We start from the raw sequence: 72089 nt of genomic DNA, 5'->3' as shown, positions 1-72089 counted from the left end.
TTTTTTTTTTTTTTTTAAATATTTATTTTGTTTATTTATTCCCTTTGTTGCCCTTGTTGTTTTATTGTTGTAAGTTGTCATTGTTGGATAGGACAGAGAGAAATGGAGAGAGGAGGGGAAGACAGAGAGGAGGAGAGAAAGATAGACACCTGCAGACCTGCTTCACCGCCTGTGAAGCGACTCCCCTGCAGGTGGGGAGCCAGGGCTCGAACCGGGATCCTTATGCCGGTCCTTGTGCTTTGCGCCACCTGCGCTTAACCCACTGTGCTACAGCCCGACTCCCCTGAGATCCACTTTTGTGGTCATGGCTAGAACATTCCAGGCTGCACTAATTTTAGGACCTATCTTCCTCAGGTGATAGGTAGAGTATGTTGTCCATCCTCCTTTCAGAGAATGGAACATTCCCTACCATTGTTAATCCATATTGAGAGCAAGGTCCTATAGGGGCCCACAAAGGGGTCCATTATGTTGTTCCCGATGGAGATGACCAGTGACAGTTGGAGAGAGGGATCTGTTCGAGGTCTAGGCCCATCATGCCTGTGTGGGCATCCCAGGACTACCTGACTAGGGTCCCAGGTGATGTGGTGGCCTGGTAGTGACCCTAAGAGTCATTATTAAAGTATGTCAGTCTCTTGCCCTTATTCAGTTCTTGTGGTCCTTACTTTGTCTGACAAGGTTAGCTTTGGAGTGATTGTGGGACGTGTAATAGGAGGTAGGTGAGGAGGGTATCTAGGTCTAAGTAGAAACTATATGATTAGTTACTTTATGGTGTCCTTTTAGGTCTTTCTGCTTGCTTGCTGCATTTATTGACTCTCTCCAAACTGTTGTGCACTTTTTGCTTTAAGGTATATATCTTCTCCCAACTTGTGGATACATATGTACATAAGGCCTATCTCACAGGCCCTGGTCTATTTCTATGTTGTGAGGTTTTGTTAAGAAATGCACCACCTGAAATGGAATTAAGGAGTTCTATGAGCTTGGAAAGGTCTCATTAGAGTAATGAAGCTGAAAGGTTGACATTCCACACCTGACATTTCTGGACAAGGTTCGAGGTGGTACCAGTTGCATTGCTTAGGTTAGGGTCAACAGATGCAATATCAGTTGGTATGAATTGAGAGAAGCATGCAGGAAAGGGAGCCCCACCCTAGAGGGAGAAATATGGGATTTAGAGAGAAAGGGGAAGGTTCCTGCTGTCTAAGGGTTTAAGAAGGCAATAGATAGTTATTGCTATAACCAAACTATTTGGCAATTGGTTAACTTTGAAAATCCCTTTGTTAGCATTTGCTACATCATACAAGACTTCACCATAATTTATGTCCTTTTATGCTATTTACAGATAGCTGTATCTTATAAAGTAACACTGTCAGGTTGCATTGCAGAGGAGAGAGAAGAGACCAGGAACTCGTGGCTGAGCAGAACGCAATGCTTTATTCACACAGATGCCCCAGGGTTGGGTGCGGGCACAGCGGTTTAGGCCACGTGGAGCTAGCAAAATGGCCACCTCCCACTGTGCCCACCAGCCCTTCTCCAGGTCTTCTCCCTGTCAGGACACGGAAGAGAAAGAGCGAAACCAGAAGAGCAGCGGAATTTATAGGGTAAAGACGGAAGTGGCAAGTTGGGAACGGGATTGGCTGGGAAAGGGGGTGGAGAGAGGCAAAAGGCATGCTGGGAAGGTGGAAGCATCCTTAGCAACTGTTGTGATGGTTTTAACTGAATTAGCAATATCCTGAGGGGATAATGTGGTGGGGATATTTCAGGCAAAACAATGATTATGTAAGCAGAGCAGGGGGGCTGGCTTTAAGGCCTAACATAACACCACCAGTTGCTTCTGTTCTCCCTGGTCTAAGCTTTTAGAGTTAAATAAATTTCAAAGAACAAGTCATTATTAGAAACCTTCTAACAATTTGAGTCCACTGTTAAAATTCAATCTGATTACCAATTTTAAGTTTTAAGTGCTTAGATTGAAGGAACATATATATTCAGAGCTATGGTCTATGCGTCAAAAAGTTTGAGACATTTGGTCCATTTTCCCACTCTCATATTAATAGTGATTCATGAGACTGTAAGTTAATAGGAGTATATATTAACATCATTCCCACCACCAAAGGTATGTTCCCCCCACCACCACCACCCCAAAGCTGAACATCTGCCCTCACCCTGCACACAGAAATTTTTACTTTGGTGCCAAACTCTTTCAAACTCAGATTCTGCTCTGAGTTTCCTTTTCAGTTCTTCTTTGTCAACTTCTGTTTATGAGTGGGATCATCCCATACTTGTCTTTGTCTTTCTGACTTAGCTCACTTAACATAATTCCTTTTAATTCCATCTAAGATGGTTCAGAGATGGTGGGCTCATTGTTCTTAATAGCTGTGTAGAATTTCATTGTGTAAATATACTACAGCTTTCTCAGCCACTCATCTGTTGTTGGGCACCTGGGTTGCTTCCAGGTTTTAGCTATTATGAATTGTGCTGCTATGAACATAGGTATACACAAATCTTTTAAACTGGATGTTATGGAGTCCTTGGGGTATATCCCTAGGAGAGAAATGACTAGGTCATATGGGAGGTCTATTTCTAGCCTTGTGAGGATTCTCCAGACTGCTCTCCGTAGAAGTTGGACCAATTTACATTCTCACCAGCAGTGCAGAAGGGTTCCTCTGTTCCCACAACCTCTCCAGCATTTTTCGCTGCTGTCCTTTTTGATGTGTGACATTCTCACAGTGGTGAGTGAGGTGGTATCTCAGTGTTGTCTTTATTTGCATTTCTCTGACAATCAGTGACCTGGGGCAATTTTTCATATGTTTGTTAGTCTTTTGGATCTCCTCTGTAGTGAATATTCTGTTCATATCTGCTCATTTTTGAATGGGATCATTTGCCTTTTTTGTTGCTATGTTTAGTGAGCTCTTTATATTTTGATTATTAGTCTCTTGTCTGATCTGTAGCATGTAAAAAAGATCTTCTTCCATTCTGTGAGGGGTCTCTTTGTTCTGGGAATTTATTTTTAAAAGATATAATATTTGCTGATTTTCCTTGTGGGATGATTATTTTATAGCTAAGAGATTTTACCAACTGCTCAAAATTACTTCTAGTTCTTAGAAAAAAATCTTACCTGTTAATCATTATATTCAACTAACATACCTTTCACATGTAATTATTTTATTACTCAGAGTGCTTTGTTAAGTATTTTAGACAAAGTGTAGTGAGAATGAAGTATCTGTTTTAATATAAGATAGCTTGAGAGCCTGTGCATACTTTGTACAATTTTTTCTTTTCTTTAACATTAATGTTAATATCTTATAGAGTCATAATTAGATTATCAAAACAAGAAAATTAATATTGATACAATGCTGCTAGCTAATTTACAAACCTTCTTCAAACATCACCAGTCAGTTTAGCGTTTTCCTTTTTTTTCTCAAGCAGGATCTAATCCAGATCAGAACTGAATTTGTCATGTCTTGTGAGGTTTTACAGTTAGCTATTACTTACGACACTATGAGATTAACATGATTACAGTTTTGTGCAAGATTAATATGACCTTAGGCCTCCAGTTTGTTATTTCTGATCAAGCAGGGCATGATTAAAACTTCTATCATGTGTCATTAGCAACAGCTGCCCTGGAACTCAATTTAATGTGGGGCTGAAGGAGAACTGCAGAGTACAGAGAAGTGAACATTTATTACACTTCTTCTTTCCTTAGTATGCCAGACTTTTATTTATTGCATCACATAGAAACCAATTGTATATGCTTAGTCAGGCACCCCCTACCACTTTGAATTACTAGTGAATAAACGATTGTATTATTTTTTAATTTATTTTCACTGCTTAGCTCTGGCTTACTGTGAGGGGCTGAGTTAGGGACTTTAGAGCCTCAGTTGTGAAAGTCTTTTTTCCATAACTATTATGCTATTCCTTTGCCCTACCTAAATTTGTTAATTTTGACAAAGACAAAATGTTTGCTGTCTATTTGAGGAAAATGTTTATTAGCAAGAATGTATGTGTGTTATAATTTAATGGGCCTTTGTTTACCCATGATGTATTTATGTTTTGGAATAGCAATCTAATTTTCAGTTTAGAAGCTATTTTCTCCAACTCCTAGATTATTCAGTTTTTCAGGGACCATCCATCAAAGTACCAAGAAATGTGTATATGATCTTCATTGGGCCATTCAAACTTTCTTGGACATTTCAACATTTTAAATTATTTTATTATTTATCAGAGCACTGCTCAACTCTAGTTTATGGTGCTTATGGGGGCTAGAGGTTGAACTTGGGACCTTGGGTGCTTCAGGCATGAAAATCTATTTGCATAACTATTGTGCTATTTAATGAGCCCAGAGCATGTTAATCTTGAACAGAATGATATAAAATGGAAAAATGTCTGAAGCTCATTTACTCCATAGGCAGAGCCCTAATAGATGTCCATCCCTGGAATTGCTGTGGTTTCCATCCTTCTTAAGGCTTATTTCACTTTTGCTTCTATTATACAGGCTGCTCCCATACTTCCAATAAATCCTCACCACCTTTGATTTTGACTTAACTTAGAAACATCTATTTCTTTTCTTTCTTTATTTATTGGATAGGGACAGCTGGAAATTGAGAGAGAAGGGGGTGATAGGAAGGGAGAGAGACAGAGAGACACCTGCAGCCCTGCTTCACCACTTGCAAAGCTTTCTCCTTGCAGGTGGGGACCAGGGGCTTCGAACCCGGGTCTTTGTGCACTGTAACATGTGTGCTCAACCACGTGCGCTACCACCTGGTCCCAGTAAAGATCTATTTCTATTGCTTATGAAGAACTTTAAAATAGATAAGCAAGAGATAAGCAGGAAGACTATTATCCCTAGATTTTCTTCTCAAAAATTAGTGGAAATTAAGATGAAGAAATATAGGGTAGGTGAAATAGCTCACTTGAATAATGTGTTGCTTTGCCATGCACACACAACACAGGTTTGAGCCCAGCCCTCACTTCATTAAAGGAAGTTTCAGTGCTGTGGTCTCTTTCACTCTCTCTCTCTGCCTACTGTCTCAGTCCTTTAAAAAAAAAAAAAAGGAGTAGTACATAAAATCCAAGCACTCCCTTCTTCCATGTATATATTACTCACATGTCCTATAGAACTAATTTAACATTAATCTAGCAATGATTTTATCATATATTATTCATACATGTATATATGTACAACATATAAAAATATAATTATGTGAATATATTATATGCTAAAATAGCTATGACTATAATAAACTATAAATGAAATTATAGTGTATAATGTATCAAATACATTTATATACTATATTATGTATTTAAATATTATACATTAAAATAGTAATATGTAATAACATTATAATATAAGATATATAGCAAATTTTTGGGAGTTGGGCAGTAGCACAGCGGGTTAAGCGCACATGGCGCAAAGCAAAAGGATCCCAGTTCGAGCCTTCAGCTTCACAAGCAGTGAAGCAGGTCTGCAGCTGTCTTTCTTTCTCTCCCCTGTCTTCCCCTCCTCTCTCCATTTCTCTCTGTCCTATCTAACAATGACGACATCAATAACAACAATAATAACTACAACAACAATGAAAAACAACAAGGGCAACAAAAGGGAAAATAAATTTAAAAAAAAAGATATGTAGCAATTTTTTAAATTAAAATTTAAACTAGTTCATTTAAGAAAGCAATCAGGCATTTTTCAAGCTACTACATTAATATATACCAAATTTAATATAAATTTCTTAAGTAGATTCTATATTAATCTGAAAAAAGTTTTACCTCAGAAAGGAGGAAAATAGTTAAAAAAGAGAACTTGTTGTGGTGTCTCCTTTTGTTTCTGCTTTGAGTCTCCTGGTGTTTTGCAGAGTTCTTCACAATGCTGTGTTGAGACAGAGTATCCAGAGGTTCACAGACTGTAGTTCATACGAGCTGCCATGAGGCCAGTCCAGGGGACATTCTCCATTTTTGGTATGAAACAGGTGGCAGTCATTAATTATGATAATTGTATCCTTTGGATCAGGGTCTGCTGAATCTTTTATAGTAAAGTAAAGCCTCCAACACTTTTTTTTTTTTCCCCTCCAGGGTTATAGCTGGGGCTTGGTGACAGTACTACAAAACCACAGCTCCTGACATCCATTTTTTTCCTTTTTTTTTTTTCCCACTTTACTTGAAAGGATAGAGAAAAATTGAGAAGGGAGGAGGATATAGGGAGTGAGAGAGAAAGAAACCTATAGACCTGCTTCACCACTCATGAAGGCAAACGCTAGAAGAAGAACCACTCATGAAGTGTCCGTGCTGTAGGTGGGGAGTGGGGGCTCGAATCAGGTTCCTTACACAAGTCCTTGAGCACAGTACTCTGTACACCTAACCAACTGCACCACTACCTTCCTCAACCCCATTTGTTTAGTTGTATATTATTATTATATAACTACTGTAGTACTTTGGTGTTTGTGGTAACCTTGGTTTATAAAAACATAAATCATGGGAGCTAGGCTATGCGTACGTCACGCAAAGCTCAAGGACTAGCTTAAGGATCCTGGTTCCAGCCCCCGGCTCCCCACCTGCAGGGAACTCACTTCACAAGCAGTGAGGCAGGTCTGCAGGTGTCTATCTTTCTCTCCCCCTCTCTGTTTTCTCCTCCTCTCTCCATTTCTCTCTGTCCTATCCAACAACAATGACATCAACAACAATAATAACTACAACAAGGGCAACAAAAAGGAAATAAATAAATATTTTAAAAAATTAAAAAATAAATAAATCATTAGTACAGTTTTACACCACTTCAGAATCTGTTGTACCTACCACCACAGACCAATATCTGTGCACCAAAGTCCCCTGGACCCTACCCCCATTATGGCAATTCACTATATCCAAACCCCCTTAATAACCTCAGTTCTGTAGTCCAAAATCAAAGTCTTGTCTTCACTTTACTTTGCTTGTTTCCTTGCTTTCTTTATTTATTTCATATGAGAGAGTATTAAGTATTTTCACTTTATATATGCCCATTTACTATTTCTTGAAGGACTAGTTTAGGGATAGTGAATTCCTTTAGCTGTTGTTTGTTTCAAAAGCTTACCACTTCTTCAAACTTCATTGATAATCAATTTAAATAGAATAGTCTTTTTCACTCAAAACTTTGATATGAAGGGCCAGGTGGTGGTGCACCTGGTTAAGCGCACACATTACAGTACACAAAAACACAGGTTCAAGCCCCTGATCCCCCACCTGCAGGGGAAAAGCTTTACAAGTGGTGAAGCAAGGCTGCAGGTGTTTATCTCATTTCCTCTCTATCTCCCCATCTCCTCTCAATTTTTGTCTCTATGCAATAATAAATAAAAATATTTAAAAAAACAAAAAACTTTGATATGTACTCTCCTTTCTATTATTTTTTGGTGAGAAATCAGCTGAAAGTCTTGTAGGAGTCCTCTTAGAGGTGGCTCTTTGTTCTTCTGTAGCTGCTTATAAATTCTTTGTTTCTGCTGTTGTCATTTTGTATTTACTTTTTGTTGGAGTTCTTATAATTTCCTATCCTATTTCCTTCTTTAATTTGAGAAAATCTCAACTATTTCTGCAAATAAGATTGTTACCTCTTTCTCTTCTTCAAATGTTAACATTGTTTCTCTTGATGTTTGTTGTCCAATGCTAAATACCTACTATAAGCTAGTATTTCCTACCCACCTTTTTATTCCCTCCCATCAGGGTTATCTGTGGGGACTCAGTGCCTGCACAACTCCAGAGCTCCCAGTAATTATTTTCTTCTTTCCTCTAGGTATTGGGTAAGAGACAAAGAGAGAAAAGGAGAGACAAATAGAGATTTCAGAGAGACTGCAGGACCACCCAACCACCAGTGAAACTTTGGGCCTGCAGGCATTCCATGTGTTGGCCAGGGACTTGAACCCAGGTCCTCATGTACGGTACACTGTGTGCTTTGCTGTATGATCCATTTGCCTGTCTTCTGGGCTAAGTATTTTGCTGGATTCTATCTGAGGAAGAAGTAGTGAATAAAATAAACCATAGTCAAATTCTCTATTCAACAATTAAAAAAGCAATTAAAATGTAATTGTATTTGGATATACTGAAGTATCTAATTCATATTATTGTTTTATTTATTTATTTGTTTATCCCCTTTTGCTGCCCTTGTTGTTTTATTGTTGTAATTATTATTGTTGTTGATGTCATTGTTTGATAGGACAGAGAGAAATGGAGAGAGGAGGGGAAGACAGAGAGGGGGAGAGAAAGATAGACACCTGCAGACCTGCTTCACTGCCTGTAAAGCGACTCCCCTGCAGGTGGGCAGCCGGGGGCTTGAATCCGGATCCTTATGCCGGTCCTTGAGCTTTGTGTCACCTTCACTTAACCCGCTGCACTACCGCCCGACTCCCTCATATTATTGTTTTTGTGGAACATTTAATTTTGCAAACAAATATATAATAAGAGAATTACTAAAGCTATGCTAATAGGTATGAACAAAGTAAGATCTGCTCAGTGAAATCAGAGGACTTGCAGATTGTTTTTGAGCTGAATTGTAAAGGGTTAAGTAGGAATAAATAACATTCAGGTAACATTATAATCAATGGAAGAGTTAATAAGGTTTTCCTACCCATAATGCTCTAATCACAAACAAAAAGGTACAGATTATTGTATCAGTTTTGCTTTTGTAGGCATAACTGTTAAGTATATTTTTGGTTCATTTTAACTGTTAAACTAAGTGGCTTTCATTAAGAGCACAAATTAAAGTTTGTAATAAAATTTATTTTAAATAAAAATATTTCAATTGTATTTCTTAGGAAATCCTACTGTTATGGAAGGTTCATTTTTACATATTCCAGATAAAATAGTCATTTATTATATAATGCTTCTGGTAAGGTTTTGGAAGTTGACTTTAAGTGAAATGCATAATAAAACCAATATGTCAATTTTATCCTAGTCATAATTATATATATGAATAATTAAGTTACTGTGACATACTTCTGGACACAAAAATATCAACATTCTAAATAAAGTTTCAAAATGTTTCTAATATTGAATAATATTTTTTAGAAAATAATACTCAAATTGCTTATTAAAGTTTATGATCTTGGATGGCCAGAGTCTCTCCCAACAGTTCGGAGCACAAGGCAGAAACCTGATGCTAGAACAATAAGTAATTTGACCACCAGCTCATCCATACACACTCAGATGGAAACAGTTTAGAAGCATCAATGAGGGGGTTGGACAGTGGCACACATAGTACTAAGCACAAGGACTCACACAAGGATACTCACTTAAGTCCCCAGCTCCTCATCTGCAGGGGGGTCACTTCACAAGTGGTAAGGTCTGCAGGCATATTGCTCTCTCCTTATCTCCCCCTCCTCTCTCAACTTCTCTCTGTCCTAGCCAATAAAAATGAAAAAAAAAAAAAAAAAGAAGAAAAAGAAGCATCAATGAGTATGTACTTGAGATGGGGGGAGGGGTATATGGGTGGAATAAAATAGCTGGGGGGAAAATCCAAGCTCACATGGAAGAAAGATAGGGGTTCCTACCAGGAATCAATGTTTTCCTCATCAGTATTAGGACAGAGGGATAGCATAATGGTTATGCAAAAAGACTTTCATGCCCAAGGCCTCATGGTCCAAATGCAATCCCTGGCACCACCATAAACCAGAGGTGAGCAGTGCTCTGATTTAAAAAAGAAGAAAATAAATGGCATTGAATGAAACAATTTGAAGACCCAATGTAACCTACTATTTTCCCTCTTCTCTCTCTCCCTCTCTTTCTAATTCACTAAGTTCCAGCCACATTGATTTCCACCACCTAAGGAAATCAAGTCCTGACTCAATGCCCTTGACAATATATACCCATTACCTAGATTCACAGATGTTTTGTGTACTTTTATCACTCCCACTTGATAGACCTTACCAACTGTTTCTCAAATTATCATTAGTCACATTTTTACCTTTAAGACTGGTTTATTTTTCTACTCATCAAGTACAGAGGGCAATACAGATTCTAATTCAACTGTCTAATTCTAATTCAACAATTTAGAATACTATATGTTGTGAAAACAAAATCAGAGCAGGATTTAAATAAATTATCAGAAAGCATCAATCAGTTACTAAGGGAACCAGGCAGTGGTACACCTGGTAAAGTGCATACATTGCCATGTGCAAGACCCAGGTTCAAGCCATTACTCCCTATCTGTGGTGGGGGTAAGGGGAGAGGATATTCACAGTGAAGCAGTGCTGAAGGTGTCTATCTCTCTTTTCCTCTTCCCTCTTAACTTCGGTCTCTATCAAAAACAAAAAAGAAAGAAAAAAAAAAAGGTCATCTGGAGTGGTAGATTTATCATGCAAACAAACTCCAGCTATAACCTTGATGGCAGTAAAAATTTTAATTATAAAGGACAAAAGAATAAAAATGAGATACAGGAGTATATATATATATATGTATTATTTTTTATATTTATTTATTTTCCCTTTTGTTGCCCTTGTATTTTTTTTTTAATTGTTGCTGTAGTTATTGATGTCATCATTGTTAGACAGGACAGAGAGAAATGGAGAGAGGAGGGGAAGACAGAGAGGGGGAGAGAAAGACAGACATCTGCAGATCTGCTTTACCGCCTGTGAAGCAACTCCCCTGCAGGTGGGGAGCTGGGGCTTGAACTGGGATCCTTCCACCGGTCCTTGTACTTAACCTGCTGCACAACCACCCAACTCCCAGGATAATATATTTTATTGCTACTCCTTTATGGTGTACAGGAAGACAGAATAATCAACTCTGATTTTAAAAAATGTGGATAACTTTTGCAAGTAGTTACTTTTTCAAACCCATTTGAATTATGATGCAACTGAATTAATATTAAATTACTTTTTATTGAATAGTTGCTGCCATTAGGTTCTAAACATTATTTTGAAACACCTTTTACTCTAGTATTTCATGTGCTTAGCATTTCCTAATAAATGTTTTATAAAAGCGAACACATTATCTCATGTTTTTACATAAAATTTCTAACACCACTCTATAGAACAAATTTTACCACCATTCATCAAGATTTTACCATGAGCTAACCACCTGGTCAAAATACTTTAATACTCTCAATAATCCTCTTTGATTGGTAGAATCATCAATCCCACTTTTAAAATGAAGAAATTGAAGCAGAGGGTAACTGGCTCAGAGTCACATTTTAACATTAATTTTTGTTTGTTTGTTTTTTCATTTAAATCCAGACAGCATTTCCAAGGCCCACACTCTCAATCATTATTCAATACTCCAAGCACAAGTCCTCCAATACACATCCTGAGATTTACCAATCTGGAGCTACAAGCACATAAAAAAGAAGAAAAAAAGCACTTTCTAAAACACACACCAAACAATAAGCTAAAAGGTAAACTGGTCGTTTGGAAAAACTACCTTCTAAAAAATAGAGTAGTTTAAATATTTTAAGAGTACAATATTCATATCAAGTAAATAAAGGCACACTATTAATGGTCTTAAGTGATGTAAACAGCAGACCACTAAGTGATGTATTGAAGCAGAATTGCTGGAGCTTCAACAACCTGGGTGCAAGTCAGAGAATATTAGGACAGGTCTGTCTGCCAAGGATATAGATTTGATTGCATGTGACTTGTGTCAACTTCGAAGAAATCAAGATCAAAATATAAAAGCCAAGCAATGGGAATATTTCTAAATGAGCCATTCAGCCTCTAAGGCAAGTTATATGGCAGCAATTGAAATTTAAAGGGAAAGCGTTGATATGCCAGCTAGACTTTTCCATTGCCTGTTCACTTTTTCCAAAAGATCAGAAAAACTTTATGTTTAAAATTGTAACAGTAGCACTTACAACTTATTAAGGTGCTCTGCTCAGCCAGCAGTCATGAAAGTTCTAGTCAATCCCTGAAATTCTCCTACCTATCCAGTTAAAAAATTTGAAAAACTGTTATTTATAGTTTATTTCCCAAGAAGGATTGACAATGATGCAGTCAACAAGGTGGTAGAACACTGAAAGCTGTGTGTTATTCAAATTTTTCCTCTGATAATTTCTAATAGATTTCAATTTTTAGAGTTTTAATTTCACAGAAAGTGCTACAAAGATTATGCAGAAGGTCCAGAGCTTCCGCATACACGTATGCCACTCCACACATGCACAGCCTCCCGTTATCAACATCCACTACCTGAGAGATAGTTTTTGCAGTCAATGAATATACATTGAAGCATTATCATCCAAAACCTACAGTTTACATTATGGTTCACTCTTAGCATTACACATTTCATGGGTTTGGGTAAGTTCTTTTTTTTTTAATTTATTGTTTTTATTGCCACCAGGGTTATGGCTGGGGCTCCTGCTGACACTACTAATCCACCACTCCAGGTGGCTAGTTTTTCCTTTTTTTTTTTTCCTTTTTTTTTCTTTATTTTCCCTTTTGTTGCCCTTGTTGTTTTTCATTGTTGTTGTAGTTATCGTTGTTGTTACTGATGTCATCGTTGTTAGGACAGAGAGAAATGGAGAGAGGAAGGGAAGACAGAGAGGGGAGAGAAAGATAGACACCTGCAGACCTGCTTCACTGCTTGTGAAGCGACTCCCCTGCAGATGGGGAAGCGGGGGGGGGGGGGGGGGGGCTGGAATCAGGATCCTTTCGCTGGTCCTTGAGCTTCGCACCACGTGCGCCTAATCTGCTGCACTACCGCCCCACTCCCGTTTTTCTTCTTTTTAAAAAAACTTTTATATACCAGAGAGAAACTGAGAGAGGACAGGGAGATAGAAAAAGAAAGATAGATACCTACAGAGCTGCTTACTTCCTGTAGGTGGGGAGCGGGGGCTTGAACCTGGGTCCTTATGCTTGGTAATAATGTGTACCTAACCAGGTGCGTCCAGCCCCTGGTTTGGTTAGATTTTTAATGACATGTATACATTATTAAGTATCATACAGAGTATTTTCAGTGCTCTAAAGACCTTTGTGTTCTACCTTCCTCCCCACTAACCCCTTATAATCATTATCCTTTGCTGTTTCTATTGCTTTGTCTTTTCTAAAATGTGATACAGATGGAACCATATAGCATGCAGTCTTTTTAAACTAGCTTCTTTTACTTAGTACTATGTATTTGTTTCCTTCATGTCTTTTCATTGTTTGGTAATTCACTTTTAGAACTAAATACTATTCCATTGTCTGTACATACTACTTGATACTTTTCCATTAATTTACTGAAGGACATCTTAGTTGCTCCCAGGCTTTAAGAATTATGATACCATGAAGCCAGCCTGACTTCCCTGGGCAGAGGACCTCACCAATGTTCCTGGAACCCTGCCTCCCCAGAGCCCTGCCCCACTATGGAAAGATAGAGACAGGCTGGGGGTATGGATTGACCTGTCAACGCCCATTTCCAGCAGAGAAGCAATTACAGAAGCCAGACCGTCTACCTTCTGCTCCCCATAAAGATCTTTGGTCCATACTCCCAGGGAGATAAAGAATAGGGAAACTTCCAACGGAGGGGATGGGATATGGAACTCTGGTGGTGGAAATTACACCCCTCTTTCCCACAATCTTGTCAATCATTATTAAATTACTAATAAAACTTTTTAAAAAAAGAATTATGAATAAAACTGCTCCAAACCTCCACATGCAGGTATTTCATGTAAATATATAGTTTCACCTACTTTGTGTAAAATGCCAAAATTCATTCTTGCTGGATCATATAGTAAGAGCCTATTTGGTCTGTAAGAAACTATCATACTCTTAGAAAGTGGCTTTACAATATTGCTTGCTTTTTTTTTTTTTTTTTTGGTCTCCAGGGTTATCACTGGGGCTTGGTGCCTGCACTACGAATCCACTCCTCCTGGAGGCTTTTTTTTTTTCTTTTTTTACCCTTGTTGTTTATCATTGTTATTACTGTTGTTGTTGAATAGGACAGAGAGAAATTGAGAGAGGAGGGGAAAACAGAGTCCAGTGCTTTATCCACTGCACCACCTCCTAGACCACCATTACAGTGCATTTCTAATACCCCATTCCAACGAATGACTATTTTAACTCACACACACAGTCCTTTTTTTATTGAAACAGATGATTTCAGCCTAATGAAACTGATCCATGTTCCAGTTGTCACATTCAAAGAAGTCACAGAATGCTGTGTAATAATCTTCTGAACTTAAGTCATAGTTACGCATCTTGTCTCACCATAGTGAATAGTGTGAGCAACAGCAGAGGACTCAGTGCTGAACTCCAGCCAGGGAGACAGCTTAATGGTTCTGCTAAAGACTTCAGGCATGGGTAAACAGCATAATGATTATGCAGAGACTCTCTTGCCTGAGGCTTCCAAGTCCCAGGTTCAACCCCCAGTACCATCATAAGCTAGAGCTGAGCAGTGCTCTGGTATCTCTCTCTCTCTTCCTCTCTCTCTCTCTCTGCATCACTCCATTTGTATCTAAAAAAAGTACAATATTTAAATAAAGCAAATAAATGCTGGACTCTCAAAAACAAGAAGTCCTGAGCTCAACTCCCACCATCCCATGTGTCAGAATTTCGCTCTGGGTTTCTCTTTTCTTCTCACTCATTCTCATAAAGATTTTTTTTTTCAAAACTAATAAAATTATAGTTGTATGGGGCTGGCAAAATAGCTTAAGATGATGCACTGCTTTTTCATACACACACAACCAGGATTCAAGACCAGCCCCTGTTGCACTGAAGGAGGCATTGGTGCTATAGTTTCTTTCTCTTTGCATCTGTCTATCTGTCTGTCTGTTTCTACCAGAGCATTGCTCAACAGGCATTTGTATTTAGTTGTTTTATCCCGGCTGGCTTCACGGGCGGGTAACAGAGACGACTAGAGACACATGGCTGAGCTGAGAATGCAGTTTAATCTTTCTTCACGGGCGGGCAAACATGTGCTCTCCTTTCTCCTCCCGCGGCAGAGAGGGACTCCTAAACTAATCACCACACAGATCTGTCCTCCATCCTTCTCTGGTGGCTGCGGCAGTAACTGAGGAAGTAGTAGGATAGGGGGCGGGGAGAAGGGGAAGCACGAAACTAGCAGGGGCTAAACCACAATCTCCCAGAGGCTGGGGGATGAGACCAAACCAATGTGAAGCATAGCAACAGTATTTTCCTTTTTTATAGAATTTTAAAAATATTTTATTTATTAATGAGAAAGATAGGAGAGAGAGAAAGAACCAGACATCACTCTGGCACATGTGCTGCTGGGGACTGAACTCAGGACCTCATGCTTGAGAGTCTAGTGCCTTAGGCCCTGCGCCACCTCCCGGATCAGGTTTTTGTATTTTCATACAAGCTTTAATGCTTTTATTTATTTATTCCCTTTTGATGCCCTTGTTGTTTTATTATTGTAGTTATTATTGTTGTCATCGTTGTTGCATAAGACAGAGAAATGGAGAGAGGAGGGGAAGACAGAGGGGGAAAGAAAGACATCTGCTCACCTGTTTCACTGCTTGTGAAGCGACTCCCCTGCAGATGGGGATCCCGGGTCCTTGTGCTTTGTGCCTCACCTGCACTTAACCTGCTGCGCTACCACCCCACTCCCAATTTAGTGATTTTTTGTTATTGTTCCATTTCTGTAAATGCCACTGGAACTTTGACAAATTACATGAAATCATTTGCTTTTGGTCAAATGATGAAATGTTCAACAGTGTTAATGCTTTCAATCAATGAGCACAACTATCTATCCATTCATGTCCTTCACTTTTTTTTTTTTGCCTCCAGGGTTATTGCTGGGGCTCAGTGCCTGCACCATGAATCCACTGCTCCTGGAGGCCTTTTTCTTTTTCCCTCCTTTGTTACCCTTGCTGTTGTAGCCTTGTTGCGGTTATTATTGTTGCTGATGAGGTTGTTTGTTGTTGGATAGGACAGAGAGAAATCGAGAGAGGAGGGAAAAGCAGAGAGGGGGAGAGAAAGATAGACACCTGCAGACCTGCTTCACCACCTGTGAAGCGACTCCCCTGCAGGTGGGGAGCGGGGGGCTCGAACTGGGATCCTTATGCCGGTCTTTGTGCTTTGCACCACGTGCACTTAACCCACTGTGCCCTCTTTAACAGTTTGTTTTCAGTGTGCAGCTCTTTCACTTCTTCAGTTAAACATAATCCCAGGTATTTTATTCTTTCTGATACAGTTGTAAACTGGGTTAATTTATCTGGCAGTTCACTTAGTACAGAAACACAATTAACTTTTATATATTGATTTCGTGGGCTGAAACTTTGTTTTTAATAGTTTTATAGTGGAATCCATAGGTTTTTCTATGTGAAAATCATGTCATCTTCAATTAATAATTTTTCATTTTTAACATACTTTTTTTTTTTTTTTTTTACTGACACCGAAGTTCTGTGCCTGCATGATGGCTATTTATTTATCTTTTTTTAAATTTTTTAAAAAAATATTTATTTTATTTATTTATTCCCTTTTGTTGCCCTTGTTGTTTTATTGTTGTAGTTATTATTGTTGTTGTCATTGTTGGATAGGACAGGGAGAAATGGAGAGAGGTGGGGAAGACAGAGAGGAGGAGAGAAAGACACCTGCAGACCTGCTTCACCGCCTGTGAAGTGACTCCCCTGCAGGTGGGGAGCCGGGGTTCAAACCGGGATCCTTATGCCAGTCCTTGTGCTTTGCGCCACCTGCGCTTAACCCAGTGCACTACAGCCCAACTCCCTTATCTTTTTTTTTTTTTTAATAGTGACACAGGAAAATGAAGAGGGAATAGTGATAGAGAAAGGACAGAGAGATACAGACACCTGCAGCACAGCTTTACCACTGATGAAACTTCCCTTGCAAGTGGGACTGGGGACTTGAAGCCAGGTACTTGCACATGGCAATGGGTGCACTCTACCAGGCTTACCACTGCCCAGCCCCTCATAGGTGCTTTTTAACTCTTTTACTTCCCTGATGGATAGTTGCTCTGACAAGGATGTCCTCTGCTATGTTAGTAGTGATAAGTGAATATATTTGTCTGAGCAAATAAAAAATTTCTCTATTATCATATATTTATCCCATGTCTTCAAGTTTACAAGATCAATAAAATCAGCATAAAAACAAGCACAGAAACTAAAATATTTGTCTTTTAGTCTGCTGTTGATTTTTTTTTTTTAACTGGGGATTAACAGTTTACAGTATAGTCTTTAACACATAGGCACAACCTCTCATCTCTCCTTGAGTGGTGTTTAGGAGACATCCAGTCTTCATCTTGTTCCTTCCCCTCCTTCTCCAGAGTCTTTTGCCATGGTGCAATAATACACCATAACTGGCCCACATGAAGACAAAATTCTATCCATGGTTTGAACCTCCTACTGGTGCTAAAGGAGCACACACCCAGCTACTAGCATCAGCTTGAGCAGATGTGGGACAGAAACGCTGAACTGGTAAAGCTTAAAATCTGTCACCAGTCACATAGTAAAATATGGAGTTAGATGATTTATAATTTGATAATTAAATATAATCAATTTAAAAGCACAAAATACAAAGATATAGTGATATGCTCATATAATATTAAATTTTAAATATCTTCATCTAAGCTATATATAACTGGTTGACAAGCAAATAGTGCACATAAAATATAAAGATAATTGTTTTTAGTTGTTGAAGACAGGAAATAAAATTTTAAATGTTCTCTAGAACAATTCAAGCTAAACAAGATGTTAACAGTATCACCATTAATACACCTGTTTCCAGAATAGTTTAAGCTAAATAAGATGTTAACTGTATTACTATTAATACACCTGTTTCCAGAATCACTCTAAAATTTCACATTTACTTCTATTAAAGGTATTATAATTACTGATAAAAGTTGAATTTAGTACAAATTTAAACAAATTTAGCATGTTAAATAAAAGAGGCTTAGCATTTTAAAATTTGATTTTAGCATTATTAGAAAAAAGTAACACGTTTTAGTCACTACCAATAACATATTCTTTGATATCATTGTTAATTACACTCTATATACTACAACAACAAAGCATAAGTAAAATATAGTAATTGTAAAGTTACATCTTTTTATAATTAAAGTACAAAGGTGGGAGACAGTACATATGGAACTTGCCTAGGAGAGATCCACAGTCCAATCTTGGCACCATCAACAGCCAGAGTGGAGTAATGCTCTGGCAAAAATAAAGTACAAACTATAAAGTGCCAGTTCTGCAGTTATTACTAACAGATTGCCTGATGACTTGATCAAGTTCTTGTTCTTACAAGAGCACCTAATATACTACCAGAATATTAGTATCATTCTAGGGAGAAGCAAGCCTAATAGCTATAATTATTAATGTGAGAAGTCTCAAATTCTATTAAGATTAACACAAGTTCTGCCTAAATATGGCTTGCAAAATCAAAATAAGTAATGCTTCTAATACCCCAAGAACACATCAGGGTGACATTTAAGTAAATATAATTTTAAATGTAATTAAGATAACTCACAGCTTTAATCAACAAAAGAGCAGTCATAATAGTTTAATAATATTAATATATGCTCAGGATGATTACAAAACAATACAATAATCCAAGGAAATTAATAGTTAATTCAAAAAAAAGTAAATTGTGTTTCAGTTTGTGAAGAAGATGTAAAATCTTTTCCAGATGATGCTGTGTTTTGATTCTGATCAAATGAAAATGGAAAACTGAAATCATCTTTTCCAGCTTCAAATGCATGGGCTGAAGAGTCTGATGGGAAAGAAAATGTAAAGGCATCTTCTCCTTCTGGTTTCCCAAATAAGTTTCCTAAAGAAAATAAATATCATGCTATTCATGTTACATAACTTGAATAATCTACTGGATTACAGGATACTGCAAACAATATATAAGGTAACGTTGAATTATTTATCATAGGCAGATAGTTACTGTAAGCAAGTATTAAACTGTATTCCTCTTATGTGCAAAGACTTGTCCTTGGCACTATGGAAGGCTAAACAGATTCTAATTTGAACTCTTTTTCTTTTTTTAACTTTTTAATATTTATTTCCCCGTTTGTTGCCCTTTTAAAAATATTTATTTATTCTTTTGTTGCCCTTGTTTTATTGTTGTAGTTATTATCGTTGTTGTTGATGTCGTTGTTGTTAGATAGGACAGAGAGAAAGGGAGAGAGGAGGAGAAGACAGAGAGGGGCAGAGAAAGATAGACACCTGCAGACCTGCTTCACCGCCTGTGAAGCGACTCCTTCCAGGTGGGGAGCCATGGGCTGGACCCAGGATCTTATCCCGGACCTCGCACTTCGCATAACGTACGCTTAACCCGCTGTTACCACCGCTGACTCCCGCCCTTACAGTTTTTTCATTGTTGTTGTAGTTATTATTGTTGTTATTATTGATGTCGTTGATGTTTGGACAGAGAGAAATGGAGAGGGGAGGGGAAAACAGAGAGGGAAGAGAAAGACAGACACCTGCAGACCTGCTTCACCGCCTGTGAAGCGACTCCCCTGCAGATGGGGAGCCGGAGGGCTTGAACCAGGATCCTTACACTGGTCGTTGCAATTTGTGCCACGTGCGCTTAACCCACTGAGCTACCGCCCGACTCCCTTAAACTCTATTTTTTAATATTTATTTATTTATTTATTTATTTTCCCTTTTGTTGCCCTTGTTTTTCATTGTTGTTGTAGTTATTATTGTTGTTAGGATAGAGAGAGGAGGGAAAAACAGAGGGGGGGGGAGAGAAAGATAGACACCTTCAGACCTGCCTCACCGCCTGTGAAGCAACTTATCTGCAGGTGGGGATCCAGGGGCTGGGACCGGGATCCTTAGGCTGCTCCTTACGCTGCTCGTTGAGCCTTGCACTAAGTGCGCTTAACCTGCTGTGCTACCACCCGACTCCCTAAATTCTATTTTTAAGTAATATGAACTCCAGTACAGAAAGCATTAGTTTGTAGGTAGAAAAAGGGATAAAACATCTGCAGGGGAGTCTCTTCACAAGCAGTGAAGCAGGTTTGCAGGTGTCTATCTTTATCTCCTCCTCTGTCTTCCCCTCCTCTCTCCATTTCTGTCCTATCCAACAACGACATCAACAACAACAATAAACCACAGAAATAAAACAAGGGCAATAAAAGAGAATAAATAAATAAATATTTTTTAAAAAGTAAAAGCTGATGTCAAGGATGCAGGAGTAAAGGAACACTGTTTTCCATCCATCTGCAAAACACATGGAAGTTTTTCAGAATGCTAGAAACGGATTTACCCTATGATCTGGCAGTTCCTTTCTTAGGCATCTAGCCTAAGAATACAAAAACACCTATGCAAAAAGATCTATGTACACCTATGTTCACAGCATTACAGTTTATAATGAACCAATTCTGGAAGCAACAAAGTTGTCTAATGACAGATAAGTGGTATATTACTCAGCTGTAAGAAATTATGAAACCTTCTCCCTTTTCTTATCCTGGATGGATCTTGAAGGCATAATGCAAAGTTATATGAATTAGAAGAAAAGGATGAATACTAGATGATCTCACTGATAGGTCATGCTTAGAAAGCAAGGACAGAAAAGGCAACAGGGTGAAGCTTGGATTAGGTGTGGTATATTGCATCAAAGCATCTTTCCAATCTAAGTACTCCCTATTTATTCCTCTTACTCTATTTTACTTTTCCTCAGAATATTTATTATTATTGATGAACAAAAAGTTAAAATAACAGCAGGCCTGTACTGACTCAGGCTCACTTGTAAGAATGAATTAAGAATCTGAATTTTCATAGAACAGTTTTCTTAGAAAATACAAAATATTTTTAGCTACCAGATTCCAAGTGCCAACCTGACTTCCCTGGACAGACAGCCCCACCAATGTGTCCTGGAGCCCCACTCCCCCAGAGCTCTGCCCCACCAGGGAAAGAGAGAGACAGGCTGGGAGTATGGATCAACCTGTCAATGCCCATGTTCAGCGGGGAAGCAATTACAGAAGCCAGACCTTCACCCCATAATGACTCTGGCTTCATACTCCCAGAGGGTTAAGGAATAGGAAAGCTACGGAGTTATGGTGGTGAGAATTGTGTGGAACTTTACCCCTCTTATCCTATGGACTTGTCAGTGTTTCCACTTTATAAATAAAAATTAAAAAAAAAAAAAAAGAAAATATGAAATAGTCTATGGCCATACCACCCTGAATATGCTCAAGCTCGTCTGATCTCAGAAGCTAAGCACAATCAGGCCTGCTTAGTACGTGGATGGGAGAAAATACAAAATAAGGGACTGGGGAGATGGTTCAGTGGTAAAATGCCTGTTTTGCATATTTGAGGTCTTGGGTTAGATCCTTGCACTGCAGGAAAACAACAAAGACTACAAAAATGAGAATTCCATGAATGATATAGCAGTGCTGAGTTCTCTCTTTCTCTATCTCTCTTTCTCTGTCTCTCTCACTCTTTCATTAAATATTTTGAAGAAAATTCAAAACTAAGGTAAACATAGAATGTGTGCCTAGTCAGTTGTGTGAGATGGCATCTGAATTAAAGGAGCTGTGTGTTAGGACACAAGCCTGTGCCTTCTGGCTAAAGTAGTATTAAAAGACTGATAGGAAACTAAGGCTGCATAGCTCATGTGTGGCAAGGTGACCTACACGGACAATGTCTTTTGTTCATAGCAATATTACATGCCCCAAGTGAGTAAAATGTCAAAAGGGAACTCATTACTTGGGTAGCTGATGTGTCTCTCAATGAGATCAAGATGTTATACATGCTCTATTTCCATCCTGCACGCTTCTATAAATGTAAGCACATCTTATACTAGATTAAAAAATTTTAACATGTGAGTGTGACTGCCAATTCAAACCCATGTCAAATTGTTGCTGAATGTACTGCCTCACATATAATCTAATCATTTATCTATTCTCAGTCTCTTTCACTAGAACATAAACTATATAGGAACTTTGAGTTCTTACAGAGAATACTCTAGTCCTAGAGCCAAAAGCAGTACCAGGCATAAGTATTTACGTATACAGATATACACTTATTTTAAGTGAATTAGCAGAGATAAAAGTCAATAAAAAAATAAGCACCAGAGATAGGGGTAAATCCAGAAACTCCAGAAAGAAGACAGAAATGGTCGGTTGTATTAAATGGGGGCCAGGTGGTGGCATATGCATTAGAGAATACATGTTACAATGCACAAGCACCAGGGTTTAAGTCCTTCTTTGCAGGGAAGGGGTGGAAGCTTCATAATTAGTAAAGCAGTGCTACAGGTATCTCTTTTAACCCTCTTCCTTTCCTCTCAATTTCTATCTCTATCCAATAAATAAATAAAGCATTACATTTTTTTATCAATTGCTGGAAAAGATTGATATCATAATATAAAGTACCCATAATGATTGCTAACTGGGAGGTTACTAGCAGTGTTGCAGAAAGCAAGTCTTTCTAGAAGAAACTAAACTGCTTTTTAAAAATCAAAGATTGGCACAAAATTAAAAAAAAATTAATTACTGGGGTTTCACTGATCACTGACTTTTTCAGATAGAGACAGAGGGAGGGAGGAGTGGAGGGAGGGGAAGACACCATAGCACTGATGCCTCCTATAGTGCAGTAAAGGCTGGACTAGTGTATGGCAAAGTAGGCACCTTCCAAGGTAAGCTATCTTGCTGGCCCAATAACAGAAACTTTTAAAGAATAAACTGCTAAATACAAAAAATATCATACAGCATCTGGGGATGCTTAACATGTAGGGCACATGACTTGAACATATAAGGTCCTGCAACCAACTACTAGCATCATACCCTATCAAAAAGCAGAGCAAGGTTTTTCAATTATGATAGCAGTGTTCTTATGTCTGTCTCCTTTCCTTACTATCGTTAAAAAAAAAAAGAAGAGTTTTTAAAAAGCAGATGCAAACTAAATTGAAAGGGAAGGAAAGTTAAAATGCTTTTATATGCAGCAAGTTTGAAATCACTTACCAACTTCTGGTTGTGATGAGAGAGGATTTACAGTTTCTGCAGAATAATTTGCACTGAACTGAAAAACAAGTTCCATTAAGTATTACTCATGAAATCTGTAGTACATAGATTATTTATATATGAATCTAAAGCCTCATTTTTGTAATAAACTTAATTCTAATAGATAAAATAGGAACATTATATATAACTCATTACCACACTTAAAAAGAGATTTATCTTTAAAAGCTATCATTTACTTATTAAAATAAGGCATACTTATTTGACTGTGACAATAAAATATTAACAGGCCACATGTACTGCACTAACAATAGTTCCCATTATGGGATATAAATACAACTCATTTTTTTCCTTATTCTAAAGTCATTTTATAAATCAGGTACTTGATATGTTTTCCTTGATATGTTACTTCCTAAAATAAATAGTAGGGAGTGTGATAGTTTTATGTCAGTTCATATAAAATTTTGCTTTTAAGTCAATTTTATCTGCAAGAGAGGCCCTTAAAATGGAATCAAATGTTTAAAATAAATGCAATCAAGACAAAATCTTCTTCTTTTCTTATTAATACTGCACTGTAAGCATTTTTTTCATGTTACTAACCTGAAACTTGATTCCATCTTTTTTAAATCTGATTTTTATGGCATTATATTTCTTCATATGAATTTATTATATATTTATATAGCCATTCTTTTATTGTAGATATTAATATTTCAATTTTTATAATATAAATAAAAAATTAATAAGCAATGTGTACACATTATATTTCTTTGAACATAAGAAGAATTGTTTTTCCCAGGAATTTTCTAAGACATTTGAATTTTTTTTTTTATTTAAGAAAGGAGACATTAACAAAATCATAGGATTGGGAGGGGTACAACTCCACACAACTCCTGCCACCCAATCTCCATATCCCATCCCCTCTCTATCCCTTTCTCTATCCCTCTGGGAGCACGGACCCAGGCTAGGTTGTGGGTGACATTTGAATTTTTAAGTGAATTATTTATTTCTAAAAGAATTTGTTCATATCTCAATTGAGACTTTAATATGTCCTATTAGTAATTCTGCATTCTTTATATATTAAAGATATTCTTTGTCATATTGTTGCAGATACTTTATATCATGTTATCATTTTGTTTTAGAAATTTTTAACATAGATGTTTGAATTTTGTATGTAACAATTTTTTTGCTTTTAGTTCTTCTTTCACTGTTTTTATATTGAGACTTTATATTAAACTTAATTCTTCCCAGCCACCAAGTTGCAGCTGCTACCATGACACCAACCTGACTTCCCTGGGCAAGACAACCTCACCAATGTGTCCTGTAACATCACCTGCCCAGAGCACTACCCCACTAGGGAAAGACAGAAACAGGCTGAGGGTATGGATTGGCCTGTCAACACTCATGTCCATCGGAGAAGCAATTACAGGAGCCAGAACCTCCACCTTCTGTACCCCATAAAGATCTTTGGTCCAAAAAGGGATAAAGAATAGGGATAAAGAATAGGGAACCTTCTAATGGAGGAGATGGGACACTGAACTCTGGTAATGAAAATTGTATGGAATTGTACCCCTCTTATCCCACAATCATGTCAATCATTATTAAATCACTAATATTTATTTATTTATTTATTTATTTATTTATTCATTCATTCATTCATTCATTCATTTACTTATTTATTTGAGAGACCAGAGCACAGCGCTGGCATTTATAGTACCAGAGACTGAATCAGCAGCTTCACACATTTAAGTTTTGCATTGTATATACCAAATCATCCCCTGGATTGCAAGATAATATATATTTTTTGCCTCCAGCGTTATTTCTGGGGCTCAGTGCCTGCACTACGAATCCACTGCTCCTGGAGGCCATTTTTCCCCTTTTGTTGCCCTTGTGAATTATCATTGTTGTTATTATTATTGTTGTTATTGCTGTCGTTGTTATTGGGTAGGACAGAGAGAAATCGAGAGAAGAGGGGAAGACATAGTGGGGGAGAGAAAGACATCTACAGACCTGCTTCACCACTTGTGAAGCCACCCCCCTGTAGGTGGGAACTCGTGGTTCAAACAGGAATCCCTAAGCCAGTCCTTGAGCAAACCTTGTGCGCTTAAACCGCAATGCTACCACCTGACACCCAAGATATATCTTTTTGTATCCATTAACTTTCAACCTTCCTCCTTATATATAAAGTGTTTATTTGTAACTAGTTTGTAACTTGGTCATGCCTTTAATCCACTCCTGAGTTCTATGCTTTTTAATGGAGTGTTCAGCCCACTCATGGTCAATATAATTACTGAAAAGTTCATATTTTGGTCTAACATTGTCCTATTACTTGTTTTTTATTGTGTGTGTATGTCCTTTTTTCACCTTTTTCTTCCTCCTCCCTGCTTTGATAGAGACAGGGAAAATGAGAGGGGATGGGAAAGATGGTGAGGAAGAGAGTCACCAGCAGCACTGCTTCATTGTTTGTGAAGCTTCCTCCCTGCAGGTGGGGATTTAGGGGTTGAACCCAGGGTCCAGGTGCTTGAATCTGGTACCATTTCTGGCTTTTTTTTTTTGGTCTTATTTTGTATTAAAATTGACTGACTGACTGCTGCTGCTTCTAAAACTACTTTCTAACTAGAGCACTGTTTAGCTCTGGCTTATAGTGGTGTCAGGGAGCCTTGCATATCCATTATATCATCCTCCTCATCTACACCCCTCCCTTTGTTACATTTTGAATATTTTCTTGATGTCTTTTAACCAGGAAAGTTATTTTTATCAATCTCCTCCAAATCCATTATTTAAAAAAAAAAAAAGAAGGGAGGAGAGGAGAGATAAACTATAAAACACTATTGCCAGGATTTAATTAGATTCGAATTGAACTACACCTATAAATTATTTTGGGATAAAATACATATTTCTAATACTTTCTTCCTATATAGATATTTACATATCTTTCTATATATTTAATATTTTTTCATTAATTTTTATCCTAGATATACATACTTACTATTAAGGTTAGATACATGTATTTTTGTATTTATATCACTAGTATAAATAAGAAATCAGCACATTCACTCTAATTTTTCATGCTTACCACATATTTTCTAGAAATTACCTGTTTTAAAATAAACATTTAAATTAAAACTGAGACAAAAGTGAAGCATTACTTCAGTTGTCTCTCTCCCTCTCTCATCCCCTTCCCAATTTCTTGGTTTATATCTGCTTCTACCGCATGTGTGCGTGTGTGTGTGTGTGTGTGTGTGTGTGTGTGTGTGTGTGTGTGCGCGCGCGCTCTTCAGCTCCTGGTGGCCATTTTCCCCGTTTTCTTTCTATTTTACTTCTTACTTGACAGGACGGAGAAATTGAGAGGGAAGAGGAGATAGGGAGATAGGAAGATAGACAGCTGCAGACCTGCTTCACTGCTCCTAAGTGTTATCCCTGAAAGTGGGGAGCAGGGGTTCAAACCAAGGTCCCTAAGCATGGTGATATGTGTGCTTAACTGGGTGCACCACCACCAGTTCCCCCCCATAAATAAAATATTAAAAAATAAAATTTCATTAAAAATTACACTGATACTCAATATCATTAAGTAGTTAGAATTTCTCTAGTGCTTTATGTATGTTAACTCACTTGATATTCACAATCGCAATGGTAAATTTTTACTTCCACTTTATGAATAAGAGGGATAAAGAATAGGGAAACTATCAAGGGAGGGGATTAGATATGGAGCCCTGGGGGTGGGCATTGTGTGGAAATGTACTCCTCTTATCCTATAGTCTTGTCAACATTTCCATTTTATAAGTAAAAATTTTTTAAAAAGAAATAGTTACAATACATTCCCCAACCCCGTAGCTAGTATACACTCAAGTAGTCTGGCTTCAGAGTCTACTCTTAACTACTATACAGTTTTTTTTCCTTTATTATTATTTTTTTATTGGGAGGCTAATGGGTTATAGTACAATTGTTGGCACCTCGGTATAAATTCTCATCTCACCAAAATAGGTGTCTGCATTTATTAATCAAATAAAGCTTCTTAATAATATGCTTCAATTGTGAATTCAGGAATTAGCACTTTCCCTTAATGTCTATCACTGAGCAGCAGAAATTACTATGACAAGGAAATTATTTAAGCATTTTATTTTATTTTATTATTTATGTTGTCATTGTTGGGGATTCACTGCTCTGGGACAACTTTTTCAAACAGAAACAAAGACAGAGTGACAGAGGAAGAGAAGGGAGGATACCACAGCATTAAAGCTTCCTCCTGTGCAACGGAAGAAAAGGCAAAGTAATAACCAGGCGTATTTTTCACAAAGAATATGTGAAATTTTTCTAGAAGTTATACACATGAACTATAATGCCAAAAAAAAAAAGTTTTTTTAACCAGAGTCCTGCTCAGCTCTGGTTTATAGTGCAGGGGATATAAAACTTGGGACTTTGGAGCCTCAGGCATGAGTGTCTCTTTACATAATCACTATACTATCTACCCCCACCAAGCAAATTCATTTTTAAGCTTCCTTTAAATGCCAACTAATCAACCCTACCCTGAGATTCTATTTTTATGAGTATATGTCAATTTAGGGCCCCTAAAGTTAAAAACAAAAGAATAATGAAAAACACTGCTATGAAATCAATACTCAGGATATTTATAAAGTCTGTATCTGTGTTGTACTCTACCCCCAAGATAGTTTAGTTGAAATTGCTTGAGGTAACAGCATACACATTTTTTGAACGTCTTATATTACCTGATCTGATGAGATTTCTGAATCAAATATTGAAGAATCAAATAAATTCAATCCAGGTGATTTAGAAGTATAACTTGAGAGAAAAGAAAATCCAGGAGATTCCTTTTGTGTTTGAACTTGAGGTATTGTATTTCTGTTTCTGTTATAGAGAAATAAGGAATCATCAAAATGCTAAAAATCTATTATTAAATATTGCAGATTGGTAAACACCATAAGCAATGGCAGAAGGACAAGAATTAGCACAGCAGGTAATGAAAAAAATTAGTTATTCAAGTGGGAAATCAATGGAGAAAAAAGTGGCTTGGGATGGAAAATAATGTTACATAAAGTGTAACAGTCAATTACAGAATAATAATCATAATGAATTCCTACTGAGAATGGTTTGTCAGGCTCAATTCTAGATATTTTCATCAGCATTAGCTTATTCTTCACAATAACTTTATGAAATTTATTACCACCACCTCAATTTTACAGAAGAGGATTGTGAAGTTAAAAGATTTACTCAGAAAATGTAAATGCAAAATAGTTCACTTGGATAGCACACTGCTTTGCCATGTGTGTGACCCAGGTTTGATCTTGCTCCCCATTGAAGGAAGCTTCAGTGCTGCAGGGTCTCTCCTATGCTCTCAATTATTCAAACTAGGTGATGGTTACATGAAGATTATTACTCTTGTCTTTCTCGCCTTTGTATGTTGTGAAGTGTTATATAGTAAAACTTTTAAAAGAATATTTATGTAATTTAACCCAATATGTATGTTACTTCATTATAATTATTAAAATCCTACATTTCAGCTGAGGGGGGTTTAGGGAAAAGTAATTTCTCCAAAGGTACAGGTGTTTTCACAACTTCAGAAGTTCTTAAAAAGATAGGAAGTTCAGGAGTTTGTGGGATATTCTCAGGCCTTCCTTCCACTTCATCAGTATTATCTTCTATCGGTTTTCCCACAGTTTCTGTACATATAGTCTGTAAATTCAAAATAATAAAAGAAAATTGAAATGTTTTACATTACTCAATTCACATATATTATATATAAAGTAGAAAACACTGTATTAGTCTATGATTTTATGATTGCACAAAGTAAGGATGACTGATGAAATATAAAATATATCTATCCCCAAAATAAAATTAAAAAACATTACTTTTAGTTGTGTGATTCTTTTCTTCTTGGCTCTATCTCCTCTACCCTTCCCAGGAAAAGTAAATTATAGCCAGAACATACTCAGATAAAAAAAAAATTAGGAATGAGTTTTTCTTTTAAAACCTCAAAACTATGCTGTTAAACTGTATATGGTACCTCCTTGAAAAGAAAAATTAACTTAATTCTAAGTAGCCTAGGTCCCACTGTTAAATTCTTTGTATATTTTTGTCCTTAGAAATCCATTATACTTCCTCTGAAAGATTGAAAGTTGGATACTGATTTTTTTCTGTAATTTTGTAAATTAGAAATGTGATTTCTCAAATATGTTTGTTATACCAACAAAAATTCCATTATAGAAACAATTTGTGCCATTTCACCAAAAAAACGTAAATATGCCCCTAACCTGAAATTCTTTGTAAAAGAACACTAGAATTGTTTCCCGTATTTTAACCCTTAGTAGTTATGGTAATTTAATATATATTATCTGTATCTATAATAATTCAATCTTTCCACTATTAAAAGTATTTTGAAGATATTTTGTGATACTATTCTTGATTTGCCTTGTTAAATCACTTAACTTTACCAAGAATAATTTCGTTGTCAGGACTTTGTACACTGTAGCATGTTGCGCTTAACCAGATGTACCACCACCCAGCCCCACTCCATGTTGTATTTAAACTTTTGTGGCTTTATTTTTTAATCTAAAATTCTCCTAAGAATAAAATCAACAACACCATAGTAACCTGATTACCAAGCTAACAATATTTAGATCTCATATAAATAATTCATTCATATAAATAATCTTTACTAAATTTAAAATGGAAACAGTATTTTAAATTGGATTATTTTTTCTTAGAAATTATAATAAAAATATTTGACTTACTTGTGAAGTACACTCTAATTCTCTTAATTGTCTTGCTGTTCCTTTATCTCCACATTCAGCATCTGTTATATGAGAACAAACCATTTTTTTTCTTTCTGCAATTTCATTGTAAAATACAAAAAATATACAGTCAAACTATATGAAACCCCCAATGTTTAACTAAGTTGTATGTATAAAAATGGCAGTTTCATGTTTAGTTTAATAAAGAAAATAAAACCTATATAATTTAGCAAATAAAATTACAAAAAGAACACCCATTATTCATACAATTTTTTTTAACATTATGAGAACCCTAAAGGCCTCATATTCCTCTTCATAAACAAACACTATACTGCCTTTAATAACAATTTTCACTACATAGTTGTATTACCTAGCATAACAATATATATTAGGCTATTGGAAAGGTCATGACTTTTTTCTATGCAAAAATATCTCATGACTTTCCTAGTAACTCAATATTATAACCAATGCAGTTCATATGCCTGCTTTAAATTGCAATATGATTAACAATATATATGCACTCTTCATCTTTTTCTAGCATATGCTTTGATTCAGCTGTATTGTTGCAAATACAGTTTATTGTAAAGTATTACATCAAAATATAACATATTTACTCAACCTATTGCATATGACCACTTTCCTTCTTATTTGATCATTTCCAGGGTTACACTGCACAAAGCCAAATTTTTCAACTAGAAATACAGAGACAGGAGGAGAGTGGGAAAGATACCATTGCACCAAAGCTTTCTCCAGTGCTTTGGTGGGAGCCAGGCTCAAGCCTGGGTCATGTATGTGACAAAGCATGAGCACTAACTATCCAAGCAGGCTATCTTGCTGGCCTTGGCATTCTTAACTTTAATATAGCCATATTTGTCAGTCTTTCATTTTTTTTTAACTTATTTTTTTCTTGAGGTATACTTTATTTAAAAGGCCACATGCTTTAGGTCAATTTCACTTCTTCAAAATGTTACCATACTATACCCACTACCAAAGTATCAATATTCCACTGAAATATACTCAATCACTTTCACCCTTGCATTCTACTTCCCTCATCCCACTATTCAAACTCCCTTTGGTAGCTTCAGTTTTACAATAGAAATCTAAAAGTATATTTTTATTCCCACCTTTTATTTTACAAACATTAAAATTTCAGGTGTATAATTTTACACCAACACTCTCCACCAACGTTAGCTACCATACCCTCTATGAAAATTCTGTGCCCCTCTTGCATAACCATCATAGGTTCTCCCAAGAGACAGTCTGGTTAACATTATTATTATTTGCTTTAATCATCTATATTTCACTATGAATAAAAACAATGGGCTGTTGTCCATCTTTTATTTCACAAAGCATACTCACATCTAGTTCCATCCACTTTGCTCCACATGAATTAAACTCTTTTTATTGACCTTGGGTATTTAGGCTGTTTCCATGTTTTAGATATTGGAAATAGTGTAGCTATTAATACAGGGGTACATATATAACCTTTAAAATGAGTACTTTCAAGTCCTTTGGATATATGTCTTGTTTCTTTGTATACTGAGTGAACTCATTCAGTATTTTCCTTTTATAGAAATCCCCATGGACATCAGACATTGAAAAATAGACCAGAACAAGGGAACACAAAGTAAAATTTTTTTGCTTTCTGAATTTTCTTAATACTATTAGGAGTCTCTCTTTACCTTTGGACTTTGTTAATTTAGTATGTCTCGGTATGCATTTGTTTGGTTTCTTCTTGTTTATTGGAACTTTTTGAGCTTCCTGAATCTAAGTATTTGTTTCCTCGCTTCATTTGAGAAAAGTATCATTTACTGGTTCCTTAAATAAGAATTATTTCCTTTTTTATTGCTTCTCTTTTGAGTACTCCTGTGATGTATATTTGTTCCTCTTGATATTGTACCATAACTCTAGCATTATCTTCACTTGCTTTAGGCCTCTTTTCCTTCTGCTGGTATTTTTCATCAGTGTTTCCTCTACCTTATTTTTTTCTCAAATCATTTAATTGAATAATTTATAATTTACCTGACTCTCAGTTGTTGACATGAATCAACTTCCCATGTTGTATTTTCCATATAGTATCCTCCATCCTGTCCTTGAGTTCAACATTTCAACTTTCAGTTTCTGCTGTTGATTCCCTCTACTACACTTTTTTTTTAAAAAAGCTCAGATACTATTCTTTAGCTCTGTAATTTGTTAGGGTTACTCTAATACATTCTCTCACACTGACTTTGTTGAAGTTTCCTTCCACTGAATGTTGCATTTCAGTGGCTGTTCTTATTATTATAGCTTAGAAGTTACCTTTAGAAAGTTTACACACCTCTACTAAATATGATGTTTTCTCCCATGATCTTTATCCATCAGTACAGGTAATTTTTTTGTCTCCTCATTATGCTTGGTGTTTTAGGAGGACCTGGGTCAGGAGTCCATGCCTGGGCAGGTCTCAGAAGAGGGGCTTGGAGTCACAACTGCCTAGCAGTTTCTGGAGGGTCTTTACCATAAGTGGGTGTTGGATCTTGTCAAATGCCATTTCAACATCAATTGATATGACCAGGTGATTTTTAAAAATTTATTTATAAAATAAAAAATGTCAACAAGACCATAGGATAAAAGGGTTACAATTCTACACAATTCCCACTACCAGAGTTCCATATCCCATCCCCTCGCTGAAAACTTTCCTATTCTGTGACCAAGGATCCAGGGTCATTATGGGGTACAGAGGGTGGAAGGCCTGGCTTCTATAGTTGCTTCTCTGCTGAACATGGACATTGCCAGGTCAATCCATACTCCCAGCCTGTTTCTACTTTCCCTACTGGGGCAGGGCTCTGGAGAGGTGGGGTTCCAGGACACATTGGTGAGGTTATCTGTCCAGGGAAGTCAGGTTGGCATCATGGTAGCATCAGCAACTTGAATCTGAAAAAGCATTGATACAAAGAAAAACAAAATTATTTAATAATCAGGCAAGACTATAGCAGATGAGATTTGGGGTCTCAATTTTTGAAAAAGCTAGTAGGTCTATTTTAGATATATTCCAAGGAGTCCATGTCTTTACTAATTTTTTTCCTGAGCCCAACAGCTAACATGCAAGTGGACTACAGGAATTGTCTGGGGAGATGGTGTCAGAGTTGGAAAAAGAACTAAAAAGCTGGATTAGGGAAGAGAGTAGCTCCCAAATATGGGAAAAATATATAAATAACATTAATTGTAAACCTCATTGATTGGATCTGGGACCCATATTTAGTGCAGGAGCCTGTATAATCTCTCCATCCCTGTAGGTCTGAGCTTGCATTCTAAGGTAATAACTAGGAACATCCTAGGCTGCACTCATTGCCGGACCCATCTTCTTCAGGTGGTAGAGTATGTTGGCCCAACCTCCCTTCAGAGAGTGGGGCAGTCCCTACCATTGTTGATCCACACTGAGGGCAAGGTCCTATAGAGGCCCATGAGGGGTTTCATTATGTTGCTCCTGATGGAGATGATCAATGACAGTGGAGAGAGGGATGTTAGCGGTCTATGCTCATTATGTCTGTGTGGGGATCCTAAGATTCCCTGACTAGAGCTCTAGGTGATGGGGTGGCCTGGTAGTAACCAAAAGAGCCATCATTAAAGTATGCCAGTCTCTTGCCCTTATCCAGCTTTTGTAGCCTTACTTTGTCTGACAAAGTTAGTTTGGAGTGATTGAGGGCATGTAATAGAAGGTAGGTGAGGAGGGTATCTGGGTCTGAGTAGAAACTATTTGATTAAGTACTTTATGTTGTCTTTTAGGTCTACTTGTTTGCTTCATTTACTGGCTCAACACAAACTATTGTGCACTTTCCCCAACTTATGGATACTTGTGCACATGTGCTCTATTATCTTGGGCCTTATGACCAGGTGATTTCTTTCTTTTTGTTGATATGATGGATTACATTAATTGATTTGCAAATGTTGAACCATCTATTTCCCAGCGATGAATCTTACTTGGTCTTGGTGAATGTTATGTTGATATCCTTGGATATGTTGTTGGATTGTAGGTGATATCCTTGATACGTTGTTGGATTCAATTTGCCAAGATTTCATTCAGGATCTTTGCAGTCAATATTCATCAGTGATATAGTTCTTCAGTCTAACGCTCTCCCAACTGACCTATTTCAGCTCTATCAGCGATATAGTTCTATAGTTTTCTTTTCTGGTAGAGTCCCTTCCTGGTTTGCGGGGTCAAGTGATACTTGCCTCATAGAATGTGTTTGATAGTGTTTTCCCTTCTTCAATTTCCTGAAATAGCTTGAGGAAAATAGGTGTTAGTTCTTCTTTCAAAGTCTTAACAGAATTCATTAGGAAAACCTTCTGGGCCTGAATTACTCTTGGGTAGATTTTTGATTACTGATTCAATTTCTCAACTAGTGACTCACTTGTTTAAACTATATTCTTCCTCTTGGGTTAAGCTAGGAAGGTGGTATGATTCTACAAATACATCCATCTCTTCTAGATTTCCAATTTATTTCCATAGATGCTCATAATATCCATGTTTGATTCTTTGTATCTCCCCATCTTCAGTTGTAATTTCACCTCTCATTCTTGATTGTTTTAATCATAGCTTTCTCTCTTTTGCTTTTCGTGAGCCAGTGGTTTATCTATTTTTATTTATCCTTTCAAAGAACCAGCTCTTGGAGTCATTAATCTTTTGGATAGTCTCTTCCTTTCCCTGGCGCCTGTACTATTTTTTCCTTGTCCTTGATTTTGGATATTTTTTTGAGATTAAAAAAAAAATTTATTTATTCCCTTTTGTTGTCCTTGTTGTTTTATTGTCATTATTATTGATGTTGTTGGATAGGACAGAGAGAAATGGAGAGAGAAGGGGAAGACAGAGAGAGGGAGAGAAAGATAGAGACCTGCAGACCTGCTTCACCACCTGTGAAACAACTCCCCTGCAGGTGGGGAGCCGGGGGCTTGAACCAGGATCCTTATGTCAGTCCTTGCTCTTTGTGCCATGTGCACTTATCCTGGATTTTGGATAGTTTTACAGTAATGTGTCTTGGTGTGTATCATTTTGGATTCAAAAATTTAGGTATGCATTCACATTCTTGGACTTCTGTATTTTGAGCATGTTCTCTATCCCCCTTTCTTTTTCCTCAGGGATTCCAATAATCCTTATGCTAATCTTTCTGATGGAGTCTGCTATTTTGTTGAGACATGCTTCATTTCTCCTCAACCTTTTCCTCTCCAAGAGTTTTAAATTCAGAATGTGGGGGGGGGGTTGTGTCTTCTAGTGCTGATATTCTCTATCCACTTGGTTAAGTCGACTTCTGAGGCCTCTAACCTCAACCTGAACTGCATTCAAAGTGTCCTTCAGGCCCTGCAGCTCTGTTTGAAGGTTTTTCTTTTTTTCCTATACTTTGTAATTCTTTGGTAAAATTATTATTTAGTTCTTGAATCTTAACTTTAGTTTCTTGAATTGATTTCATAGTTAGTTTTCTGAACTCTATCATTTTTTTCTAGATCTATTTCTGTCTGGTCATTTGGGGTTTCTGTTATTGCTGTTTGTGTATTTCTCAATTTCCTCATTTAGTGTGGATATTGTCGCTGTGCCAGCAGGAGGCACTGTGGGTAAGGTGTTTGATTTCCCTGTGTATACATCTTGGTGGGGGAGATTTTTTTTTTTTTTTCCCTCCAGGGTTATTGCTGGGCTCGGTGCCTGCACCATGAATCCACCGCTCCTGGAGGCCATTTTTCCCCCTTTTTGTTGCCCTAGTTGTTGCAGCCTCGTTGCGGTTATTATTGCCATTGTTGGCGTTGCTTTGTTGTTGGATAGGACAGAGAGAAATGGAGAGAGGAGGGGAAGACAGAGAGGGGGAGAGAAAGATAGACACCTGTATACCTGCTTCACCGCCCGTGAAGCGACTCCACTGCAGGTGGGGAGCCGGGGGGCTCTAACCGGGATCCTTACGCTGGTCCCTGCGCTTTGCGCCACGTGCGCTTAACCCACTGTGCCACCGCCCGACCCCCAGTGGGGGAGATTTTTATCCAGTTATTGGGCTGGTTCTGCGACCCAAATGTCAATATAGGGTCTCCTGCTGTTGTTCCTGCCTCTGTGGGGTAACAGCATTGGAAACTCAAGAAGTCACAGTTGTAAACTGAATTTTTAAGCATTTTTTTTTATTTAAAAGTTTTTTTCTTGCTAAAACTCAAACCTGGTAGTGATGTGTCTCAACCACCAATCTAATTTTGTGACTGCTGTCTCTAAGTTCTAACTTTTAGTCCTGGGAATTACTTACTCACCTTTTCAGTCCCTAAGCCACATGTGTCTGTATTCACCTGTGGCTTTAGGTAGTTTTCTTTCTTTCTTCTTTCCTTTTCCTTCCTCCATTCCTTTCCTTTTCCTTTCCTTTTCCTTTCCTTTCTTTGTTATTTCTTTAACTTGGACCCAGAAGTGTGTCTCAGCTGCCAGTCTGGCACCAAGCCAACCCTGAGTATGGCCTTTTAGTGGCCGGGAATTGCTTCCCCCCCCCCCCCTTCTGTCTACAAGCCACACAAGTCTGTACTTACCCATGGCTTCGCGAGTTTGAAGAGATCCTGGTCACATTTGTTGAGTTTTCAGAGGTGATTTTCATTGCTTTTCCCAGTTGATTGGGGAGAACTGCTTGCTACTACATAATCCCACCTCCCAGAAGTTCTCCATTTTTGTTTTAAACCAGAGCACTGCTCAGCTCTGGTTTAAGACAATGTGGGAGACTGAACTTGGGACTTCAGAGCCTCTGGCATGCAAACATTTTACATAAACATTATGTTATATCCTCCACCAGCATTCACCGTGTATCTATATTAGTAGAATGTTGTTTGTAGAGATGAGTCATTCTTCCATTTAACACTTTATAGTTCACTCATAATTCTGACAGAGGATTATAAACAAGTGGACTAGACCACCAGGTAGACTATAAAACATTATTCTTCCAGAAAAAAAGCAAGAATATTCATCTGCATGGAATAAACATATTGTGTTGGCTGAATCATATACTGAGTGTGACAGCTTCAGAAATATATAATTATTTTAAATGTATGTATATTTACAGAATGTTTATATTGCTAGAACTAATTAAACATTTTTAAAGTATTTTACTTATTTTATCTTTGAGAGAGATGCAGAGAGAGAAAGACACAGAGAGACACCAGAGCACTGCACAGTTCTGGCTTATTATGGTGTGAGGGATTGAACTTGGGACTTTGGAGCCTCAAGCATGAGAGTCTCCTTGCATAACCATTATGCTATCTACCCCCACCCTTAATTAAACATTTTTAAAACTTCAAAGTACAAGTTGCTATTCACTTGCTACCAGGAAAAGGTATAGACTTTTATAGAGGCTAATAGGTATAATAGTATTAATACAGGGTTATCAGAATACGTATACAGTTAATCTTTCAGCAATACAAGTTTAAACTGTTCAGTTCCATTTATACACATATTTTCTTGTGAAGAGAGGATGAGCTTGTGGTAATCGTTGTAAATGTATTCATGATCATCTCAACACCTTTTCTTTAATTCAGTTTATCGTAAAACACTTTAATATACTGGGTTGTCAGAAAAGTCATAAAGCATTTTTCTGTTTTTCTAAGCAAAACAATGCATGACTTTTCTGAAAACATATATATATATATATCTATGTATATATATATATATACATACATAGATATATACATATATATATATATATATATATATATTTCACCACTCTGGGCTACTTTGTCATTGAGATAAACAAAGAGAGATAAAGACAGAGAGAAGGTGAGACCCACAGTACTGGAGCTTTCTCTGATTCCACAGCACTGCATTTGTGGTGGTTTACACTTGAGTCACAGGCAGGGCAAGGCACATAGTCCATCTACGAGTTCTCTCTCGAGCTCTTGGTAGTTAAGGTTTTTTTTTTTAGAGTCAAAAGTTACATATGGGTTTTCAACTGTATAGGGAGGTGATGCCCCCAATTGTTCAAGAGTCAGTTGTGTGTTACAGATGCAGTTTATATATACATATATGTGTACATTATAGATATAAGTAACAAGTATTTTCAAAGGTGTATCAAAGTACCAATATCTAATAGATTCTAGGATAATAAACTAATTCATATTTATCTTACAATTATTCTATGATTTTATTTAAAGAAACTATTCAAAGACTATATCAAGATATATAGACTATATTCAAAGATGTATCAATAATATAGTAATATTATGTATAACAGCTGAAAATAATCCTAGAAAGCACAAAATATCAATGAAAGGAGCAGGGATATAACACTGTTAGAACAAATATCTTGCACATTTAAAGCTCTGGGTTTGACCCCTAGCACCTTATAAAAAAATTTCAATGGTCTATTGCCTAAGCAAATTCCAGAATATCCACAAAATGAAATATTATACAGTCATTATACATGAAATCAGCTTAATGGTTTGAAGAAATACCCTCAATAGTATATCAAATGGAGGGGCCAGACAGTGGTGCACCTGGTTGAGTGCACATGTTACAATGCACAAGGATCCAGGTTCAAGGCCCTGGTCCCCCACCTTCTGGGTGTCTCTCTCTGTCTCCCACTCTCCTCTCAGTTTCTGTCTCTATCCAATAAATAAATAAATAAATAAGTAAAATGTTTTTAGATAGTATATCAAGTGGAGAGAAGAGGATACTAAATGGCATGGGCTTAAAATTAGAGAGGGGTACAAGAACAAAACATACACATAGAAAAAAAAGAGAGTAGCAGGGAAATAGTTTAATTGGCAGAATATAGAATTTTCATGCATGAGGTTACTGGTTCAATCCTTGGCACTGGATGAACTGCACTAGTGCCTTTGTCTCTCTCTCTCTCTCCTTCTCTCTGCCTCAGATGACTCAATCGCTCTTCCTCTTTCTTTCTCCCATGCAGTCTAAGTATAATAAACCTAAAAATAGAACATATACCAGTATGTATGCATCAGTTCTATCTAGAGAGTGATGTTTTTATATCTTTCTTTGTTTTTCGAATTTTACAAAATGTATTTGGTTTCATATTTAGAAAACTGGAAATGGATGATTAATTAAATTGAGATGCAAAAAATCCAAATAATTTATTTGAATACTACAGAGACTTGCTATTCTTGTTTATGAAAAATATAAAAAGTACCTGTATCTCCTTTTTCAAACCACTGACTGCAATTTGACTGTTTTTGTGAAGTAAGCAATCTAAAATGCAATAAACAAAATGTATTAGTTACTGAACTGATTATATAATAAATTAAAGTATTTTCTTATTTTTAAGAATTACCTGAATTGCATAAAATTTTGAGAAAGTTTTGAATGGCTACTCCTAGTAGTGTCATTTACCACCTGAAAAAAATTAAGTATTAAAATTGTGTGAACAACACCATTTAAAAAATATTTGCCATAGCTACTGAGAACTCTCATCCTTTTCACCATCACCATTATTATCAATACCAGTAACAATGATAACTGAGACCAGTACATACAAGACATTAACTCAAACACTTGAAAACAAAAGTTTAAGATTTAAGAAATTTAATGGTTTGTCCAGGAAGATAGTAAAAGAAATAATGCAACATATTTTCATGACTGAGGTACTAGAGATCACAATCTCAATTACTAGGTACTATTATAAACCAGAGCTGAGCAGTGGTCTGGTGTAGGGAGAGGGAAGGAAGAGAAGAAATTTAATGTTTTGATCAAGTATTATAACTATGCTTAGCAGTATTTCTGTATTTCTGTATTTAAATAAACTGCTTTTTTGTGACGGTAGTAAAGGACTTAATTGGGGGTGACAATGTCCTGCAGACACTTGTCACAGGGAGATGAGAAATTGTATCCCTGTGTCAACAACAGTACAGGAAGCCATTAAACCCCCTAATAAAATTATTTTAAAAAAGCTGATGAAAGCAGAGTAACCTATCACTTCATAGAAAAAGAAAATGGTGCAAAGTGGACCTGATAAGAGCACACACATTACAGCAGCAAGGACCAGGGTTCAATGCCCTAGGCTCCTCCACCTGCAGAGGGGAAGCTTAACAATGAAGCAGAGCTATAGATGTCTCTTTCACTCTCCCTCCCCTCAATTCCTCTGTCTCTACCCCCAAATAAATAAATAAATAAATATTTATAAAGTAAAGACAGAGAAAAAGAAAACAGAATATGTGAGTTTTGTGGGGCTTCAGGAGTTATAAGGTATTACTAGCAATGTAATTCGATTCCAAATTATATTCCTCCATGAGGATAATTTCTGGAACCATCCATTCCACCCCGGTTCCATGGCTGCCAGTTCTTAGCAACATCGCCCCACCAGATATTCGTCGGGATGCGGCATCATCTAAATTCATTTCCCACGTCTACGCTCGACCGGACCTGCCAATATACACGGATATCTTCGCCCACCCTGTCCAACGCTTGACGTCTCGTCACCCAATCTGGTCCTCTACGCCTACACTGAACTTCTCTGTTCCAGACTCTTGGAAACAGAGTTGGCAGTCAGCTGAGGTCAAGAACAAACACCTCATCACAGACCCCTGCAAGCGTCAACCCGGCTTTGACCTAGCACGTTATGATTGGGCCCTCCTCAATCGCTATCGAACAGGCCATGGCCGGTGCGCCACTATGTTCCATCACTGGGGAGCCAGAGTCGACCCGAACTGCCCCTGCGGCTACAGACAGACTATGACCCACATTGTCAACGACTGCCACCTCTCCAGATTCAAAGGAGGTCTCGAAACTTTACATCAGGCTCAACCTGACGCTGTTGACTGGCTACAGAAGAAGGGCAAACGCTAGAAGAAGAAGAACTAGCAATGTATATCTATTTATTTTGGAGAGAGAAACTAAGAAGGGAGAGAGACAGCACTGCTTTATCACTCATGAAGCCTCTCCACTACAGGTGGGTCAGAGATTTGAACCTGAATTCTTGAACACTGTAACATGCTTGTTCTACTTGGTGCCAGGACCCTGTAAATCTATTTTTTAATGTCTAGTCCTGGTTGAAGAACAATGAAAGGTAGTGAAAGTTTGTTTTGTTGATATGGGTATTGTTTCATTCTCTTTCTTACTCATTTTGAAAAGTCTCCAGTGCTGTGGGGGGCTGGGCTCAAACATGGGTCATATGCATGACAAAACAGATGCACTATCCAAGTGAGTTATTCTCCCAGCCCTTAATGCTTCTTATATTGTATTCTATCTGATAAAGTGCATGTTTCATCTGCTTTGTTTGTTTTTGCCTGATGAATACATTCTATTCTTTTCATCTTCATTTTCATACTACTTCAGCTGTTCTAATAGTATACTGCAGCATTTTGCATAATGGGGGTTAACACAATCATAGTTTTATGACTAGCAATTTCTTCAAAACTATTTCTGTCATCTTTTTCTTTTCTTTTTTTGTCATCTTATTTTCTAATGCTTTCTAACCATTTTACCACCCCACTCCACTCCTGTCTTTTGTTGGACTAGTTACATTTCATCTTTTTTCTTCTACTAGTTGAAACTTAGACATTGTATTTCTCTTCTAGTAGTCAACTCTAAATGTTGTTTATACATGTGTAAATTTACATTTTTCCATTATTACATATAATCAATATTCATATCTTCTACCTACCTCAAGTTTCCCCCAAGGAAATTGAGTATACTTTGCTTCCCTAACTTATCTTCCTACCTTCATAGCTATCATTTGGAATTCAGTACAAATGGCTGATTTAATATATTTGAAACACACATACATTAAAAATTATGTCTTAAATATAGTATACCCATGATCTCATTTAACACAAACAAGTATTTAAACTATTAAGAAAAAAAAAATACCTACCTGTGTGTCTTTTTCTTTTTGTCTGAAATCAATACTGTCAAGCTTTAACTGCTTCAAAAAATTTTTTTCTTTTTTATCTAGATTAAATAGTACAACTTCAAATCAATTCCAGAGTATAATCAAACATCAGGCCCAACATTTAACTGAACTTGGTACTTAAAAAAAGTCAAAGCTACATAATTATTTAAATCAAAATAGAGAAATGTGCAATTGCTTAAAGCTCTTAATTCCTTGCTATATAATAGTTACTACAGTAAGTACAGATGTTAAATGAAAACTAGATCTTTATAATAAGAAGTCAAAAGTGATATTGGTAACAGGTAAGATAGTCAACGCAGTTAATCTAATATAGTATGATTAATCTAACATGCAAATTCATTGGCTAAAACATACTCAAATATTTCAGTGACTAAGTTACAAATATATTTTTAAATATTTATTTATTCCCTTTTGTTGTCCTTATTGTTTTATTGTTGTAGTTATTATCGATGTCATTGTTGTTGGATAGGACAGAGAGAAATGGAGAGAGGAGGGGAAGACAGAGGGGGGGAGAGAAAGACACCTGCAGACCTGCTTCACCGCTTGTGAAGCAACTCCCCTGCAGGTGGGGAGCCAGGGGCTCAAACCGGGATCCTTTCACCAGTCATTGGGTTTGGCGCCACCTGAGCTTAACCAGCTGCGCCACCGCCCGACTCCCTAAGTTACAAATATTAACATGTTTGTTACCCACACATGCCAACAATCCAGCTTCTCAAATGAGAAATATATAAGTAAGTGTTACTCCTTTGATAGCTATGCAACCAGAACAGGCCAGAACACTTTTTTTTTAATGTTATGTAATTTCTATCTTAAAAGAGAAAAAGGTATATAAGGCAAAGTTTATTTGTTCTGAGAAAGTATCAAAGTGGTACTTTCCTAAGTCTATTAGTTCTCAGTATTGCTTATTCTATTCTATTCTTTCAAACACCTAAATTTGCTTCTATTTCTCCTTCCTTATGTTTCTAAAGAAAACTGTTTTGAACAATAAACTGATACTATACCTGTATCTCTTGATTCTGAAGAATGCATTTTCACTGGTCTGACTAATTTTTTATATTCATAAGAAAGAAGTAGTTGACTGTTTTGAGAGGCTTTATTCAATGTAAGTGTATGCTCATCTTTTTCAGAAGTTCTAAAATAGAGTTACATTGGTTAGTTAAGTGAAATTAACACATATGAAAGCTGTAAGATATAGTTAAGATACCATACAGTTAAAACTCCTTATTTTGTATATAAGGAAACCAAATTTCAGGAAACTGAAGAGATTTTTCCAGATTAAAGAGATAGCTTAGCAGGGAGGAAATGAGCCTTGGTCATAAACACAGTACAGGCTCAAGTCCTGGTGTCACATTGGAGTACCACCACATACAATCTCTCTCTCACTCTCCATATATGAATGAAAAGGGTCTACCTAGGAGGAGCGAAATCATGCATGTGTGAGGACACCCCAGCCCTGCCAGGAAAAAAAAGAGAGACCTGCCCCCATATTATTACTTGTGTAACAGCTAAAACCTACTTTCCTGATCAAATTCAATGCTATTTTCAGTATACAATATTTTTAAAAATAAATGCCATTCAGATAACAGTAATGCTCTACTGCAATCCACTAGACCCTTTTTAGCCCTTATGATTATGTTATTTGAATGGAATGGTAACATACATTTAAAGAGGTATGAGCCTGTGCCCCTAAAGTATATATAGTGTTGTAAACCAATGTTACCTCAATTTAAAACACCATTACTAAGCTGTTTGAATATTTTCTAAACATATCAAAACAGTATAAATCAAAACCTTATTCACAAATAACCCATTTTATATCTGACTGTCTTAAAGATTTATTCAGAAACAAAACTAGCACAAATATAGAAGTCATTAAAGCAGTGTTACAATCATAAATGGGTCTTTTAACTTTTCAACTGAAGAGTAATTTAATTGAATTTTCTAAAAGAAATAATTTATACTTAAGTAATAACTCAAATATTAGCACCAAATATGTATTTCATAAAAATAAGTAGGTATGCTCTTCTCAATTTAAAGTGGATTTTTGTTTTGTTACAAGGGCTTCACAACTCAGGATCACTTTTTTCAGAGAGAGAGAGAGAGAGAGAGAGAGAGAGAGAGTATGGGTTATGTGCCTGACAGTATGGGTTATGGCACCCCTCCAAGTGACCTATCTAGCCAAGCTACTCAATTTAGAATTTTTATATTAAAAACTGTCAATAAAATGGAATTATATACATCTGTATATTTTTCTAATCAATTTCATTATAAATTTAAAGACACATTACTGTGAAACATGGGATTAGTATGTCAAATATAACAGAGCCAAGGAAGGGGGGTTAGGAAAGCAAATTTGGGGAAGGAGTTCACTGGCAAATCAGGATAAGGACAGTGGAGCCCTAATAAGGGGGAATTATCAAGTATGAAAGAGGATATTGGAAAAAAAGACTAAAAAACAGGATATACACCACAGTAACAGGAAAAACTATTCTTTTTTTCTCCCTAATGCTTCAATTACTGACACTGTTTTTATGACCACTAAGACAAAATCTAGTAGCTTTTTGGTTCATCTTCATTCTCTGTGGCAAAGGAAGAACCTGTCAAGCATCTGACTGTGTGTTAAAAAGCTAAGTGCAATGCTGTTCCCACTGGTGGTCCTCTTTTACTCCTATTGTTAACTCTCATGAATGAACTAACTGGTTATAGAACAGTAGTTGCGATCCTATTTTCTCTACATATCCTTAGTTGTACTAAATAACAGGAAAATTTGAAAAGTAGTACATACTTTCTTGGCAGCACTGGGCTCTCGTGCATGTGTGGTTCCACTGCTCCCAGACTGACTTTTTAATTTTACTTCATACGGACAGAGATAAAGAGATGGGAAACAAGGAAAGAGAAAGAAACCACAGCACTTCTCCATCATTCATGGAGTTTCCCCTGATGCCACCATGTGGTGGCAGGACTCGAACTCGGGATATTATACATGGTAAGGTTTCACTCTGTCCTTTGTTATTTGGGAAGTTCTCAAAATAATATTTAATAATATTAATAAAAATTTCATAGAAAATGAAGACTTGTACTAAGTTTGGCACTATGTAAATTACACAGGAACTATGTATGTTAGTGGCTTGAATAGTCATTTAGAATAAAATTTTTAGAAACAATGTAACAAAATCCAATTTTAAAGTTTATCTGTACCTTTCTTTCAATTCTTTTTTCTTTTCTAGATTTTTATCTTTTTCTTCAAGGGTTTCTGAAAGATTCTTGGTTTCATTAAGTCTTGCAATGTGCTAGTAAGAAAAATAGAGCATAAGATACATCTTATCTTACTTTTATCTTAAATAATGTTTTCCTATATAAATGTAATATTTACATGTTTGGTATTACTGGCTATCTTTAGTGGAAGGTGCTAATAAAACCAAGTAAAAGTGAGCAATAAGTCATACTCAACTTTTCTTTACAATTCCTCTAGATTTCAATGAATTTTCCTCTTCTTTTTTAGATATTTTTAAAATTTATTTTAAATATTTTTCCTTTATGTTTCTTATATCTTGTAGAACAGAGAAAAATTGAGAGGAGAGGGAGAATAAGGGAGAGAGACACGACACCTGCAGCACTGCTTCACCACTCATGGAGCTTGCCCCCTGCAAGTAAGGACCAGGGGCTTGACCAGTATCCTTTCCATGGTATTGTGTACACTCAACCAAGTGTGCCACCACCAAGTCCTTCATCTTCTTTTTTTTTTAAAAAAAGACAGTTAAAAGTAAAGCATAAATTAATTCCCAAAGTGAGAAATAGTATTATGTATTTTAAAGTAAGTGGCATCCACTTTCTTATTGCTAAAATGATAGTGCTGTTATTTGGTACCTCACATCATTGAATAATAAACATATCTTTGACACAATTTTCAAAAATTGAAGAAGGTAGTTATTTTTTCTCAAAATTTAGATGTGACCTTGAAGGGACTTCATACCTGCCACTGAAAGCCACCGTTCAATAACTGACACAGGAAATGTATCAAAAATATCATATATCATCAATCTTTTAATAGTCTCCTTACTTGGAGGAAACAATTATTAACAAGACTGTTGGTGTCACATAAGTAGAATTTCTTATCTCATCATGATAGGTGCCTAAGCGAGGTACCTCACCCATTAACCTTACACTCTATTTTTTAAATTATCTTTCTTTATTTATTGTATAGAGACAGCTAGAAATCGAGAGGGAAGGGGTGATAGAGATGGAGAGAGACACCTGCAACACTGCTTCACCACACAGAAAGCTTTTTCCCCTGCCGGTGGGGACCAGAGGCTTGAACCTGGGTCCTTGTGCACTATGACATGTACACTCAACCAAGGGCCCCTTATACTCTATATACATCAATTCTTACAATTCTACAAAGATTATAGTCATAAATTTTCAAATTTCTTTGAGCCTTGTACAGTCTTGTACTTTTTTTGTTAACACTCATATAATGTTTAAATTCATGTTAGTTACCTCTTCTTTCCTCATCATGTTTTCTTCACCATCACCCTCAAAGAAAGTTAGACTCTTCCCAAAGTTCAGAGTTGAATACACTTAAAACCTTCAACCACAGATAGGTTTCAAAAGTAACTTATGCAAATAAATTATCTTAAGCACATCTCTATATTGAAACTTTTTAGAAATAATTCTTCTGGGCGTCAGTGCATTGAGTTAAGCGCAGGTGGTGCAAAGTACAAGGACAGGCATAAGGATCCCAGTTCGAGCCCCTGGCTCCCCACCTACAGGGAATTCGCTTCATAGGTGGTGAAGCAGGTCTGCAAGTGTCTATCTTTTTCTCCTTCTGTCTTCCCCATCTCTCTCCATTTCTCTGTCCTAACCAACAACGACATCAATAATAACAACAATAGTAACTATAACAATAAAACAACAAGGGCAACAAAAAGGAAATAAATATTTTTTTAAAAAAAGAAATAATTCTTCTTGGGTTATGGAAGTGACCCATCAGTGATCACATGCCTTAAATGCATAAGGCTCTGGGTTTAATCCCAGGTACAACATAAAATGATACAGGCCCCAGATCAAATCAGTGGGGTTTACAGTTAACAATATTTAGGTACTTTCCCCATTTTGGGGAGCTACTCTCTTCCCTGTTCTTTTTCCAACTATGAAACCATCTCCCCAGACAATAACTTGGGTCCACCTGCATATCAGATGTCAGGTTCAGGCAAAAACTAGTGAAGTCATGGACCCCCTTGGAATATACCTAAAATAGACATACTAGCTTTTTCCAAAATGAAAACTCCAAATCTTCATCTGCAATATTCTCGCCTTTAGGTTCATGATTAGTCAACAATTTGTCTTGCTTTATATCTTAACTCTCTTTCAGCCACCAGGTTCCAGATACTACCATGATGTCAACCGGACTTCCCTGGATAGGTGGCCCCACCAATGTGTCCTGGAGCCTCACCTCCCCAGAGCCCTGTCCCACTAGAGAGATAGGTTGGGAGTATGGATCAACCTGCCAACACCCATGTTCAATAGGGAAGCAATTACAGAAGCTAGATCTTCTACCTTCTGTACCCTATAATGATCCTGGGTCCATGCTCCTCAAGGGATGAAGAATAGGAAAGCTTTCAAGGGAGGGGATGGGATAGGGAGTTCTGGTGGTAGAAACTGAAAATATACCTGTCTTATCTTATGGTTTTATCAATATTTCCATTTTATAAATAAATTTTTTAATGATACAGCAAAACTATGGTATCCCTCTTTCATTCTCTCACATACACCAAAAAAAAAAAAAAAAAAGAAAAGAAAAACTAAGTAGCTACTAGTATGTGCCATTACACTTCTACATTAATGCATAGAAATAAGTTAACAAAATAGATACCTGATTTAAATATTTAATTTCTATTTCCACTTCATCTGCTTCTTTCTTCAAATCCGAGGAGTTTTTGGAAAAATTGTTGGCTTGTTTAAGGATATCTTGTGTTTTACCTCTCAAATTAACGCTTTTATATTAAGGAACTACATATGGAAGTAAATTTTACATGCATATGTACTATATTAGAAATAGATTACAGTATTTGTTATATAACACTAATATACTATTTCATAAATACTATAAAATAATATATATTTCATATAAACAATATATAAAAGGTAAGAATAATATGAAAATTTGGTAGACACAGATAATGTATTTCTTATCTATCTTATCTGTTATATATTGACTTTTTTTTTTTGCTTCCAGTCACTTTTATAGGATGAAGCAGAATGATTGAACACATATTCTTAGGCTCCTAAAACTCTTTCTTAATTTTCACACTTTTTTTTTGTATATTGACTTTTTTTTTTTAAGTAGGAGGTTAATGATTCACAATACAATTGTTGACGCAGGGTATATTGACCTTTAAAGTTACATTTCATCCAAAATATTAGAATTTTTTTTTCTTCCAGTTAAATACGTATGAAGAGTGGTGGTTTGCTTTTAACCCAAGTTCATTATGTCATTTGGTGTTACTAATAACACATTATCAATTCAGATCCAAATTTATCTGAAAATTCCAAAGTCAACATTGAAACCCCATCCAATATTCCATTTTCCTTGCTAAGATTGACTAGTATACCCTGCAGAATTCATAAAGTATCTTTCATCTGACATCTTGCTTAAACTGAATTGTTAAATTTAACTGTTAGGGGAGTCGGCGGTAGCACAGCGGGTTAAGCGCAGGTGGCGCAAAGCACAAGGACAGGCATAACGATCCTGGCTCGAGCCCCCGGCTCCCCACCTGCAGGGGAGTCGCTTCACAGGCGGTGAAGCAGGTCTGCAGGTGTGTATCTTTCTCTCCCCATCTTCCCCTCCTCTCTCCATTTCTCTCTGTCCTATCCAACAATGATGACATCAATAATAACTACAACAATAAAACAACAAGGGCAACAAAAGGGAATAAATAAATAAATAAATATTTAAAAAATTTAACTGTTAGAAATTGGACTCCTGACAGTTCAGCTGTTGATGGACATCCTACATGACTATTAGTTTATACAACTCCCTAAGTTACTCAACTAAAACTACACTAAAAGTGAATAGAAAAGCAATAGTGAACAAGAACTCCAGAGAATATCTTTCATTGCCAGGCCTTTCCTATTCCACTTTTTGAACCCTAAGACAGCAGGAACCTCACATCTTCACTATAGAGCCCCTACTTCCCCCAGTCCTGGAACCCTTGGATAGGGCCCACTTTCCCGTGTGAATCTCCCAATCCAAACCAAATAATATTGCATCCGCCGATCACAACCTAACCAACGCAACGATTGCCACCTCAACATGCTTCACCTCAGACTGTATCCAGAGACTTCACGTGTGGAATGACAACCCTTCAACTTCATTACTCGGTGAGACCTTTCCTTTTATAGTACACTCTAATTTCATCTCAGGTAGTTCACTTTCTAACTAAGTCCCATAATCTAGATATACACCAGTTTCTGTGAGAGAGAGCTTATGTGCACACGTATCCATAAACTACTGCAAAATATATACCTGAAAGCAGAAGTACACTAGAGTTTGCAGTGAGTACCTCCCTAACACTTCCTCTCCACTATTCCAAGCTTGGGATCCATGATTGCTCAACAAATTGTTTGGCTTCGTATGTTAACTCTCTTTTCAATCACCAGGTTCCAGATGCCATCAGGATGCTGGCCAGGCTTCCCTGGATTGAAGACCCCACCAATATGTCCTGGAGCTCAGCTTCCCCAGAGACACACCTTACTAGGCAAAGAGAGAGGCAGACTGGGAGTATGGACCGACCAGTCAACACCCATGTTCAGTGGGGAAGCAATTACAGAAGCCAGACCTTCTACCTTCTGCAACCCTCAACGACCCTGGGTCCATGCTCCCAGAGGGCTAGAGAATGGGAAAGCTAACATGGGAGGGGGTGGGTTATGGGGATTGGGTGGTGGGAATTGTGTGGAGTTGTACCCCTCCTACCTTATGTTTTTGTTCACTAATCCTTTCTTAAATAAAAAAACAAAAAAAAAGTATATACAGTTTATATACTAGAACACACATTTTGGATAAATGTTAAACTTCTATATTTGTAACAAAGTACCTATTTGAATTTTAATAGACATTTAAATCCTATTTTTCTGTTCTTCTTATATCCATCACATCTTGTTTCTACAGTTTTACATTTCATTCCACTCAGTTCCCCATCCTTTCTGCTGTACCTTCTGCCTCTACCAACCTCAACACCTCCTCATCGAGAAGTCAAAATACAGATGAACAGCAAATGAACAACTAAGAACAGAGCAGGCCAAAGCCCAAAGACGGAGAAAGGGAAAGGCAAGAAAGTTAAAGGGGTGATTTAGGATGAAGCAGAAAGAAGTAACAGAGAATACAAGAATAAGGTAGACTTAGGAAAAGGATTAAAATTCCAAGTTCATCATCAAGGGATATCACCTTGAAAAATAGATGAGACTTACACCAATTACTTGTATAAAGCAAACAAGTAAAAAAATTAATATATAAAATAAAACACCTAACACAATGCCAGTAGAATGATTTGTTTACATGCCTAACTATGAATTCCTTGTAAGAAAAAAGGCTTTTTTTTCCCTTGTTATTAAAAAAAGAAAGAAAAAAGAATGTTCTACATTTGTTCTGATTTGGTATGTTCAAATGAGTGGTGAAAGCTCAAACTTTTCCCTATTAATGCTAGAAATTTCCAGCCCTAAAAACACCTACCAAATCACGTAAACAGGAACATTCTACTTTCAGATAGTGGGAAGAAATCTCTTATCTTTTCTAAATACTGCCTGACACAAAATAAATGTTAACAGGTGAATAAATAATTGTGACATACATCCTTACTATCTTCCATTTTAACAAATACACTGATATATATTATGACAGTTTCAACTATATGACTGTTTCAATGAAAAAGAATATTTGTTCATGGGTGTGGTTGCTAATATATGCCACTAAAATCCAGATACATATACCACTTTTTCTCAATATTGCTTACTTCTGGTCAAATGCATACATATCAAAACAAATCCCAGAAAGTCTTTAATACAGCCACTAATTTTTTTGAATTAAACAAAAAGCAAATCCATGTGATTTGCACTAGGAAAACACAGTAACACAGTGCATAGATTATACTTAACTAATTAAAATTCTAAGTAAAAGTACTATTGTGGATACACATGTAATGTCCATTCAGTAAGTGATGAAAAAGGTGCAGGAACTGAAAAATAAATCCATATTTTAAACTGACTTATTATATTCTATTAATTGCAAAAACATCATTACTAATATAACATATAACAAAGATCTTAATACCTAAAAACTCCATAAAAATAGCTTCATTCGTTTTTAATTGTTCAGTACATGCCAACACTCTGTTTTCAATTTCTTCATGTTCTCTTTTCTTCTCATAATATTCATGTGAAATTGGTGCTTCTGAGTACTTTAGCTTGTATTGTTTCAAAACATCTTTATACTGACACACATAACCCTGGTACATATTTCTGTTAAAATTAAAAGAAATTTCAATATAAAAAATATGTAAGTATATTTTTTACCAGAGCAATGCACAGCTCTGACTTATGGTGATATGGGGCACTGAATCTGGGACTTCAGAGTCTCAGGCATGAAAGTCATTTGCATAACCATTATGTTATCTCCCCTATACTCAAAAGTATGTTTTATTTTTTAAACTTTTAAATCTGTAGTTATTTACTTACTGGATAGAGACAGAAGTTGAGAGGGGAGGGGAAGATAAAAGGGAGAGAGACAGAGAGAGATACCTGCAACACTATACAAGTCATGAAGCTTTCTCCATACAAGTGAGGAACAGGGCTTTGAACCTGGGTCCTTGCACACTATAATGTGTGCACTCAACCAGGTGTGCAACAACCTGTCCCCTTTATTTTTTTTATAAATTTTTTAAAATCTTTATTTATTTGATAGATAGCCAGAAATCAAGAGGGAAGGGGGGTGATAGAGAGGGAGAGAGACAGAGAGACACCTGCAACACTGCTTCACCACTTGCAAAGCTTTCCCCCTGCAGGTGGGGATTGGGGCTTGAACCCAGGTCCTTGCACATTAAAACATGTACACTCATCCAGCTGCGCCAACCACCATCCAGCCCCTCAAAAGTGTGTTTTAAAATTTTCTAAATAACACTTATTAAAGTCTACCAAATTTGTAATCAGGGAGTAGTTCAGTAGATAGAATACAGGAATTGTATGCATAAGACCCTGGGGTTAATCCCTAACCCCACATATGCCAGAGCAATGTTCTGGTCTCTCTTTACCTGTCTCTTTCTCTCATAAAGTAAATATCTTCCAAATTAAGAATAAAGTAAAATATATATATGTACACTTGCTTCCCTAAATACTGTATTAGATTTCATCACATTTTAATGCTACCCTTTTTCTTTACTACCAGTTATTTACTTTCAAACACTCTTCAATTCAACTTCCACTCCCCACCATTTATATTTTTTGGATAGAGATGTAAAGGTGGAGAAGAGGGTGAAAGAGACTGCAGCACCAAAATTTCCTTCAATCTGGTGGCAGCCAGGCTCAAATGCACATGGTAAAGAAGCACACTATCCAAGTGAGTTATTTTGCTGTCCCAACTCCCATCATTTTAATGAAACTGCCTCCCAAAGACACCAGTGGTCCAATTTGTCAAACTCAGTGGTATCTTCTTCCTTTTTAGTTTTCATTTCAACAGTTAACACTACAAAACCTGATTCTTTAATCAGATACTTCCCCCCCACTTTTTTTTTTAGTAATTTAATAGTGGTTAACAATCGCACTACCACCAAACTTATGTGTCCTACCCTCCCAGTGATATAACCAAATAGTTCTTGAATCTACTCGAATTCTGAGTTGAGTCTCTACTCTCCCTAGTTCAAGCTACCTCTGTAATTATGATTATTAATCACCTGCAGACCTCTTTTACTGCTTATGAAACATCCCCCGGCAGGTGGGGAGCTGGGGCTCAAACCTGGGTCCTTGTACATGGTAATATATGTGCTTAACTGGGTACACCTCCACTCAGCAGCCAATCTCCTTCAACTTTCTAATCTAAAATTATTACATTATTATAATAATGTTTTACATTATTATACTCTATGTGTTAACATTCTGTATTTAAATAACTAGTGTTTTCTTCCCAACTATGCTATAAAAAAAAAAATCCAACAACTTGAAGGAACCCTTCCAGTCAAACTCAGGTAAAGGTGAATACAAGACTTGAGTAAAATGGTTAACTGTTGTAGTGGAATATAATCCTTCCTTCTTATTTGAGCTTTGCTTGATTTACAACAAAGCTAAGTTATCACGCCTAATGGGTAAATCCAATGTGTCACCTGTTTTGTATGGCCAGAACTAAGAATAGTTTTGTACATGTTTAAATGATTTTTAAAAATCACAAAACTATTTCGTGATATACTAAAATTATATAAAATTCAAATTCTATTTCTTTTTTTTTTTTTCCCTTCAGGGTTACTTCTGTGTCTCGGTGCCTACACTACAAATCCACTGCTCCTGGAGGCCATTTTTCCCATTTTGTTGCCCTTGTTGTTTTTGTTGTTATTGATATTGTTGCCATTGCTGTTCTTGTTTGATAGGACACAGAGAAATCAAGAGGGGAGGGGAGGACAGAGAGGGGGAGAGAAAGATAGATACCTGCAGACCTGCATCACAGCTTGTGAAGTGACCCCCTCTGCAAGGGGGGGCTTGAACCAGGATCCTTATGCTGGTCCTTGAGTTTTGCACCATGTGAGCATAACCCACGGTGCTACCAATGGACCCCCTCAACTTCTCTTTCTTATTAAGTGAAGGTTTACTGAAACAGTCATAAATATCTAAAACTTTTCTTGTACCACAACAGCAAGTCGGTCTTACATAAGAGTTCAGTAGTGTGGCATAGCATAGCCCACAAGATCTAAAAGTATGCTGATCTCTACAGCCAATATTGAAACAATGCACAAAACTGAACCTAGTGCAGACTCATTATAAAAAGCATATCCTTGGATCTCCTTTATAAATTTTTCTTTTAATATTATTTTATTAGGGGATTATTTGTTTATAGTACAGGTATTGGTCCAATTCTTATCAAATACTTAGTTTTCAGGAGTAATATTCATAGAATTTTTACTAAACATACAGTCCTTATTTGCCTCAAATTTTCCATATTAAGCCATGCTACATAGAATTTAAGATTCTGTAATGACTACCTCACCTAAGCAAATGAGAAAAGAACAGTAAAGAACTTTTTATATACTAAGAAGAAAAATAAAGATAGCAGCCTTACACTGCTGATCAGTAGGTCTAAAACTAACTTGTATTACTAAGGTCTGTTGCCTTTACTGAACTAGAGGAGCTGAGCCTAAAACAATCTCCTGTTCCTCTACAAATTCTCTTACTAGTTTCAGTAGATTACTAATTACATCTAGTCCTCTAGGTCATGTGATGTACATATAATAAAATCACACTTGTTAGCAGATTCTAACAGCCCACTAAATAAGCACTCTTAAAAAACAACAACAACAACAACAAAAAAAAAACAGAAGTTGGGAGTCAAGCAGTAGTGCAGTAGGTTAAGCGCAGGTGGCACAAAGCACAAGGACCAGTGTAAGGATCCCGGTTCGAGCCCCTGGCTCCCCACCTACAGGGGACTCGCTTCACAAGTGGTGAAGCAGGTCTGCAGTTGTCTATCTTTCTCTCTCCCTCTCTATCTTCCCTCCTCCATGTCTCTCTGTCCTATCCAACAACAATGACATCAATAACAACAAGAGCAACAAAAGGGAATAAATATTAAAAAAAAGTTAACATAAAACACTGTTAACCAATATTTCAATCTTTCACAAGATAATTCTACAAGTATTACCTCAGATGTTTACTTACAATTTAGTAATAAAAACTACCTATTGATGCACAATAATTGCTACAAACAGCTACTAGCCAACAACTTATCTAAACATATTAAGGACTCCTTAGAGCTTCATAACAAATATGTAGACCTCCAAGGGAATCCAGAGTCTGTATTTATGAAAACACTGTATTTGTGAAAAAAATAAAAAAACAAAAAAAACTCCCTCAATGTACAAAATTTCTACATTTTTCAATTAACACTCTAACAAAGTATGTACTACTAATACTGACTTATATAAATGATGAGCTTAAATATATACATATGCATATACTGTACTTGTCTTTTTCAACAGTTTCTTGATAAACAGTAAACTGGTCCTTCATATAGTCTTCATGTTTATGAAAAACATCACAGGTTGGTTTCCAGCTATGGGAAAAAGGATAATTAGTATCTCTAAATAATAAATTACCAGATAATAAAAATGAGTAACTATTTAAAGTTAAAGAAAACATTTTATTTTTGGTTAAATAATTTAAAAACTAGGATAAGGAATCACTCAGGCTTGTCTTTACTTTGAAACTTAGAAAATTCCTAAGCCAGGAAAAAATAAACTAAGTCAAAATGAAACATAAAAGCAGGCAGTTGAATAAGGTGTCTATTCACCTTGTATATTTTTGTCTTACTACATAACTATAAAACCACTACCAATGTGGAAAACCTAATATTAGCATGCACCATGGACACTTCCATTCTAAGTATTGTTAACTATCTCTTCTAGCTCTATTTTCTAATTATTTTAATTTTTCAGATATATATTACAAAAATACACAAGATCCTCTTTGGAAGCACAGCAAACTATACAGGAAAACTACTCAAAACACTAGGAATGAGCCTGCTGTATGACCCAGCATAGAGTGCTGGGGATCTGCCCAAAGGAAACAAAAGCACCTCTCAGAAGAGATCTAAATTCACCTATGTTCATAGCAGCACAATTTGCAGTAGTCAAAACCTGGAAGCAGCCCAACTGTTTAATGACAAGAAAATGTTTAGTGGCTAAGAAAATGTGGTATATATACACAAATACTGCTCAGCTGCTAATAATGATAAAAGTCATCTCCTTTGAGTCATATTGAATAGAACTTAAAGACATCATGTTAAGGGAGATAAGCCAAAAAGAGAATATCAATCTCTTGTATAGATGAGAGTTAATCAATAGGTATAAGGAGGCCTGGACATGCTGTACTGCATCAAAGAAAAGGACTCTGGAGAAGGAGAAAGGGAAGAGCTGAAGATAACCTTGGTGCACAATGATGGAAGAGGACCTAGGCTGTGGATGAGTGTTCTACGGAAAACAGGGAGATGAGAAATTGTACTCATGTGTCAATGACTGCACTGTCAACCATTAACTCTATCAATAAATATGATTTAATAAAAATAAAGCAGTGGTCCGGGAGGTGGCACAGTGGTAAAGCTTTTGACTCTCAATAATGAGGTCCGGAGTTCAATCCCCAGCAGCATGTGTGCCAGAATGATGTCTGGTTCTTTCTCTCTCCTCCTATCTTTCTCACAAATAAATAAAATATTTAAAAAAATAATAAAGCAACCATCAAATGCTAAAAAAAAAAAACTGGGGCCAGGTGGTGGCACACCTGGTTAAGCACTCATATTACAGTGCACAAAAACTTAGGTTTAAGCCCCTGGTCCCCACCTGCAAGGGGAAAACTTCACACTTGGTGAAGCAGTGCTGCAGGTCTCTCTCTCTCATATATATATATATATATATATACTTGTGTTCTGTGTTTTCGTTAGCTAAGATTGGAAGAGGCATGCTTAGAAAAAGGTGGTTTCTTAGCATATATATATATATATATATACATATATATATATATATTAAGAAAATGAGTCTGGAGTGGTAAAGCCCCAGTAATGAAAATAAAAGCTGAAATAAGCATGTTATTATACATTACATCTTTGAGAGAATGACTAAAATATTTTCTTACATTCTCAGAAATGAAATTATTTAACCAAAAGTTACACTATGTTTTAAGTTTTCTAAAAAATATAATTGACATACCATCCAAAAGGGTTATACCAATATACTTTCCTATCATGGATATGAAAATTGTTTTTTTTTTTCATTTCATGGCCAATATTGGGTGTTATCTTCCTCTAAATGTCTGCAAAACATGGGACCTGGGAGACAGTGAAGCAGTGGCATCTCAGACTTGTAAGCCTGAGTCCACAGAGGTGCCAAGCTCAGTCCCTGGCACCTCTAAATATGAGAAATGAGTGGTGCTCCTACATCTTTCTTTCAAATTATTTAAAATGTTAAAAAAATAAACATATACAAAAGAATTTTAAGGCAAAAATCATAATTGCAACTTATTTTATTTTTTATTTTTTGCCTCCAAGGTTATCCCTGGGACTTGATGCCTGCACTACGAATCCACTGCTCCTGGAGGCCGTTTTTTTTCCCCCCATTTTTGTTGCCCTTGTTGTTGTTGGATAGGACAGAGAGAAATCAAGAGAGGAGGGGAAGACAGAGAGAGGGAGAGGACAGACACCTTGCAGATCTGCTTCACCACTTGTGAAGCGACCCCCCCTGCAGGTGGGGAGTGGGTGCTCGAACCAAGATCCTTATGCTGGTCCTTGCACTTTGCACCATGTGCACTAACACCCTCTGCACTACCCCCTGGCCCCCAATTGTAACTTAATTTTTACAGTTTTTATTTATTGCCACCAGGATTGTCAATGGAGCTCCGTGCCTATATAACTCCACTGCTACCAATGGCTTTTTTTCCCCCTAATTGGACAGAGGGTGAGAGACAGTAAAAGGTTGAGAGAGGAAGAGAGGAGAGACACCTGTAGTTATGTTCCACTGCTCATAAAGTTTCTTTTCATGAAATGCGGTCCCTACAGGTGGGAACCGAGGGCTTCAATTTGGGTCCTTAACAATGACAATGTGGACTCTACCAAGTACACCATCACCTAGCCCTTGCTACTAGTTTTAATGTAAATGTATTTTATTGTAGTAAGATTAAGCATTTGTTCATTAGTTTAATATAATTTAATTTTTATATTTGCTTGTTCACCTTCTTAGCTCATTTTTCCAGCAAGGCATTCTATTTTGGGCTTTATCTATTGTTTTATTTCTTAACTAGAGCAGCATGCAGTTCTGGCTGTTGGTGCCAGCGATCAAACCCAGGCCCTCATACACCTTGTGCTTTTTGCTTGTTTAATGGGGTTGTTTGTATTCCTTATTAATTTCCACAAGTACTTTAAAAACTGCCATTTTATGACCCCTTCTTTTTTCCTTTTATGTTGCTTGCAGGTAGCAGGTATTCTACTTAATTTGTATACAGTCATATTTATTCATTGTTTCCTATGTTCCTGCTGCTTTGTTGACATACTTTTAAGAAATGTCTTTACATTCACCTACAGTTTCCTCAGGTATTTTCAGGAATTCATTTTTGGCATTTAAATGTCTTAACCAGTATGCTTAAATCATAAACTAAGGGCATTTATAATATCAAAATCAACAAAGTTTATTAGCTGACTTTGGAAACTAGCAAAAATTTAACTTATATAAAGTATAAGTACATTAAGGACATAACAGATCCTTACAAAACTCACTACATTTCCAGCACCCATTGCCATTATTAGAGGGTAATCACTGGTAAGCAAGCTACTACAATAAAACCTAATTCAAAATTGAAATGTTAAGAATGGCTTTACACCTGTATGATTCCACCACTCCCAACAGATTCTTCCTGGGTTGCAATGTATCTTTTTATTTAAGACTGTCTAAAAGACGTAAACTGAACATTCCAGTGTTAGCATAAGTGTGAGGAAATTAAAATTTCCATATACTATTGATGGGGATCAAAATTAGTATACTCTTTGGAGAGTAATTTGTCCTTACCTATCAAATGTATAAATGTACATAATGTGACTAACAATTTCCCTTCTTGCAGTAAATTTTACAGTAACAGGTTTAAAAAGCAGAAGTATACCTGCATATGTTGCTTTTAATAAGAAAAGGCTGGAAGTAACTTAAATGTCCACTATTAGAGAATAGTTAAATAACCCAGGACACATCAGCACAAAAACATATATTTCAGGGAGTCCGGTGGTAGCACAGCAGGTTAAGCACATGTGGCACAAAGCGCAAGGACCGGCTTAAGGATCCTGGTTCGAGCCCCCGGCTCCCCACCTGTAGGGGAGTCGCTTCACAAGCAGTGAGACAGGTCTGCAGGTGTCTTTCTCTCCCCCTCTCTGTCTTCCCCTCCTCTCTCTCTCCGTCCTATCCAACAATGACAACATCAATAACAACAACAATTTTAACTAGAACAATAAAAAAACAACAATGGCAACAAAAGGGGAAATAAATATTTTAAATATATATATATATATATATATATTTCAGAGAAGTCAAAAAGCCATACATGATCACTACATGCATAATAGTATTTACACTATTTAAAAACTTTTAAAACAGGAACTGGGTGGTGGTGCACTTAGTTAAGCACACATGTTACAAAGGTCAAGAACAGGAAAAAAAAAAGCTCAAGGACCTGGGTTCAAGTCTCCCACCCCCCACCCCTTGCAGGGGGAAAGCTTTGTAGTGTGAAGCAGTACTGGAGGTGTCTCTCTCTCTTCCTCTCTACCCTCCACCTACCCTCTCAATTTCTGGCTGTCTCTAATAAATAAGATTTTTTAAAAAGTTTAAAACAGGGGCCAGGTAGTGGTGCACCTGACTGAGTGCATGCTACAATGTACAAGAACCTGGGTTCAAGCCCCCCCCCGGTCCCCACCTACATGGGGATGCTTCACAAGTGATGAAGTAGGGCTGCAGATGTCTCTGTCTCTGTCCCCTTTCCTCTCAATTTCTGTCTCTATGCAATAAATAAATAAAAAGATAAAAAATAAAATTAAAAATATCATTTTTTTCAAAAAAAAAAAAACTGAAGTATGATATGACTCCATTTTGGGAAAAAATGGGAAGGTACAGAAATGAATGTGTAGGGGCCGGGTGGTGGCGCACCTGGCTGAGTGCACATGCTACAGTGTGCAAGGACCCGGGTTCAAGGCCCCTGTCCCCACCTGCAGGGGGAAGCTTTGTAAGTGGTGAAGCAGGGCTGCAGGTGTCTCTTTGATTTCTGGCTGTCTCTATCCAATAAATAAAGATAATTTTTAAAAAATTACAAAAAAGAAATGAATATGTAAATGTAATAACTATGCTTCATATTTATTGAAAGAAGTCTGAAAGGGTACAACTCTCAAGAGAGATTACCTATATGGAGGACAGAGTGCAGGTGAAGACTGCAGGCATGGAGAAACTTTTTTTTTAACCAAATTGTTATTCTTTTTTTTTTTTTTTTTTTTTACCACCAGAGCACTACTCAGCTCTGGCTTATGGTGGTGCAGGGGATTGAACCTGGGACTCTGGAGCCTCAGGCATGAGAGTCTCTTTGCATAGCCATTATGCTATCTACACTTGCCCCTGAACTGTTATTCTATGTGTGTGTTGTTTTTATGAAAATCTTAAAACCAATGTAAAAAAAGTAAGGAGGCTTTACTAAATTTCTCAATAAAAGTTTTTAAAATACATAACTAAAGTACAGTAGCTAATAAACAAGCCACATAACATTAAAACAGAGGAAGCTAATACATTTTACTTTATAATATTTGTATTACACAATTCCATTCACATTTCAAATGTTTATATCTTATTTCACAAGAACCCACAACCTGAAGCTGTGCTGAAAGAATTCTTTTTTTAAGAATTCTTAATGTAATGAATATTTTTAATATTGCATTTTGAAAAGCTACTATAATTACAGATCCTCTATCTTAAAATTTTTAAGATGGGGGCCATGCGGTGGCGCACCTAGTTAAACGCACACACTGCAGTGCACAAGGACCCAGGTTCAAGCCCCTGGTCCCCATCTGCAAGGGGAAGGCTTCATGAATGGTGAAGCAGGGCTGCAGATGTCTGTCTCTCTCCCTATCTCCCCCTCCCCCACCCCTCTCAATTTCTATCTCTATCCAATAATAAATTAATTAAAAAGTATTTTAAAAAATTTTAAGATGGAAATTACTCATCTAATAGAAATTTATATCACATCTAGATTACTAAAATCTGTCTTCAGACTAATTGGATCTAAATTAGAGGGATTCTATAGCAGTTCTATTTTCCTTTTGATCCCCTGATCCTTTTTACAATGGCATGTAAGAAGGCAATTCAAGACTGGATTTACCTTTTTGCAAACAAAATATTACTTTAAATCAACAGTGTCTTTAATTTAAAAGTCAGAAATAAATTTGATTAGAAGACTAGTGACAATTACTGGACACTCATTTCTTTCAAATACTCACTTACTACAGCTGTCTTTGATCTCCTTACTATGTTTACAGCAATGACTAATTTCCTCATCTGTTGTATTTATAGTTTTATGTATCTTACAAATCTCCGTTTTGTTTGCTTTAATATCTTCAAAGCATTCTGGAAAAAGAAAATATTAACTTTCTTAAAGTAGAAACTATAAATTCAAAATAAATAAACATTATAGGGAAAAAAATTGCTTACCTAAGATTAGAGAGCCAAAGAATGAATTGGAAAAGAAGGTTGCTATGGAAAGGAATCTATACTAAAAATGACAGAATAAGAATCACAGAGCCAGTTGTATTCCTGGATTGTGTGATGATGAGAAATAAAAGGCCCCTATCCTTCAACAAATAAAGGCTCAATTAAATGATATAAAAGATCAATGGCATGTTACAATGCTATGAATTCATGTAAAATCTACTCACATATAATACTAACTTAAGTTTTGTAAAATTTATATTCATTAATTGCATGTAAATTTTTATTTATTAATTCCATGTTAATTAGTAAGTACAGGTTCAGCCCACTTGTTTGTTACTAATAAGTGAACATAAAATAAGTAAATCTTCAATAGCCTTTCTTGATGCAGAAAAGGTAACCAAGCCCTTGTCTTTAGGGCTACAGAGTGGTTCTATTTTCTTTTGACAGCTTTTGTTGTATCTTTAAAAAAAAAAAAAACTGTAACTATATCATTTGTAGTGTCATTTGATTCATAACATTATTTTTCAAAAATTTCCTGAAAACATATCCAGCTCCTCACTTCAAAGATTCTAAACATCACTCAAAAGCTTGATATATTTTTATATGAAAAGTTAACATATTAACTGTACTTCGTCATTTCTGATTAAAGTAATGTTCTTCAACACTAAATAACTAAATACCAAATACAGAAATTTACTGAAAAACTGTGCTTAGAGTAAATACTTCCATTATTAATCACTACAACTGACATGACACAAAGGCATAATGCAAACTATGTCGCTCGGAACACAAGAATTGCATATTATCTTACGTGACATAAAAAAAATAAAACTACAATATTTCTAATGATGAAAAAATACTTACTATTAATCCGCTGAATCATATCCTCTTTAGAACTTTTATCTTGCTCATACTGGAAAACTAAAAGAATAATTACTTTGGCGTCATTTCACTGTAAGAAATGTTTGACGGTAACAGAGATAAGTTTTATCTATTCGCTCTTATTTTATACTTACCAAATTCTAACAGAAGTCTGTCCAAACTGACAAAAAGGTTGTCATTCATCTTGAAAACTACTGAAAACAGAGAGACAGAGAGAGAGAGAGAGAGACGCATTTACAAAAGATTTTCTGAGTTCTGCGCCAAACAAGCTTAATTTCAGCAACCACCTTTTTATTTGGGGGCACAGCGTTCCTCACAGGGTAAAAAAAAAATGTGGGTGAGAGCGAAGTCCGGGAAGGGGCGAGCGGGGAGCTTCACACAAGCGAAACCGGGGGTGGAGGGTTGGGGGCGCTTCACCACCGCAGGCGCCAGGGGCCGCGGCAAGTCTCCGAAACTTTTGGAAGCCACAGGCACCCGAGTTTCTCAAAACCAACCGATGTGCCCTCGGAAGCAACCTACTACATCTGACTGCCTCCTTCCCCCAGAAGAAGAATCCTAAAGAAAAGTTCTTCACCGTCAGCGAGGTCCCGCCCACAGGTAGGACTCCGAGTCCTCCCACCGTCGCAAAAAAAAAAAAAAAAAAAAAAAAGTGGGCAGAGCATTTCCAAGTCGAAGTCCTGTTACCAATACGCCCGAGGCGGGGGGTTCATGTCGCCCGTGAGCCTTGAGTCGAGGAACACAGCCCCCCCCCCCCACTCCTCCGCGCGCGTTTCGAGACCGTCAACTCTCTGGCGCCTGAGACTCACAACTCCCCGCCGCCCCTCACGCCAGTCTCGGCCGCGAACGCTCCCAACCCCGGGCGGCGCCCACGGTTTCGACGGCGGACCGTAGAGGAAGCCACACGCGGCACTGGGAAGCCTCCAGCGCATTCCGTCGGCCCGGCCGCCCCGCCCCTCAGTGCAGCACTACCGCCAGCCCAGGGACCCCACCACCACACACGGCACCCTCTCTCGCCCACCGCGACAGCCCCTCTATGACCCGAACGTCCTGGCCAGTCCTCGCCCTTCCTACCCCGGGTCCCCGCCTCCACTCTCCACTCAGCGTGGACGCGACCTCAGAGTACCGCACCGAAGGGAGGAGCCGCGTCTCCGCCTGAAAGAACGCGCCCCAGAGCGAGAGCGAGAGCGAGAGCGAGCGCGAGCTCCCCGCGAGACTAAGTTGCGCGCGAGACCAGCATCCCAGCAGTCGCTCCTTCCTTCCGGCGCTCGGCGCCTAACAACCCCAGACATGGACGCTGGAGTCCGGGAGAACCCTGAAAAGGGGCATGGCACCTGTCCTGTGCTCTCTCGTTGTTTCAAGTCCAATATATTAAATATTTTTTCCTTGTCGCCGGGACTTTCCCAACTTTTAGGGAGATATTTTCAAACGGAAGGAGACAGAGACACAGGAAGAGAGGGAGAGAAGGAAAGGCACCACAGCACCAAAAGTGATGTCACAGTGAAGTGGGTGCTGAACTGGAGCTTGGTTGTGATCTGCCAATACAGGCTACCCTCCCTGGTGAACTATCTTGTCAGCCAGTTTTTTTTTAAATTAATTTAACTTTTTAATTTAATTTTTGAATTAATTTAACTATTCATTCTTTTGATAACATGACAGCTTTAAAATATATGAAGTCCAGTGATAAAATTGACATTTCCTCATGACAGTAAAAACACTAGCATCAATTAACATTCAGCATTTTTTCAAAAAATCTTTAAAAAGTAAGCCTGTTAAAATGTATTTTCAATCAAATTATTTTGAGACATTTGTTTCAAATAAGGTGCACATTAAAATTCTGTCCAAAATGCTGCCTTTAGATAGTTTATGTTCATGCCAAATTACTTTTGCATGGCCAAAGTGAAATAAAGAGTAGAGAAAAAATTATCTTAACAAGTAAGTTATTATATTATTAGTACAGTTCTGATGAAAATGTATATAGTTTCCCAGCCCCACCACAAACTAGAGCTGAACAGTGCTCTGGTCTTTCTCCTGTGAGTCATTAAAATATCTTTAGAAAGAGAAAGAAAGAAAGAAAAGAAAGAAAGAAAGGAAGGAAGGAAGGAAGGAAGGAAGGAAGGAAGGAAGAGGGAAGGAAGGAAAGAAAAGAAAGAAGAAAGGAAGGGAGGGAGGGAGGGAGGGGGAAGAAAGGTGTAATTAGTCCTAAATGATCTACAGAACTGTTCATCATAAACCTTCGTTGTTTCACAGATTTCTAAAATTAAAAGACTTTCAGAAGGTTTTTCTTGGTTAAGTACCTCGGATTAGATGTATATAAACCAATTATTGTTATGTGATGCAAAATTGTGTTTATTAGTATAGGGGGACATCAAAACCAATGTACGCTGGATAATAAAGAAATTTAGCAACTTTGTCTTTAGATTAGTTTACAATATTTTACAAACGTTTATTTAGGAAGACTTGAAAGAATGAATATGAAGAATAAAGGTAATTTGTCTTCGTTGTACTACTTTTTATGTAAAGTAATTTTAATGGGTCAAGAGAGTTGATGCACCTCAACCTAACATTAAATTTTCCATGAAATATTGTAGAAACTTGGAAATATCATCTTACTTCAACCTAGAAATTATTTGTATTTAAATTTACATCTGTGCATGTCTTAGTTACTCACAAACATATGCTAGATTTCTACCTATACTAGTGCCATTCATCAGTATCAGAAATCTCTTGTGCAACCTGAACTGGAATTGCCGTATTGCACCAAAGTAAAAGACTCTGGGGTGGGGGGTGGGGGATAGGGAAGAAAAGGTCCAAAAAGGATGACAGGGGACCTAGTGTGTGTTGTATTGTTATATGGAAAACTGGATAATGTTATGTACATACAAACTATTATATTTACTGTCGAATGTAAAACATTAATTCCCCAATAAAGAAATTAAAAACAAAATCTTGTGGAAAAAGAGTAACAATGATGACATTTTGTCTACAGGAGAGTGTTAAATAATAAATTCTCCAAATGAAATGCAGTGTAAATTCTCTCAAATTAAATGTTGTAAATCCCCCCCCCAAATTAAATACAGCTCTTGCTTGAAAGATTATAGAACACTGATTCAGATAAACATATATCCTAAGAAATTATCTTCTGGGAATGGACTCCCTAAGACAACTATCTCTGTGTCTGTTACTAGAACCCCCTCCCTCTGACTCTATATATGCAAATTAGAATAAAAAAAAACTTTAAGAAATCCTATGCCCATTCTAATTTCACTGTATTCCTTTTACTGCTAAACAATCTAACAGAAAGCATGTCTCCTACAATTCCTTTCCATTCCTTTCCTCAGTGTCTTTTCCAACTCAATTACTATCTCTATCACATTTACTTCTTCAAATAATCAATATTTCATTCCCTATCTAGTACCCTTTTCTCAATCTGATTGACTTTCATTTCCATTTTTTTCTAACTTCTATAATTACACCCCCAATTTTCTACAATATGTCTACAATAAGGTACTACTTCTCTTGAAGTTCTCCCACCTCTCCTGCCTGCTTCTTTATTTATAATTTCTCCTTTTCTTATCACCCTCACTACCCAACTCTGGGCTCTTATCAAAGTTGTTTGTTTGCTTGCTTGTTTTGTCTCAATGTACCATTCTCCACTTTTCTCTTTAGATTATTCTTTCATAATGACTTCAGTTACCAACTCTAAATTCCCAAATCTATATTTCCAGTCCTTTCCTAATATCTGACAATTATCCAAATATATGTGTGTGTGCGCTTTTCTGTCAACCGACGTTCAATATAACCTAAATCTAAAAATCCTCACCTCTCTAATATGACTTTTCCAGTGGCACAGTAATTCTCAATAAATGCAAATTATGAAAAGTTGATGTCATAACAATATGATTGGTGACTTTCTTCATCTCCCATCAGTAATTATTAACAAAGTTGTGTTTATGGCTTTTTTTGTTGTTGTTGGTTTTATTGCCACCATGGTTATTGCTGGGGCTCAATGCCAGCACTACAAATATACCACTCCTCATGGCCATTTTTCTGGGGTTGTTTTCTTTTTTTTTATCCTCTCTTTTCTTGTTTTATTTACTTATTTATTTATTATTTATATCTAACAAGACAGAAACTGAAAGATAAGGGAGATAGGAAGATAAAGAGGGAGAGAGAAAGACACCTGTGGTCCTGCAGGTGGAGAACTAGGGCTAGAACCTGGGTCCTTGTGCATGGTAGTATGTGTGTTCAACCAGGTGCTCCACCGGCCGGCCCCTAATGTATTATTAATTTTTTTAAAGATATGTTTCATTAATTTTACAAAAATAGATTGTAGATTGTGGGAGTGGGAAAAGGTCAGAGCAGCATTCTGGCATATGTTGTCCTGGGGGTTAAACTTGGGACCTCATGCTTGTAAATCCTAAACTCCTGTTGTGCTGTCTGGAGCTACTGATTCCTTTCTCATTCCTTACATTCTTTGTTTCTTTCTTCCTTCCTCACTTTTTTTTTTTTTTGAGAGAGAGAGAGAGAGAGAGAGAGTGTGTGTGTGTGTGTTGTGTGTCCATTTAACTCTATAATCAATCCTAGTTCTCAGACAGAAATGGATTCTACTTCTGGTTCTGACATTTATTAAATTAAGACTTTGAGCATGTTTCTAACTTAAACTTCAATTTCCTTGATGCAATCATTAATTCTAATATTTTTGTATCTAAGGTAAATTACTTGCCTGATTCATCTCTTATCTCTACTAATTTAGTTATTCCTTCAGACCCACCCTCTTCTACTCAACCATTAAATATAAATTTCTTGGGCTCAGTTCTAGCTCTTTTATCATTCTGTAATGTATCTTTGAATAATCTTAGACCAGTCCACAACTTCTCATACAAGCATCATTCAAATCACTCACAAATATGTATTTTATTTATTTTCCCCTTTGTTGCCCTTATTGTTTTTTTATTGTTGTAGTTAATATTGTTGTTAGAACAGAGAGAAGTGGAGAGAGGAGGGGAAGACAGAGAGGGAGAGAAAAAGACAGACACTGCAGACCTGCTTCACCACCTGTGAAGTTATTCCCCTGCAGGTGGGGATCCAGGGGCTTGAACCCCGATATTTACACCAGTCCTTGCACTTCGTGCCACATGTGCTTAGCCCTCTGTGCTACCACCCAACTCCCAAATATGTATTTCTAGTTCAGACTTCTGGTATCAATACATGTCTTTAATGACAAAGAACAGAAATTGATTGTGCCTAATCTCAGTAAAACTAACACTTATTCAAAGTACAACATCATAACCACCCCCAATATAGCTAAGTAAGGCTCAGAAGCTACATATCAAACTCATATTACATTACTGGTGGATAAAATGTTACCACCACAGTCAAGTACTTAAAGGACTGCAACTCGTGCCATTACCACCAGCACAAACTGCTTGTTTCCACCACAACTACAACTACCCTGCAAACCTGGTTTTACTTTGACTGCCACCACTGACACAGAGAATACTTCTAGGGCATACTGCTTTGTGTAACTCACTCCCAATTCAAACTGTTGGTTGAGTACATTTGATTAGAGAAACCTAGATTCATTTCTTCTTATCCTCCCAAACTGTTAAAGTAGGAAAGTCTCCAAATGTAAGAAGTGGATTTTAAACTAATTACTATAAGTTATTTAATATTGGGAAGTCAAAATAATAACTTTCCACAATACTTATCTTCTCAGTTTCAGCTTCACTGATATAATGGCTTACATGATTAAGTCCAAAACCCCATGGTATTTCCTCATTAAGGCATGGCCCTTTTTCTTCGTCTTTATTTTCACAGATGGAACCGGGATCCATCTGTACACACCTGAAACTGAGGCATTATCCATCATGCTTCGATTGTAAGTCCTGTCAATTTAGTCTTTTTCAAATATCTTCAAATCCACTCATCTCTCTCTCCATCTCAGTTGTTGCCATCTTAGTTACCTCCATTCTCTCACTTAGATCATTATATATGGCTTCCAAACTAGTTTTGCAGCATATCTGCTATTGCCCTCTTTCCACTCACTCTCCAACCAGTCTGTAACAGAGTGGTTATTAAATATAAATATCCCCCCACACACACACATCTATACCTTAAAACATCTCAGTGCCTGCTGTCTATTTTTCTAAGAATGAAGGACAATTTTATATCATACTTTACAAAGCCCTTCATGGTCCTGCCCCTATCTCTGTGTCTTCATATTGTACAATTCTATTTTTTTTCTCTGCAATTCAGCTTTATAGACAGACTTATGTTCTTTACAGGCTCTTTTCCATCACAAGAACATTGTACTCGCTGACCCCTCAGCCTGGAATGCTCTATCCTCCATTTAATAACTTCCTATTTGTTCTTCAAATCTCAACTTAAAAATCACAATCTTAGCAATGCCTGTTATAAACTCTCAAAGTTTATGTAATTATACTTCATGGTTTTTAACATGGTATAATTCTACATTACTTCAACTATAATGTAAAAGATCTTGTCCATTATACTCCATGAGAACAGTCTCCATTCCCTTTGTTCTCCCCCCCCCCAAAAAAAAAAAGACACAAGCACCTTGGCATCTACAGTGAATAGTTTAAAGCAGTACCTTGTCCTAATGGTTTGATATCCAACTCACCAGTAACTGCAAGGAAATAAATGCCACCTCGTTCTAAGAACAGTCCTAAAAAAACTCAGTGACTTTTTCATCCATCATGTGTAGCTATTAATGGACACTTTATACCAGAATGTCTGAAATTGTAATGGCTCTGATTTATGGGAATTCTTAATTAAAATATCTGATGAATAAGTTTTTTTTTTTGGGGGGGGACAGTCCTTATAAGAAAAAAAAGAGAAGAAGAGGAGAAGGAGGAAGTGAAGCAATGTGAATTGCTAATGTAAATATATTTAGATGAAGGGCAATTAAGGTGGTGGCCAATTACTATGCACAATGTCTAGGGTTCAAGCCAGTCCCTATATGCAAGGGGAAGGTTTGTGAGCAATGGAACAATAGTTATCTCTTCCCTTCTTTCTCTCATATTTTATTAAGAATGAAAAAAGAAAGCCACCAGGAATGGTGGAGTCATGCAAGCATTGAGTCCCAGAGATAATTTTGATGGGGTGGGGGAGGTTTAAAAATCCAGGGTTTTAAAATATGTGTCGTTAACATATAAAACAAAAACTCCCTTCCTTTTGAAATAACCCCTCCTTTTTATTTCCACATTTGCCCCTCTGTTTTGGGGTTAATGCTGTTGATGTTCCTAGTCAAATTAGGTTTATAGTGTTGTCACATCCTTGATTGGCAAATTGATAAAACATAGGTGATTCTTTAACAACTCAATTGTTCTTTCTTGATAACAATTCCAGTGTTAGTAGGTTTCTTTTTACATATGTGCAAATCATAAGAGACAAATGCAAAAGGCAAAGTCTTGTTAGTTCTTGTAGCTCTCAGAGACACCATTTAATAATCTAACCCATCCATTATTTTACTGGTCATATATGTTTGATTCTTAGTTTCTTTGTTTTTGTTTTCAGTAGAAGGACATCATACATGTACAATATCACTGATCCCATCTTCCTCCTCTTTCTCCTCCTCCTTCTTTTTCCTAGGTAAAAGGTGAGAGAGGGGGACAGAGAGAGAGAGACACTATAGTACTGCTCCACCATTTATGCAGCCTCTCCTTTTTATTATATTCCCATGTGGTACCAGATCCAAATCTGGGTCCTCTTACTTGGTAAACACTTTACTGAATGAGTCATCTCCCTGCTCCTCATTCTTTTTATTTTAGATAGACAACAAGACACCACAGCACAACTCCACCATCCATGGAACTTCCCATGATGCCAGGATTCCCCCATGCAGTGCCCTTTGGTGCTAGCACTTAGATTCAGGGCTTTGTTCACGAGGTGGAAAATTCTACTGGGTGAGCTATTTCCAGTCCCAATTCTAGTCAGATGAAATTCTGTTTCCATTAAATATACCTATAGCAAATCATCACTTAACTGTGATAATCAGTTCTTAGAAACTACCACTTTTTAGCAAAATGAAACCAATTTTATCATAAACTAATTGATATAGAAAAAGTTAATTTCCCACATAGTGTTTCTAGTTACAGAAACATCAAAATTCCAACTAAAGAACCAAAACATTTCCAATATTAATCAATAATTTGAATCCATTCATTCATTTTCCAAGTCACTAATTCCACAGGGTCTCAGGTGGCAGAAGCCTGTCCCAGTGGCTTAGAGCACAAGGTGGGAACAAATCCTAGATAGGATGTCCTTCATCACAGGGCACATTCACATATACACACAAACTGGAGCAATTAAAACAGTCGAATTAACCTAATGTGCACATTTTTGGACTGTGGGAGGAAGCTGGAGTACCCAGAGAAAAACCAGACATGAGAGACTGTGCAAACTCCACACAGACAATGCCCCCAGTCAGGATCTGAGTTTTTTTAACCTATCAATATTAAAATGAAATAGCATTGAACTAAAAAGTGTTGTTTGAGGACCTGCTATACTTCTAAAATTTTATATAATTTAAATTTAATTTTCACTTATTTTCTGTTATTCTATCCTTTATGACACATTATTATTTCACTCTTGCATTCCTTTTCTGCTTACCATTGTACTTCCAGCACCTAGTAAAGTGCATGGTACATGCTAGCAACTCAACAGATATTTGACTGAATAAATAAATGAATGTGAAGTGTTCAAAAATGGCTATCTCATATCACATATGAATTACTGTAACAGACTGATATAACTTTCCTCCTTTGATTCATCCTCTAATGTACTTATTTCATCCTATAACAGTAAGATATTTATTTATTTAGCCTTCAGGATTATCGCTAGGGTTAGGTTCCTGTACTACGAAGTAAGTACAGATAGCCTCCTGGAGGCCATCTTTCCACTTTGTTGCCCTTGTTGTTATTGCTGCTGCTATTGTTGATAGGACAGAAGAAATAAAGAGAGGAGGGGAAGACAAGACAGGGGGAGAGAAAGACAGGCACCTGCAGACCTGCTTCATGGCTTGTGAATCGACTCCCCCGCAGGTGGGGAGCAGGGGGCTTGAACCGGGGATCTTTATGCCAGTCCTTGCCCTTCACGTTATGTGCGCTTAACCCGCTGCACTACCATCAGCCCCCCACAATATATTTGTGTGTGTGTGTGTGATTTCTTACACATATTATATGTTACTCATCTACTTCAAAATATTTTCCTGTTTCAAATTAAATGCTTCTACACTTGACTTCAAATTTATTTCATAACAAAATCTCCCCACTTTAAGGAAGTCAATTCCATTGCTGACTCAAGACATTACATTTATTTATGCCCAAATGACTTTGTGTTCAAGTTGTTCCTCTCAACCTCCTCCTTAGCCCAACCAAGGTCTAAACATTCAGGGGAAGGTGGTGGTACAACTTGTAGAGCACACCTGGTACTTGCAGGAACACTTGACATGAACCCAAGCCCTTGCACATGGTATGAAGTTTTCTCTGCAGGGTACACCATTGCCTGCCCCTGAATATTTAGATCTTCAATGGGTCAAAAAGAAGAAACTTTCCCATTGAGAGGACCTAGATTCATGCTCCCAGGCCCCCACCCGCAGGAGGGAAATTTCATGAGTAAAGCAGTGCTGCAGCTATGTCTCTTTCTCCTCTACCTTCTCTTTCAACTTCTCTCTCTCTCTCTCTCCAATAGAATAAAAATAGTAAATAAATATTTTATTATTTTATTTTTATTAGCTTTATTTATTGGATAGAGACAGCCAGAAATTGAGAGGGAAGGGGGAGATAGTGAGGGAGAGAGACAGACACCTGCATCCCTGCTTCACTATTCATGAAACTTTCCCCCTGCAGGTTCTTCTTCTAGCGTTTGCCCTTCTTCCGTAGCCAGTCAATAGCGTCAGGTTGAGCCTGATGTAAAGTTTCGAGACCTCCTTTGAATCTGGAGAGGTGGCAGTCGTTGACTATGTGGGTCATAGTCTGTCTGGAGCCGCAGGGGCAGTTCGGGTCGTCTCTGGCTCCCCAGCGATGGAACATAGCGGTGCACCGGCCATGGCCTGTTCGATAGCGATTGAGGAGGGCCCAATCATAACGTGCTAGGTCAAAGCCGGGTTGACGCTTGCAGGGGTCTGTGATGAGGTGTTTGTTCTTTACCCCTGCAGGTGAGGACCAGGGGCTCAAACCTGGGTTCTTGTGCTTTGTAACATGTGTGCTCAACCAGGTGCGCCACCACTTGGCCCCGAAAATAAATATTTTAATAAACATTTTTTTAAAGAATTTATGAGAAAAAAAAGACATTTTTCAGGGTTCAAGTCCCAACTTCCCCAAAAGTACTAGATA

At 37.1% G+C, this 72089-nt stretch overlaps 1 protein-coding gene and 1 long non-coding RNA gene across 2 annotated transcripts; both read right to left on the bottom strand.

Annotated features, from left to right (window-relative positions):
* Window positions 1-15125: 15125 nt before the first annotated feature.
* On the bottom strand, window positions 15126-62923 carry C16H14orf39 (chromosome 16 C14orf39 homolog). Its single transcript, XM_060174894.1, has 18 exons — window positions 62806-62923; window positions 61869-61925; window positions 61717-61773; window positions 60642-60768; window positions 54600-54689; window positions 50715-50902; window positions 50577-50619; window positions 47262-47382; window positions 44588-44679; window positions 42391-42521; window positions 41351-41427; window positions 38813-38874; window positions 38672-38730; window positions 29547-29608; window positions 28310-28488; window positions 27525-27663; window positions 22804-22861; window positions 15126-18662 (listed from the first exon to the last, which is right to left on the bottom strand). Exons 2-18 carry the CDS (start codon window positions 61915-61917, stop codon window positions 18466-18468), a joined length of 1731 nt encoding a protein of 576 aa, XP_060030877.1. The 5' UTR covers window positions 61918-61925; window positions 62806-62923; the 3' UTR covers window positions 15126-18465.
* On the bottom strand, window positions 32099-37132 carry LOC132533433 (uncharacterized). The gene is made up of 2 exons (XR_009545323.1): window positions 36069-37132; window positions 32099-32456 (listed from the first exon to the last, which is right to left on the bottom strand). It is a non-coding gene; the product is annotated as an uncharacterized LOC132533433 (long non-coding RNA).
* Window positions 62924-72089: the final 9166 nt, after the last annotated feature.

This window comes from Erinaceus europaeus, chromosome 16 (genome assembly GCF_950295315.1).
Source record: "Erinaceus europaeus chromosome 16, mEriEur2.1, whole genome shotgun sequence".
Taxonomy (NCBI): domain Eukaryota; kingdom Metazoa; phylum Chordata; class Mammalia; order Eulipotyphla; family Erinaceidae; genus Erinaceus; species Erinaceus europaeus.
Note: the sequence above shows the minus strand (reverse complement) of the source record. Positions and strands in the feature narration are given on the sequence as shown.

Coding starts and splice junctions, on each gene's coding strand:
- C16H14orf39 (XM_060174894.1), bottom strand. CDS start 61,917: ATGAATGACAACCTTTTTGTCAGTTTGGACAGACTTCTGTTAGAATTT. Junction 50,620..50,714: donor TATTTTTATGGAGTTTTTAG/GTATTAAGATCT, acceptor TTTATTTTTCAG/TTCCTGCACCTTTTTCATCA. Junction 38,731..38,812: donor CAAAATTTTATGCAATTCAG/GTAATTCTTAAA, acceptor ATTGCATTTTAG/ATTGCTTACTTCACAAAAAC.